The sequence below is a fragment of the Aegilops tauschii genome, chromosome 7, assembly GCF_002575655.3.
Source record: "Aegilops tauschii subsp. strangulata cultivar AL8/78 chromosome 7, Aet v6.0, whole genome shotgun sequence".
NCBI lineage: Eukaryota > Viridiplantae > Streptophyta > Magnoliopsida > Poales > Poaceae > Aegilops > Aegilops tauschii.
The window spans coordinates 145,252,739-145,324,424 of NC_053041.3; the positions used below are offsets into that span (position 1 = coordinate 145,252,739).

Here is a 71,686-nt window from a genome sequence, read left to right on the forward strand (position 1 = left end):
AGGCGGCGAGGACTCGGTGGAGGAGATCGCCTCCAGCGATGAGGGTGAGGAAGAGGAGGGCGAGGACGGTGAAGACAATGCGCCGGATGATGGAGCCGACAACCAGCCTCAACCCGACCAAGTCTCGACCAACGAGTTGCGTGCCGGTGAGCCGACTGCTGCTGGTGCTGACCAGGCCGAGACCAACTAGTCGGCGGTTCCACCACCCGGAGCCTCGACTTCCGCCGACCCCTCCGATCCGGCTGCTGCTCCTCTGGCCTAGGCAACCGAGTTATCTTTCTTTCCTGTTTTGTAATCTCTCGAACAAACTTCTGTTGAATGCTGGCCGAGGGCCTTTTGCTATGTAAATTAACTTTGCCCAGTTCCAACTTGTCTTGCTTTTATGCTCTTTTGGCTTTTTCCTTTGCCACCCTCCCTTGCCCGCCGCCTTGCCAGCCAAACAGCCGCTCTGCGGTCTGTGGCTGGGTCAAGTACTTGGCCAATTTTTGGGAAGGCAAGTACTTTGGCCGCTCTAGAGCGTAGCAAGTTAAGTAAGAAGCCGGTCGCCGGCTGCTCAGCAGCCGGTCAGAGAGGCGAGGGGCCGGCTTGACCTATGTGAGTGCTTTGGTCCTTAGCCAATTTTTCGTGTGGGCACCACTTCCTGCCTTTAACTCCTGCCAGTCGAACAGTCGCTCTGCGAGCTGCGGCTTGTGGCAAGAGAAAGCTAAGGTGCCAGCACACTACTTGTCCGACTACAGGTAGCACCGACATAGTACAAGGCGGCAAGCCCCCGGGGCGACTGGTCGAACCCGGTGCCAGGCAGAATAACGAGATAACACATTCATAGGCATAAAAACTTATCATATAGATAAAAGGGTAGCCCGACCCGATGTCTTAGCGCTTAATACAAAGGGTAGCGTGGTACATACTGCGTCAACTGTAAAATCTGCGGAGGAGATTTGCATTCCATGGATGCTCCGATTCCTTGCCAGAGTCGTCTCTCTTGCGTGCTCTAGGCTTTTGTGTGTTGATGAGGTAGTAGGAGTCATTGCCCAAAGCCTTGCTGATGATGAAGGGGCCTTCCCAAGGGGCCGAGAGCTTGCGCTGGCCGGCTGTTTGCTGGATCAGCCGGAGCACAAGGTCTCCCTCTTGGAAGGATCTTGGCTTGACCTTCCTACTGTGGTAGCGGCGCAGGCTCTGCTGGTAGATGGCGGACCGACTGAGTGCCAACAACTGGCCCTCTTCCAGCAGATCGACACCGTCCTCTCGTGCTTCCTTCGCCTCCGCTTCCGTGTACATGGTGACGCGAGGTGAGTCGAACTCAATGTGAGTTGGGATGACAGCCTTGGCCCCGTACACGAGAAAGAATGGAGTGAAGCCGGTTGACTTGTTCGGAGTGGTGCGCAGACTCTAGAGGATGGCCAGCGGCTCGTCGATCCTGCAGTCGGCCGAGCACTCCAGAGGCTCGACCAGTCGGGGTTTGATGCCGGACAAGATGAGGTCGTTTGTTCGCTCGACTTGGTCGTTTGACTACGGATGGGCAACGGACGCTAAGTCCAGTCGGATGGCCTGTGTCACGCAGAAACGGGCCAAGGCGCCTTTGGCAAAATTTCTGCCATTGTCGGTGATGATGCTGTGTGGTACACCATACCAGACGGTGATATCTGCGATGAAAGTCACCGCAGTCGGACCATTCAGTTTCTTGATTGGCTTCGCTTCAATCCACTTGGTGAGCTTGTCTACGGTGACCAGCAGATGGGTCATGCCGCCGTGTGCTGTCTTGAATGGTCCCACCATGTCCAGCCCCCCACACGGCAAAGGGCCAAGTGAGGGGGATGGTCTTGAGTGCAGAAGCCGGCAGATGTTGCTTAGAGCTGAATTTCTGGCATCCCTTGCAATGCTTGACCAAGTCCTTGGCGTCCTCCAAAGCAGTCGGCCAGAAGAAACCATGGCGGGAAGCTTTGGCGACAAGGGATTTGGAGGCCGCGTGGTGGCTGCACTCGCCTTGATGGATATCTTTGAGGATTGCCTTGCCCTTCTTTGGCTCTATGCAGCGCTGGAAGACTCCAGTCACGCTGCGTTTGACAAGCTCTCTGTTTACTATCGTGTAGGCTCCTGCTCAGCGCTGCACTTGCCGGGCCGAGATCTCATCAGCTGGCAGCTCTCTGTTCACCAGGAATTTAAGGATGGGCTGCGCCCTGATACGTCTCCAACGTATCTATAATTTTTTATTGCTCCATGCTATATTATCTACTGTTTTGGACATTATTGGGCTTTATTATTCACTTTTATATTATTTTTGGGACTAACCTATTAACCGGAGGCCCAGCCCAGAATTGCTGTTTTTTTGCCTATTTCAGAGTTTCGCAGAAAAGGAATATCAAACGGAGTCCAAACGGAATGAAACCTTCGGGAACGTGATTTTTAGGAAGATTATGATCCAGGAGACTTGGACCCTACGTCAAGAAACAAAGGAGGAGGCCACGAGGTAGGGGGCGTGCCTACCCCCAGGGCGCGCCCTCCACCCTCGTGGGCCCCCTGTTGCTCCACTGACGTACTCCTTCCTCCTATATATACCTACGTACCCCCAAACGATCATATATGGAGCCAAAAACCTAATTCCACCGCCGCAACCTTCTGTACCCACGAGATCCCATCTTGGGGCCTGTTCCGGAGCTCCGCCGGAGAGGGCATACATCACGGAGGGCTTCTACATCAACACCATAGCCTCTCCGATGAAGTGTGAGTAGTTTACTTCAGACCTTCGGGTCCATAGTTAGTAGCTAGATGGCTTCTTCTCTCTTTTTGGATCTCAATACAATGTTCTCCCCCTCTCTTGTGGAGATCTATTCGATGTAATCTTCTTTTTGCGGTGTGTTTGTTGAGGCCGATGAATTGTGGGTTTATGATCAAGATTATCTATGAACAATATTTGAATCTTCTCTGAATTCTTTTATGTATGATTGGTTATCTTTGCAAGTCTCTTCGAATTATCAGTTTGGTTTGGCCTACTAGATTGATCTTTCTTGCAATGGGAGAAGTGCTTAGCTTTGGGTTCAATCTTGCGGTGTCCTTTCCCAGTGACAGTAGGGGCAGCAAGGCACGTATTGTATTGTTGCCATCGAGGATAACAAGATGGGGTTTTTATCATATTGCATGAATTTATCCCTCTACATCATGTCATCTTGCTTAAGGCGTTACTCTGTTTTCATGAACTTAATACTCTAGATGCATGCTGGATAGCGGTCGATGAGTGGAGTAATAGTAGTAGATGCAGGCAGGAGTCGGTCTACTTGTCTCGGACGTGATGCCTATATACATGATCATACCTAGATATTCTCATAACTATGCTCAATTCTGTCAATTGCTCAACAGTAATTCGTTCACCCACCGTAAAATACTTATGCTCTTGAGAGAAGCCACTAGTGAAATCTATGGCCCCCGGGTCTATTTTCATCATATTAATCTTCCAATACTTAGTTATTTTCTTTGCTTTTACTTTGCTTTTATTTTACTTTGCGTCTTTATCACAAAAATACCAAAAATATTATCCTATCATATCTATCAGATCTCACTCTCATAAGTGACCGTGAAGGGATTGACAACCCCTTATCGCGTTGGTTGCGAGGATTTATTTGTTTTGTGTAGGTGCGAGGGACTCGCGCGTAGCCTCCTACTGGATTGATACCTTGGTTCTCAAAAACTGAGGGAAATACTTACGCTACTTTGCTGCATCACCCTTTCCTCTTCAAGGGAAAACCAACACGGTGCTCAAGAGGTAGCACGCCCATGATGGTGCTTTGATTTCTTGTACTGCTATCACGACCACTTGGACTAGGGCGGTTGGGTTGGGAGGCGGCGGGTTGGAGTCGACCGCCGCTTGCTGCGTTGTTGAAGTCCCCGGGCCGACTGCTGCAGCCCCCGGGCCGGGTTGTGAAGTCCCCGGGCCAGGTGTGACTGCTGCAGTCCCCGAGTCACCTGCCGAAGTCCCCGGGCCGGGTGCGGCTGCTGCAGTCCCCGAGCCGCCTATCAAAGTCCACGGGCCAACTGCTGCAGCCCCCGAGTTGGATCCGACTGTTCCGAGAGCAGCCGGCACAAAGATAGACTCTGATTCTGGCGAAGGCTTGATAAATGGCTTGAGGAGGCGCTGAAGGTAGACGCTGGCTGGTATGGCTTGCCAGGTGGAGCCGATCCGTGCCAGGGCATCTGCTTGCTCGTTGTCGTTTCGTGGCACGTGAAGGAACTCGCACCCTTTAAAATATCCGCTGAGTTGCTGGACGAGGAAGCAGTAGCTCGCCATATTTGCATCCTTGGCGTCCTAGTCACCAGACGACTGCTGGACCACCAAATCTGAGTCGCCGTAGCATAGGATCCGGCGGATGCCGAGTTCTTTGGCCAGCCGGAGTCCGTGGACAAGCGCCTCATACTCGGCCACGTTGTTGGAGGCGGCAAAATGGATTTGCAATGTGTATCTCAGCTTGTCGCCTTTGGGAGAGGTAAGGACAATGCCGGCTCCCAAGCTGGTGCGCATCTTCGAGCCATCAAAGTGCATCCGCCAATGAGTGGAGTCCGGAGCTGGTGGTAGGTACTGGGTCTCGGCCTAGTCAACGAGGAAGTCGGCCAGTGCTTGGGACTTGATGGCGGTACGTGGCTGGTAGAAGATGGTGTAGGGGGCCAGCTCGATGGCCCATTTGGCCACTCGGCCTGATGCATCTCTGCTGCCTATGATCTCGGCAAGCGGGGCGGTGCAGACAACCGTGATGGGGTGCTCTTGGAAGTATGGCTTGAGCTTCTTGGCGGCAAAGTGCATGTCGTAGCACATCTTCTGGTAATGGGGGTAGTTCTGCTTGGAGGCTGACAGCACCTCGCTCAAGTAGTACACAGGCCTCTGGATCGGCAGTGCTTTGTCGTCTTCTTTGCGCTCTACCACCACGACAGTGCTGACCACCCGGCTGGTGGCGGCAATGTAGAGGAACATGGGCTCCTTAGCAGCTGGGGCGGCCAGAGCAGGCGGCGTGGTCAATATCTTCTTGATCTGGAGAAAATCCTCGTCCTCCTTGTCGTTCCACTCAAAGTGAGTGGTTTTCTTCATGAGTTGGTACAGGGGAAGAGCCTTCTCGCCAAGCCGACTGATGAAGTGGCTGATGGATGCCAGGCAGCCGGTGAATTTTTGGACGTCTCGCAGTCGGGTGAGCCTCTCCATCCTCTCGATGGCTTTGATCTTTACAGGTTTGCACTTAATGTCGCGCTCTGAGACTAGGAAGCCAAGGAGCTGGCCGGCTGGTACTCCAAAGAAGCATTTCTCTGGGTTGAGCTTGATCTGAAAACGGCGCAGATTTTCAAAAGTTTCCTTGAGATCTTCCAAGAGGGTATTGCGCTTCTCCGTCTTCACCACAATATCGTCTACATAGACGTGGGCATTCTTGCCGAGTTGCTTGAGGAGGCACTTCAGCATGCAAGGCTGAAATGTGGCACCAACATTTCTCAAGCCGAATGTCATGGTCAGGTAGCAGAAGGCTCCGAATGGTGTGATGAAGGCGGTCTTCAACCTGTCGGCCGGGTTCAACTTGATCTGGTGCTACCCTGAGTAGGCATCCAAGAAACTCAGCAGCTCGCATCCGGCTGTGGAGTCTATCACTTGGTCAATCCGAGGCAAGGCAAACGGATCTTTGGGGCAAGCTTTGTTGAGGCTGGTATAGTCAATACACATGCGCCACTCGTTGTCCTTCTTCAGTACAAGGACTGGGTTGGCAAGCCACTCTGGAAAGAACACTTCCATAATGAAGCCGGCTGCTAGAAGCCGGGCTATCTCTTCACCAACAATTCTTCTCTTCTCCTCTGACAGGCGGCGGAGGGGTTGCTTGACTGGTTTTGCATCTGCTCTGACATGTAGCTTGTGCTCGACGAAATCCGTCGGGACACCCGGCATGTCCTTGGGAGACAATGCGAAGATGTCCTGATTCTCATGAAGGAAATCAACGAGCTCGCCTTCCTATTTGCTGTCGAGGTGAGTGTCGGCGTTCTGGGAACGGGGGTCCCCAGACTTGCCTGCCTGTGGCCCACGGCGTGGCTGTGCTGCAGGCCTGTACGACCCATCTTCGTCAACAAGGCTTTCAAGACCCTCGCGAGGGGCCAAGCCTCGCGAGGCGGACAACGCGAGACCTCCTCAGGAGCGGCCTCACCAGGCTGCCTCACGAGGAGCGCAGATATCAAGGCAGGGCAAACCTCGCGAGGCTCTCGTGACGTGAGCTATGACGATCAAGATCAGGCGGGCGCCAACGCGCGCAGCGTCCTTGTTTCCTCTTTGGTGCTAAGGAGGCCAGCGCAGGCGCGGAGTACCGAGGCATCAGGCAAAGATTTCCATATCAGTGCAACAAGACCAAGACCAGCCGGACGGTAGGACGGAGGTCACCATGGAGCCCGAGACGGCGTCACCACCAGAGCTTTCCGCAGACGAAGACCGTTTTTGTGAGGATAAGTTGTACTAGCTGTCCCCTTTCAAATTGGCCGTTGTTGGCTCCCTTCCCGCTCAATATTTGGGGAGAGGACCAGGGCCTATATAAGTAGAACTAGCCACCACAATAGGGGGCAGCTTGATCTCATCTGATCGAGAGCCAATCCTTAGCCACACACCGAACACAAGAACACCCAAACCTCAGGAGGCTGTTCTTCCCCTTGTACTGTTCATCATCAGCCCAAGAGGCAATCCACCACCACCACACTGGAGTAGGGTATTACACCACAACGGTGGTCCAAACCAGTATAAATCTTGTCTTTGTGTTGCGAGTTTGTCGAGTTCGTCCGCGAGATCTTAGCGAGCTAGGGCGTAGATCGGTAGGGAGGAAATCTCTGCGCCCACCACAGTGTTCGAACCTTGAGGGTTTTGTCGGAACCCATGATCCGACATTTGGCGCGCCAGGTAGGGGTGCGCCAGAGCTTCCTTTCCGTCGTTCGCGCCCAGTTGCTTCGTCGTCTCCATGGCGGACGCTCGCCGTGCTCGCGCTGAGCGCCGGGCTGCCCTGGCCACCCGCGTCGCTCGAACGGCTCCCGTCGGTGGGCCACCTCGTCGCTCTCCGTCTCCTGCCGCCAACGCCACCACTGGCCCGGCGGGGAACGAGCAGCAGGCGTCCTCGTTGCACCCCTCGGTGCGGCAGGACGGCCGCACCGCCACTCCGTCGCTGACCCCAGCCAGGTCATCATCTCACGCTTGCCGCGCTCCCATGGACGCACGGGCCGCGCTCCTCATGGTGCATGAGCTCCTGCGCTACCGCCCGGTCGACGACCTCTACGAGGACTGGCTCGACCGCATCGCCGAACTTTTCCACGCCGCAGGGGGCTCCCCTGCGCCGTCCCTCTCTCTACCTGGCCCTCCGCCAGCTTCAGGCGACGCAGCTCACGGAGCGCCTCCACCGCCTCTGCCCCAAGATGGCGCCTTGGCACCAAGGCGTGCGCCGTCGCGACGCGATCCGCCGTGTCCGGCGCCCGCGCGTGAAGAAGGAAGCTGCCAAGAAGTTCCTCGACCACAAGAGAATGCCCCGCCACTACTCGCACCACCGCGCCAGGATCGTCTGCCGCGGCAGGCTCCCGCGCCGCTTGCCGTAGCGGCGCGTGGGCATCAAGACCAGGCTCCACCTCCAAGGCGGGCCCCAGCAACCACGGCCGGTTGCCGCGCCTTCACCCCGAGCTGCGTAGCGTCGCCTGGCCAGGCAAGTTCAAGCCAGATCTGCCTCCTCGCTACGACGACACCATCGACCCTGCGGAGTTTTTGCAGCTCTACGAGTTGAGCATCGAGGTGGCCAACGGCGACGAGAAAGTCATGGCGAACTGGTTCCCTATGGCGCTCAAAGACGGCGCCCGTTCGTGGCTCCTGAACCTACCTCAGGGCTCGATCTCCTCCTGGGACGAGATGCGCGACCGCTTCGTCGCCAACTTCCAGGGCACTCGCGACCGCCCGCCGGCCGCGGGTGACCTGCGCTGCATCAAGAAACAACCAGGAGAGACCCTCCAGAAGTACATCCAGCGCTTCAACAACACTCGCCTCAAGATCCCCAAGGTCACGGTCGAGGCCATCATCTCCGCGTTCTCTGACGGCGTCCGTGACATCAAAATGAAGGAGGAGCTCGCTATCCATGAGGAGCTGTGCACATCTCAGGAGCTGTTCAACCTGGCGACCAAGTGCGCAAGAGCTGAGGAGGGGCGCCTATCCCTCCTCGAGCTGCCAGCTACGGGCCCGGAGGAGAAGAAAGCCAAGGCCAAGGATGTGAAGCGCAAGGAGGCAGCCGTGCTCGCAGCGGAGCCGGGCACCAAGCGAGGCAGAGATCAGCCCGAGTCATCCAAGAGCAGCAGACCGTTCTGCGCCTTCCACAACCTGAACACCCACAACACCAGCGACTGTCAAGAGCTCAGAGCCATTCGAGAAGGACGCTTCGGTCGACGCCCCGAGCGCAGCGACCGGGGCTACGGCCGAGGGGGAGGACGTGGTGGCGGATGCTGGGACGACCGTGGCCCGCGCCAGGAGTGGCGCGACAGGCCTCGCGAGGACCGCTGGCAGGATCATCCTCGCGAGGGCGCCTGGAGAGACCAGCCTCGTGAGGATCGTCCTCAGGGCAACGCTGGTCTTCCCCCGCTGCCACCACCGCCAAGAAGGAATGACGACCACCATTAGGACGAGGGGGCTGGGGGCTTCCAGGAGCCGCATGCAATCGCCTGCATCTTGGGCGGAGCTCAGGCCCCAGCCTCGCAGCGTATCTTCAAACAGTTTGCTCGTGAAGTGAATGCAGTCCTCCCCAAGCTTGAGGCCACACACCCGCTTAGGTGGTCCCAGTGTGCCATCACCTTCAACTCGGCAGGTCAGCTCAAGTGCGCAACCACCGCTGGCGCTCTCCCAATGCTTTGTTCACTAGTCATCAACAACGTGCAAGTTACCAAGACCCTCATCGACGGCGGCGCAGGGCTCAACGTCCTGTCCGCCGACACGTTCGACAACCTCCAAGTGCCATATGACCAGCTTCAGCCCACCAAGCCTTTCTCAGGAGTGACCGATGGCTCCACCACACCGATAGGGCAAGTCCGCCTCCCTGTCACCTTTGGAGAGCGCAAGAACTACCGCACCGAGCTCATCGACTTCGACGTCGCGCACATCCGTCTGCCATACAACGCCATCCTTGGGTATCCAGCCCTGGCCAAGTTCATGGCAGTGACCCACCACGGCTACAACGTCCTCAAGATGCTGGGAAGCGGCGGAATCATCACAGTCCCATGCGAAGAAAGAGACGCGGTATGCTCCCTCGAGCGTGCCTTTCAAGCTGCAGCAATCGACGACCCCGACAGCCAGGGCGATGGCCCTCCGGAAACCATCCCCAAGAAGAAGAAGCAGTTGCGTCGTACCGGGCCTCAGGAGGGTGGCAACGCAGTTGGAGCCTCGTCAGGATCAGCGCCCGCTCCAGGGGCGCCTCCCTCCATCGCATAGGAAGGCGCGCCCGGCGCCCTCCTCGGGCAGGGCTCGGGGGCTCTCTCCTTGAGGGCCTCAGACTTTGCCCACATCATGAGGGAGGCGCTCGGGCACCACTTGGAGGCGTGCTTCACGGCACGTTTCCCTCAGGAGAACACAGGACAAGGAGCGCCCACCGCTCAGGAGTTGATCACCAAGACCACTCAGGAACTACAAGACGCAAGGACCATGCACGGCGACCGCCGCTCGCGAGGCGCAGCTCCCCATCCAGGCGAGGATGCCGGGCTGCGCGTCTGCGTCGACGTCCCAGGGCTCAACAGGGCCGCCTCTCAGGAGCTTTTCTGGCCTTCGCGCGTGGGCCGGTGCGAGGGTCCACCGCACAGCTACATTCGCATGCCTTTTGGTTTGCCGAGCGTGTCGTTCGTCTACCAGCGCAACCTGCGGCGCGTGCTGGCGGCTCAGGAGGCCAGGCACCACGTTGTCCTGGCAGAGATGGAAACGGTCCTCAGGGAACCGCCTGGGCCCCCAGAGCCTCCCGAGGCTCAGGGCCCTGGCGGCTCGTGAGGAGCAGCCTCCCCGCCGCGTACCTTCAGTTGCCCCGACATCTCTTCATCAACAGAACCAGGTGGCATTTTCCAAGTTCATTCAGCTCGGAGCGCCCCTCGGGCTGCATCATTCCCAGGCCGCGTGGGTCCGTCCCTGTGGCATGTATCCCTTTGCTTATGTCTTTAGCTTACCTTGCTGGGGGCGCCCCTCGGGCTGCATCATCCCCAAGCCGCTCAGGCCTGACCCAAGTGGTGTGTATCTTCCCGCATTTACCCAAGCTGATCTGCCTTTCATGCTTAACCTGTCCATGATTATCACCTGCTCGATTGCCACCCGCCACGGGTCCACCCCTCCATCATGCAATTCGCTTGCGCGTTAAAAGGGGAGCTCCTGAGCATCGCGACTCAGGAGCTCTTACTGGCTCTCTAGCCCTCACCCCCTGGCCTTGACCACGGTATCGTGACCTGGCATACCAGCGGCGGCTGAGCTCGCTTGAGGGCCGGGACCTGAGGACGTAGAGCGCTTGGACCTAACCGCCTCGTAGGAATATACAGCTATCAAGACCCAAGACCAGGCGCAACCCGCCTTGAGGTAGGGCCTCGTGAGTCCCGCGCTGGCTCATGAGTGCCCAGATACACCTCGCAGCCCTGCCGTGCAAGCCACGTGTCAGGGGGCTGTACACGCCCCGGGGGCTCCTCCCGGAGGGGGGCCCCCCTCCCACGCACAAGTGGAAGCACCATGCTCCGTGCTGGCCGTCGACAATGCCGAGGAGCGGCTATGCCCGTGCACAAGCGGAAGCCTGCGCTGGTGATAAACAACTGAGGGCGGCTTCGTGGTCGTACCAACCTCAGGGAGCCCTAGAGCTCGGCGTCCGGCCTCACCGCAACGCCTCCCCTCGGGAGAGCCATGCGAGGGGGCTGGGCACGGGGGCTGCGCTCGCGTCACGCCCAAGCGTACGCCACCCAACCAGGTCTCCCGGACCTGGGGGCTGCGCTCGGGTCACGCCCAAGCGCACGCCACCCAACCAGGTCTCCCAGACCTGGCCGTCGCACACCCCTCCCAAGGCCTCGGCGAGGGCAGGTATGGAGATTGTTTGCACGTCAAGGGGGACTCCTGAGCATCGCGACTCAGGAGCCTAACTGGTCACGTAGCCCCTCACTCCTTGGTCCGTCCTGGTCTCCGGTCGGCCCAATGGCGGTTGAGGTATGCGCGGGGCCGGGCTCTGCCAACGTAGAACATTAATCTATCCTCGCGTACTCTCCCTATAAGTTGTTTGCGCGTCAAGGGGGACTCCTGAGCATCGCGACTCAAGAGCCTAACTGGTCATGTAGCCCCTCACTCCTTGGTCCGTCCTGGTCTCCGGTCGGCCCAATGGCGGTGGAGGTATGCGCAGGGCCGGGCTCTGCCGATGCAGAACTCAAAGCGAATGGGAAGAAAATCGCAAAATCTCGAAGCAAATATTACAAAACATATTGTCCTCACAATATCAAATGAAAAGTTTAACGCCTCCACGAGGCCTGATGCATATTACAGGAACGAAACAGGAGAGCAGCCGCAGGTCACCCCTGGACACCGCCATCACCTGCAGAAGATGCTCCTCCCCAGGTAACGTCGCCTTCACCTGCACCACCAGCCGCAGGATCGGCGGCATCGCCGGACAAGGGCACGGAGGCAAAGCCGCGGAACTTCTTCAGCAGGGCCTCCACCTGACCTTGCACAGCTGCGGCGGCGGCTGCGCGGTGATCATCTGCCACAAGCTCCAGCAGCTCGTCAAGACAAGCGTTGGGGTCGCGGAGGTGCAGATGGCTGAAGATGCGAGTCAATGCAGCTGAAGACAGGACGCGAGCTTCTGCCTCTGCCATGGGACCGATACCATCTGCGACTTCCTCGAGCGCCTTCACCAAGAGGGGAAGCAGCAGGGCGGGGCCGTCCTCATTGGTGGTCAGCGGCCTCTCCAAGCCGTGCTCGTAGAGTGTCTTCAGTGCCATGCGAGACCTCTCCTCGAGATCGGCAAAGGCCACGCGGTCTTCGGCCAGGACTCGCGCCTTGGCATCAAGATCGGCCTTCCTCACCTTCACATTCCGCTCCAGCTCTTCCAGCCGGCTGTGCTCGGCGGCCTGCGTCTTCCCCAACTCCCCCAGCTCAGCGTCACGGTTCTTGACGGCATCCTCCCGGGCCTTCATCTCCTCCTCCTTCACCTGGCGGCCGCGTGCTTCTTCGGCGTGCTTGTCGTGCAGGCTCTTCAGCTCATCCTCCAGCTCTTGGCAGCGGTCGCGGGCGGCCTTGGCGTCTTTCAGTGCTGCCTCACGATCGGCTGCAGCATTGGCAGTGCTCTGCTTCTCCTTCTTGGAAGACGTCGCGGCCTGGCTCGGTATTGCGCGAACCGCCGAGTCGGAGTGAAGCCAGCCAGAGGCCAGCTCCAAGCACCCGGCCACCAGGCGCGGGTCCGCGCTCAGGAGATCTGCCTGCAACTGGGTCATCTCCAAAAGAGCACGCTCTAGGACAGCAGCAGAGGCAGAAGAACCTGGGAGTGGAGGTGCAGCAGTGGGAGGAGACGACGCCGTCACCAGGGCCTGGGAGACTGCGGGTTCCGGAGCGGTCGGGACCTCTTCAGCCGAGCCAGACGCCGGCACCTCCGGGGCCAGCGGGGCCATGGGGGCTGACTCCTCCGAGTGATGCTCCTCTTGGCCTCGCGAAGACGACAGGGCTGGGGAGGTGCGAGCGCTGACGTCTCCTTTCTCAGCAGAAGGGGACGCAGCCGCCGTACCCTCCTTCCTCCTCTTCGCCGCAGACGACGGCCTGCTCAACCGAGGATGAACGTCAGGAAGCGGTGACATGAGCAAAAACAAGACGGAGATCGAGCACTTACTGATCCACCATGGTGTATTCCACCCTCCGCTTAAGAAGCTTGAAGCCTGAAAGCGTCGGGGCCTGAGAAGTGGGCGCGTGGGCTCCATCGACAGAAGGCGGCGCAACAGAAGGGTCGGAGCCGGCCCCAGGAGGCGTCAAGACGGAAGCAGCATCTCGAGGAACCAACGACGACCTACCCCTTGTCGGGATGAGGGGCTGCTCCCTCTCCTCCTATCGAGCGTCGGTCTCGGCGTCGTCTGGCAGGGCGCAGAGGATCTCGGCCTTGCTTAGAGGAGGAGTCTCCCCCACCTCTTCAAGATTCTTCTCCAAGTCCACCTCCTCTTCCTCCTCCCCACGGGACTCGTCAGAAGATAGCTCCACCAGCTTCGGCGCCGCCGGGGCTCCGGAGAGCGCAGGCGGCACCAGCCCGCGCGCATCGAAGGTCGGCCTGGAAGCCACGAGTGGCTCCCAGTCCTTGCGGAGGAACAAAGGAGTGAAGGCACTCGGCGGGCACTCCTGGTTATCCCCAACCAGGAGGCGCAGGACAGCAGCCAGTTCGTCGTCAGGCAGGGCCCCCGGCCTCAGGTGGGTTTTGTCTTCTTCATCTCCGAGCTTCCACAAGGGGCGCGCACGCACCTGGAGCAGGGCAACGCGCAACATCAGGAATTGCCTCAGGAGCATGGCCCCTGTGACCTTCGTCGCCTTCGCGTTGCCCGGCTTCAGGTCGGTCTGCACCTGTGCCAACACTAACGACGCCCGCTCGTTAGCAAGCTCTGCGCAAGGCCACCCCTTGTTAAACTGGGGTGCCTCCGTCGGCAATGCCAAGCGCGGGTGGACGCGCTTGGCATCCATCATGACCCATTTGGCCCGGATGTTGTCGGCTCTCTTCCCGGTGTTCGAGATCGAGTTGGCCTTGCCAGATGCGACGAAATTGGCGCACCCAGAGACGTGACCATCGCTGACGCGAAGGAAGAAGAAGTGGCGCAGGAGAGCCACGGACGGTATCACGCCCAGATACGCCTCGCAGTAGTAGGAAAAAAGATGGACAAGAGGAGGATAGAGTTGGGATGAAGATGCAGCGCATGCAGCCCGAAGTGGTCGAGGACCTCGAAAAAGAAATCGGAGAAGGGAGGAACCAACCCGGCGGAGATGCTTCTCGAGAAGAAGGGGAAGAAGGTGCTTCCCTCAGGTTCCGGCGCGTCGGAGGCAAGCCGGAGCTCCGTCTTCCCCCATTCATTGCTATCCCCCGCCGTCAGCAAGCGCGTGGAGGCGAGGCTCTTCTCCGTAACGTTGGGCTCTTCAAGAGCCGACTCGTACCAAGTCAGCACCGAGGAGGGCTTGACCTTGCGCGACGCCATCTGTCGCGGTCTGGAGGTATCGGCAGCAAAGAGCGAGAAGGGGATCTGAGGCTAGGCGAAGGGGAACAGTGAAGGCAAGCGCTGCCTGCGCCAGCCTTTTGTCAAGTCGAGTAGTTGTCGAGGCCGCGTGGGAAAGTGGAGACGCACACGTCCAATCAACCGCCATGCGTCGACCAAGGCCGCAGGCTTTTGGGGCCTGCGGCGCTCCGCGCTTGACCTTTGGCTTCACCGCGAAGCCAAGCCCGAGCGCACCTTGGGCCCGGGGGCTACTGTCGGTGTTCTAGGAACGGGGGTCCCCAAACTTGCCTGCCTGCGGCCCACGGCGTGGCTGTGCTGCAGGCCTGTACGGCCCATCTTCGTCAACAAGGCTTTCAAGACCCTCGCGAGGGGCCAAGCCTCGCGAGGCGGATGACGCGAGACCTCCTCAGGAGTGGCCTCACCAGGCTGCCTCACGAGGGGCGGAGATATCAAGGCAAGGCAAACCTCGCGAGGCTCTCGTGACGTGAGCCATGATGATCAAGATCAGGCGGGCGCCGGCGCGCGCAGCGTCCTTGTTTCCTCTTTGGTGCTAAGGAGGCCAGCGCAGGCGCGGAGTACCGAGGCATCAGGCAAAGGTTTCCATATCGGTGCAACAAGACCAAGACCAGCCGGACGGCAGGATGGAGGTCACCGTGGAGCCCGAGACGGCGTCACCACCAGAGCTTTCCGCAGACGAAGACCGTTTTTGTCAGGATAAGCTGTACTAGCTGTCCCCTTTCAAATTGGCCGTTGTTGGCTCCCTTCCCGCTCAATATTTGGGGAGAGGACCAGGGCCTATATAAGTAGAACTAGCCACCACAATAGGGGGCAGCTTGATCTCATCTGATCGAGAGCCAATCCTTAGCCACACACCGAACACAAGAACACCCCAATCTCAGGAGGCTGTTCTTCCCCTTGTATTGTTCATCATCAGCCCAAGAGGCAATCCACCACCACCACACTGGAGTAGGGTATTACACCACAATGGTGGCCCGAACCAGTATAAATCTTGTGTCTTTGTGTTGTGAGTTCGTCGAGTTCGTCCGCGAGATCTTAGCGAGCTAGGGCGTAGATCGGTAGGGAGGAAATCTCTGCGCCCACCACAGTGTTCGAACCTTGAGGGTTTTGCCGGAACCCGTGATCCGACAGTGAGCACCTATGACAACAAACTTCTCCAGGTGGTTCGGGTCCAAGGGAATCTTCTTTGTTTCTTTGGCCGGCTGGAAGGAGCCCTGGGCCTCTGACTCATTGGGATCTGGCGACAGGTCTGGCTGCTTGCTGGCCATGGCCACCACCCGGTCCAGGAGCTTCTTCTCGGCAGCAATCACAAGGGACTCGGCCAGCTGGCTGCTGGCAGCAGCACAGGCGGCCGACTTCTTGTAGTCTCCAGCTATAGCGATAATGCCCTTGGTTCCCGGCTTCTTCATCTTGAGGTAGGCATAGTGTGGTACCGCCATAAACTTGGCCAGAGCAGGCCGGCCAAGCAGCGCGTGGTAGGGGCTCTCCAGGTCAACCATCTCAAACCAAATTGCTTCGTGGCGGAAGTGATCTTCGTCTCTGAAGAGGACATCTATCTTGATCTTGTCGATTGGTGAGCAGGAAAGGCCAGGTACAATGTCGTGGAAGACAGTCCGACTGGGCTGGAGTTGCTTCTCTTTGATGCACAATTCTCCATGGTGTCGCGGTAAAGGATGTTGATGCTGCTACCGCTGTCTATCAGAACTCGGGAGAAACGAGCAACTCGCCTCTCTGTTGCAAAGGTGACATCCAACACCAAGGCATAGGAACTCGGGGAAGGCATCACTTCCAGGTGGTCAGCTCGGCTCCAGCTGATGGGCTTCTCGGACCAGTGCATGAACTCTGGGGCTTCTGAGGCAACTGCATTCACCTCTCGGTGCTGCCGACGCCGGCTATGCTTGCCATCGGCCACACTGGTGAAGACGACGTAGGCTCCGTGCTCTTTAGGGAATTCGTCTTGGATGGCGCCGACTGCTGGACGGGTCGCCGGCTGCTGAGGAGGAGGCGGCAGTGGGCCAGCAGGTGGAGGAGGCAGCAGTCCTTTGCCCTTGGAGATTCGGGTGAGCCAGTGGCACTTCCGGGTGGTGTGGTTGGATGGCTTCGCGCCGCTATGAAACTTGCAGGGAGCATCGAGGGTTTGCTCATAGGAGAAGGCGGGCAGCCAAGCAGGCTTGCCACCCTTCTGACGCTTGGGGCCGGGTTGTCCTTCAGGCTGCTGGTCTTCGACTGTCACCACCTGCCGGTGGGTGGAAACCGGCTGCGGGGCCTTGCGCTTGTTGTCGTTCGGTTGCTGCTGGTGCCGACTGTTGTCTCCAGCCGGTGTTCGAGGAGCCGGAGGGAGCTCCTTCCCGGAAGCATCCACTCGGAGCTCCGACTTCATGGAGGAGTCGGCAGTGGCGTACTTGTCGCTATGATCAGCAGCTCGTCGAGTGTGGCCGGCTCATCGCAGAGGAGTCGATGCTTGATTAAGGTGCCCTCTCGGCACCCGGCGGTGAAGTACTCTATGGCTTGCACTTCATGCACCCCTTCGCAGGAGTTGCGCAGTTCAGCCCACCGCGTCAAGTAGTCGTGGGTGGACTCATCCAGGCCTTGAATGCACAGCGAGAGCTGGCGAGGCTTGGGCGGCCGCTTGTAGGTTCTGGTGAAGTTGCAGATGAACACTTCGGTGAAATCTACCCAGCTGTTGACGTTGTAGGGCTTCAGGCTGTTCAGCCATGTCCGGGCCGTGCCCAGCATGAGCGGAACGTACTTCACGGCGACGCGCTTGTTGCCGTTTGCTATGTTGACAGCGTTGGAGTAATCCACCAGCCAATCCTCCGGCTTCACGGAGCCGTTGTACTTGGCGTGTCTCGTGGGAGCGAGAACCCTTTGGGGACGGGCTCGTCACGAATGCGGGGGCCGAAGCAAGGCGGGCCCATCGCGTCTTCTTCTTCTAGCGCCAGGGATCGAGCGAGGCGGTCGATCCGATGGCGGGCATCATTCTCTCCGACTCCTTTACGGCGGCCCAGCCGGTCGCCGAGAGTCGGGTGCTCAACAGGCGGCGGGGAAACGCGCCTCTCCCTCCGGGGAGGAGGAGGAGGCGGGCAGTCATCCCGTTGTTCCACTGCTCGTGGGCGGCCGTCTTGGTCGCGTTCGATGGTGAGGCGTGTGCGCTGTGGCTAGCAGCCGGCTCTCGGTCTCGTCTGTCGCGGACGCCGCCTGTCGGCGTCCGGGAGGTTTCGCCTTAGTCTCGGTGGGGGGGATTCTCGACCCGCCGTCCGGGCTCTTCCACGCGGCAGCCGGCTTCTTGCTGCGCGGCAGCCGCGTCGATGAGCTGCAGAACGCGCTCCGTCATGTAGCGACGCTCGTCACCTCCAGGTGATCCAGCTCGTCTGCTGCCGCCTGGGGAGCTCGTATGTTCTCCATGGGCGTGGCATAGACAGGGCGGTCAACCCCGAACATGCTGGCAACGGCAGCGCCGCGCTGTCGGACCGTGCCTATGCGGCTGGGCCCGCCAGCAGCCGGCGTGCCGCCGACGGCGCGGTCGATCTCGCGCTGGTAGGCTTCGGAGAGGCGTCTCATGGTAGCCAATTTCTTGGCGTTCTCGACGAGGGAGACGCGGCAGGCTTCTAGCGTCGCGGCGTCAGCGTCTTCCGCAATGGGCGCGGACAGGTCCCGTAGTGCCGTCTGGAACGGGTCCTGAGCAGCTCCACCAGATGCTCCGTTGTGGCTGATGACGAGCACCTCCGTGACGGTGCTGCCACCGCTATCCGCTCGAGGAAGCGGATCGTCGATGACCACCACGTTGGTGGGGAAGGCGTCGAGGGATGACGTGTCGGAGTCGACAAGCATCGTGTCGGTAGAGCCGATCGACTCTAGGTCGGAGGCCGGCTCGTTGGTGACGTGGAGCTTGCCAAGGAGGTCGATGAGGCAGCTCTTGGAGCTGGCTGCCCCCGCGTCGGGTGCGGGGTCGTCGAAGAGGCGGACCTCACCGATGAGATCAGCGAGGCAGCTCGCCGCGCAAGCGACTTCTGCGCCGTGCAGCGCGTCAGCGCAAATGCCATCGGGCGTGCCGGGCTGGCTGCGCTCGCCAGGGAGGAAGAGGGTTCCCGTCCAGAACAGATCTCCGGACGACAGTGCACCAGGACCCACGGTGGGCGCCAAATGTCGGGGGTGTCGTGCGACATATGCCAAAGGATGGCTTATCATGGTGGGGGAGAGTAAGACGTCGCCGGTGCCTGGAAATGGGATAAGGCGTAGACATATACGCCAACGCATCTTACCCAGGTTCGGGGCTCTCCTAGGAGATAACACCCCTAGTCCTGCTCTGTGGGGTCTCCGCATAATCACTAAATCAACAATGGTGGCCACAAGCTTGCTCCTTGAGCTGTTTCTCTAGAGGAGGAAGAAGAACAAGGCTAGCCCTAGCTTCACTCTCTCTATGTGGGTGTGTAGTCTCTAAGAGGTTGAACCCTTTGCATGGGTGCCCTGGGGTTTATATAGGCCTACCCCACAGGGGTATAATGGTAATCTGGCCGGGTGTAGGACCCGGCTGTCAGTGTCTCTGGTGACCAGCTTCTCTGCCGGCAGCTGGGGCCCGCCGCCTGGTGGGACCCGCTGGCTGTCTCGTACTTCACCGATAGGCCGCACCCGCTGCTTGCAAGTCTTGCCGGCTGCTTAGTACTATGGCCGCGCCACTGATAATGCATGCTTAGTCGGGGAGAGCATGGCTACAGTGCCGCCGCCTGGTGGGCGTTCACTGTAGCCACTCCCCGTCTCTTTTGATTAATGGGGCACAGACTTTGAGGGAGGGGGAGGGCCGCCTGGTGGGGAGTCGGCCTCCCCCGTGCCGACTAGCCAGGGCCTGCCGTCTTCTGGCTTCTCACGGACAGGTAGGGCCCACCGCCTGCGTACCGTACCGACAGCCCGTAGTGGGAGCATGGCCTCCTCTGTCATGGGTGATGTCATGGGCTGCATGGCAACAATGTTGCGCCGGGCGAGAGATGTCTGCCCAGTTGCTGCACTATGGCCACGCTCGCCCTGGATTCGGGGGTGGCAGGCTGTACTGTAGCCACGCCCCGTCTCGTCGTGATGATGTGGATGCTAACTTCAAGGAGCGGAGGGGGATGCCTGCTAGGAGCCGGCCTCTCTGGAGGCCGCCTGCTAGGAGTCGGCCCACCTCGTGGCCGCCATCAGGGGGTTGCCGCCTTCCAGCAACTGGCCGCTTGGATCAGCCGGCACCGAGAAGGCGACTCTTCGTCTTTGAGGCTTGAGGGGCACAGCCGGCCCCGATGTCTTGAAATACCGCGGAGGCTGATGAGGCTACCCGTGGTCATTTACTCCGACACCGCTGGTGAGGTCGATGAAGACGGGAGGCAGTCCAGCCCAGCCAAATGCGGCTTGATAGGCCGCTAGGGCATCCTCCTCCGGCGTTTGGTGCGGCGGCGGCATAGCAACAAGGCGGGTGCGCTCCTCCTCTTCCTCCTCAATCCGCAGCGCCTCCTCCTCACGGCGTAGCTGCTGCTCCCGACGCATCTGCCGCTCAGCATCGACCCCCTCCTCTATGATCCAATGCGCCTTCCAGCGCCCAAGGTGGGCCGCCTCCTCTTCCGGCATGGAGGCGAAGTAGCAGGGAGGCGTGCTAACCAACTCGCGAAGCTCGCCGGTCCATGAATAGGACTCCTCGGGCCAAGTGGGGGCGGCGGTGACCTCTTCCGCGTGGACGTTGGCTCGCGCTCCGGCTCCGGCTCGGCCTTGGGCTCGACAACAGGCGGCGGTGGCGGCCCGAACAGGGGCGCGTGGATGGAGTCCCCGGCCGCGGACAAAGTAAGGGCTGGCTCCAGCCCATCCCAATGGGCGTCATCCTCGAGCCGGCTCGCCTCCAGCGTGTGCCGCAGGGCCTCCTCGAGGGCGGCTTAGTACTCCGCCTCCGCCTGCTCTTCCTCTGATTTTACCTGCAGGAGCGCGTGGTGGAACGTCGCAGTCAATGTGAACGCCGAGGCGGCACTCCTCCTCGTGCTCTAGTGCAAACCAGCGCTCCCAGTTGGGAGAGTCTAGCGCGTAGGCACGCATGGCGCGCTGCTCCGACGTAAGGAGCGGGCACCGCCGGGAAAACTCCTCCGCGTGTGCCCGTGCGGACCAGGGCGCCTCCGGGATGGGGATGCGCTGCGGGTCCCAATGCCGCCGTGCGGCAAGTTCACATCCGGGTACTGTAGGGACTGGCGGTACTCCTAGTGCCACCGCGCCTGGTGGACTGGGATGTACAGCCGCTTCCGCTCCCGCAGTGGCATGCCGCGTCTAGCCGGCGGCGGAGGAGGAGCCCGCGAGAAGAGCTCGCGTCGTCGCTGAACCACCCCTTCCTCCCTCCCTTCCCGCTGAAGATGCCCATGGCTTTGCTAGGGTTTCGGGCTGGCTGGCTAGCTAGGGTTTTGTGGTCGCCGACGAGGGAGCAAAGCTGGCTAGATATGGACGGGGAGTGGATGAGGTCGGCCCCGCCGCACGCGTCCATTATAAAAGGACGGGCACGCGACCCTTCCACACACTGCCAGGCGGGCCCTCGATAGGTGGCTGCGTTAATTATGAGCGCTTAGGGTTGTTGGCCGATCGACATGTGGGGACGTGGCATACACCGAGGGGATGCGCGGCGCGTCCGCGCCGACGCATTTCAGTCCCAAATTTCGGCCGGAAATGGGTCCGCGCGGACGCCAAGCGGACAGATTTTGGGAATGGGTCGGCGCGTTGAGCCAGCGTTTTTGTCCGTGCTGACCCAAACGGACATGGTCGGACAAAATGGGTCGCCCGGTTGGAGTTGCTCTAAGGCCAACTGAGAGAACATGTGGTGCCCCCATGTTTGGTTTTGGTAATTGATGACATTCTCTATGGACTAATGGTTGCCTTGAGTTATATTCGCAGGATTTGTCCATAGGCTTTTCTTGAAGTCCATTTGTTGGTTTCAAGGAGTTTATGTGTTGACCAAGGTGCTTTTCAAGGAATTATCCAAAGTTTGGTCATAAATAAGAGATGATACAAGGTTGATCAAGACTAAGTCAAATAGTGAATCTAGTTGATCAACACACAAAGCGTACAAGATGTACCGAGAGGGATCAAGAGATCACATGGTATGATAAGCATTTTCCATCACTCTTTGTGTACTGACCCATGGTCTATATGAGAGTTCTATGTGGGGTTAGGTATGTTTCCATGGGCTTGCGTCAAGAGGAAGATCACATACAACCCATGGAGGATGACATCAAGTGGTGATCATCATCAAGATTGCGCTGTGCAAGTTCAAGTGGTGCATCACGAAGAGATCAAGTGCTTTAAGCTCGCCGTCCATTGTGGTGGAAATGGACTTATGAAGATGGGCCAAAGAGTGGCTCACCCATAGTAGAGTATGGTGGAGCAATCAACTAGTCTTCATCGAGCGAACGCAATCAAGAAAGGTGGTCCAACTTGAGGAAGTCAAGATCGTCATCATCTAGCTCAAGTGGACTATGTGCAAGGGAAAGGTTTGCCCTGGATAGGTTTTCTATTTTACCGGTCTCATGGTGGTAGTTGGGAGACCGGGTTATAGGATTGGTTGTCGTACTATCAAGGGGGGGCTCTCAAGTAAGTAGCTTGATCGTATCATTCGTAGAGAGCTCAAAAAATTGCATCTTTGCATCAGCTTTCTTGGTTCTTATTTGGTGTTTCTCTTTGTGAGTTTAGGAGCTTTTTGTCTTCATCGTGATAAGCTCAAGCTCATCGAAAACGGATTTCGTATGCATCATATTTGTGTTTTCGGTGTTGGAGATTTTGCCGGATATTACTTGGGAAGGTCATCTTCCTTATCCTAGTGGCATTTATTCTCCATTGCTTGTTCTTTTAATTTAGCCAATCGCTTTTGGATAGCTCTTGTCGTCCTCTATCCAACAAGTTTGAGTTTGCTCAATTCAGAGCTTGTATGCGAAAGTTATGGTTGTTTTGATCATACCTGTTTTCCATAGACCGGTTGTACCGCTTCTTACACCGGTTGTACCGGTTGACTGGTACTACCGGTGTTTGGGGCTGTTGTACCGCTCCAGACTTGGTCCGATGGTTGTACCGGCCCTGTACCGCTCTACCACCGGACTGGGTTCTGTTGTGGAGTGGTTCTTGGGCGATTGTGGGCCGGTTGTACCGGTTAGTTCTGGTTTAACCGATACTACCGGTGCCCCTGGTGGTTGTACCGCCTAGTGCTTTTCCTACACGTAGGTTTTTTCTCTGCTTTGACCGGTTGTAACGGTACTTACACCGGTTGTACCAGTCCTACAGTTTTCTGCACATAACGGGCAGATTCGTGGGGACCTATAGAAGGGGGTCTTCTTCCCCATTGGACCCTATCTCTTGAGCTCGTGTTCTTCCCCCATTGTTGACCTTCTTCGAGCTTGCTTTCTCTCAATCCCTCCAATAATTCTTGCTAGTTCTTAAGGGAAAAGAGAGAGGAGATATAGATTCACATTTTCACCAATCACTTTCTCCTCTATTTGAGGGAACCCCTTGGATCTAGATCTTGGAGTTATTTGTGTTCTCTTCTTCGTTCTTCCTCTCATTTTCCTCCATAGCATTAGTTGTTGTGGTGGGATTTGGGACAGAAAAACTTGGTCACTCTTTGTGCCATTGCCATTGCATTTGATGCATCGGTTTGAGTTCTCCACGGTGATACATGGAAGTGAAAGTTGAGAAGCTTATTACTCTTGAGTGTTTAAGCACCCTAGAGCTTATTCCTCTTGGGTGCTTTGGTGCCCTAGACGGTTGGTGCGTTCGGAGCTCATGATGCCTGCCATCCTCCGGCCGTCGGTGCATGGCCCCGTGCGCGCGCGCTTCGGCGACGCGGCAGGCGTCATGGCGTCCTTCCTCGTCTCCGGGCTCATGCACGAGGTGATATTCTACTACATCATGTGGCAGCCGCCCAGCGGCGACGTGACCGCGTTCTTCGTCCTGCACGGCGCGTGCACCGCGGCGGAGGGGTGGTGGGCGCGGCACGCCGGGTGGTGGCGGTGCCGCTCACGCTGGCGTTCGTGGGCGGGACGGGGATCTGGCTCTTCTTCCCGGCCATGGTCAGAGGCGGCCTGGACGAGCTCGTGCTGCAGGAGTGCCAGGGCTTGGTGGCGGCCATGGAGCAGGCCGGCTGTTGGCTCGCCGGCGGCGGCGCCGCCGGTCCCATTCTTTCCACCCGCTGACCAGCAGAAAACATGCGCTGTGACGAGGGATCGAAAGTGTGCCGTACGATCAGGATTCAAAGGGTGATAGGAGCATAGTACTACTTGTGATGTGGACTGTGGTAGACTTGGATCTTGGAATATCGTGATTGAACATTCATTGATCAATAATAATTAAAATATATTGATATTCAGATCTTGGATGGCTACTACAGTCTAGCGATATCCTTTTCTTAATTGAAACAAACTAGCAAAAGAGCTCGTGCATTGCAACAGGAGAAAAACACAACCCACACTCTTAACCGAACAACCATCACTCAAAACCACAATAGGTCCATCTCATTTATTTTAGCGACGCATCATATTTGTGTTGCCGCTTATCCTTCTTCTCACCCTCGTCGGCGGTGGCCTTCGTGTTCACACAAACCAAAACGTGTTAGAATGTGGTTAATCCTAAGACATCTCTCTCTCCCTCTCTCCTTCCTCTCCCTCTCTCTCTCGCTTTCTCTCACACTCGCGATGAGAAATCTGTTGTTTTCCCCTGCGACGTATTCAGAGGTATGCATGTATAGTTCTCGATATTTTCTTTTCCCTATATGATTATAGTGGGTGTTTATTTGCAATCTGGATCGCCGTCTGTATGAAAGAAAAATGGATCGTGCGTTATAGTTATAAGTTTGCTTCCAAAACAATATTTAAAAAATATTTAACAGGTAAAATTAACATCATATACAGATTTCACACATTTTTCTAATCAAATTTCATATATAACATATTAAAATCAGAGTTACGGTTTAAAAGATACGTATAATTTAGAAACCATTTGTTTGAATTAAATATCTTTCAAAATAATATTTATAAATAGTTAACAGGTTAAAATAATCTTATATTCATATTCTACATATTGTTCTAATCAAATTTCGTATATAACATGTTTAAATCGGAGTTACAGTTTAAAAGATATGGATGGTTTAGAAAAGCATTTGTTTAACTTAAATATGACTTAAATCTGAACTGCGGGTTGATTTCATGAAAACGCAGGGACTTTTTTACAAATTGGCGCGACAGACGGGCAGAAACCCTACATGCTTTATTATTAACTAGCACAAATGCCCGTGCGTTGCAACGGGAGAAAACCGATGGGCTGCTGATGACAAAAATGATGGACCTATTGAGAGTCGGGTTCTCCTATTGTTCTTCGGGACACGGTTCAGGATATGTGATATTTATTCTCGTCCTCCTAAGTCCTAACATAAATTTGATCATAGGCTCCTAGATCTTCAGAAATATTGTGCATCATATGAGCCGTGATATGATTTTAATCTCGGTGCAAAAATTCAGACTATGCATCCTACCTGATGCTGCTTCTCATCTTCAACATCATTTGAGCTAGGCAATTGAGCATTGTTACCATGGTTAGAAAATTATACAGACCGAAGAAATAGCAACACATGGTACAACAGATTGGACAAAAATCTATGTTTATACTTGCCACATGCCCGTGCATTGCAACGGGAAAATAATAATAATCAATATGATTAAGCAGAGTGGGTTGACAGAAATAGAACAACAATTGTATCATTCCAGAAGCCTTCCCTGTCGCATAAAGAGTTTGTCTAACAAAGCGAGATAAGCGATAGCTTAAGAGACTCATTTGTGAAGGAGCGAGCTAACAACATTCAGAGTGTTAGATCTTGGTGCTTCCCATGAATGGCGACACTCGTGACGTGGACACGCTCCTCAGTGGCGCAAACCTCTGATTTGCACATTACCATGTGATCTTTATTTTTCCAGTCGATATCTATACATCAGAATAAGAAGCAAATCCAAACCTATCATCAGAGCCTAAACCAAGGAGACTCTACACGTCAGTTTTTTCTAAAAGGCCGAGTAGCATCCTTGACTCTGCAACGGTGCAGCCAGTTTACACAATACATACATCGATAGAATTATAAGAATATTTCACTCGCTTCTTGAACCAAAAACAATGACCACTCAACTGAAATGTAGATCAAGACATGACGAGTAAGTGTTGAAACCTGCAGCTTATATGTTGGCCAATTGGAAGGCCCAACACAGAAGTAGGTGTCGGGAGAGCAAATTTGAACTTGGCCACATTAAGACTGATTTATCTCTTCTGCACAAGTTTAAACTCTTTTAGTTTCTCAGCATCCAAGCAGCCTACAAATCAAAACACACCTATATTAATTTTATACACAAGATTCAAAAGCAGTAGCCTTGCTTTAGGTAGAGCAAATAATTTATCCAGAGGGTAGCAAGAGGAATTGCAAAATGAATCATATGAGCAGTTTAAAAATGCATTGGAATCTGAATAGGGAGAAGCATCCGAACTAAATAGTACACTCATATTGCAGAACCAGAAACATTGGATGAAGACTGAACATGTGGTCACTCATAGATTCAAATTATCACTTTTTATCTGAAACGAACGATCTACAGTAACTAAGGAAATGGCTAATTAATTTGAACGATTCAGATTTATTCTACTCTCCGAGAAATGTCACAACCATTCCATGCAAGAAATCCAATGGCCGCCAATTCAGACCATCTCTTTCAGGGAATCACCTAGCCATCAAGAAGCATCCTCGATCCACAGAATTTGATAGTAGCGAACATGTGTAAGCTAGAAATGTGTAAGAAACTAACATCGGTGTAAATGAAATGTACTATTCACTGTAATGAGGAGCACCCTCTTTTACGTGAATACTTGGATAATCACTTGCCTATCTCAATCTTAGACCAATTTATTCCCTTTTACCTTCTATACATTTCAGCTATAATTATTAATTACTCCCTCCGTCCCATAATATAAGAATGTTTTCAAGCTAACATAGCTAGGTTGAAAAACATTCGTATTTGATGGGACAGAGGGAGTAGTATTTTGAAGCATGTATCATAAAAGGGCAAGCACACTACCTTCAGTTAGTTCAAAACCTTGTCAAGTTTTGATTTTGATGGTGAGTTAGTAGTTGCGAATAGTTGATGCCAAGCAATTACAATCTGTGCATCAAGCAAGTCTGCAAAACATAATATGACAAAAGAAAAGGAGCACACAAAGATTATTCCAACAATCTTATCCAACTTATAAACAAAGACATTGATTCTCCTTTCCATAACATAATCAGATAAAAGGAATGGGGCCCAGAAATATTAACTATTAACTTTATCCGAGATAGGAAAATCTTAAAAAAAAGATAGTTTTTTGGGGTCGAATCAATACCTTGCTTGAGGATCTCATATTTCTTGTGAGTGATGGTTTTGGCTTTGCTCGCAACACCAATTGTTGCATCCTGCAAACCCAGGTTTTTCGATCTGCACTTCCATATGTTGGCCCATCGCTCTTCCATCTGGTATGTTAACTCATGATCCACAATCTCCTTCTGAAACTGCATGAGTAACCCTACATAAAAAAGGCAAGTTTAATTGTCTCCTCCTGTTAGCATGGAAAGCTCCAAGAACTTAAAACACCTAGCCAATTTGCCTTTGAGCCCCATGTTGCCTTCATGTTAATTAAAGGATGTTAACTTGTGGCTAATTTGTGAAAGCAAAAGAAAAGACCACTCGGGCTCCTTGTTCTCCCATTAACTTCAGGTGGCTAACAACCACCAATATGTGGCTACTCTTTCTGAATTAGTACAGATCAAACTAAAAACATGTAGAGCAATGGTGTTATCGCTTCTGAACATGACATAACAGTACAACTACACCACCATGTACGAATTCAGTATTATAAGTTTATAACAGTACAAACTAACTGTGCTCTTTGCCAATTCTCCTAAAATGCATCACACGTACTTGGTTATCTTCTTCACAGCTTTAAACTTTTACAAGAATTCAGCAGTGGTTATTCCATTAGTAAAGCACACAATGAAGTAAAGTGTTTTGAGACAACGGTGCATGTATGGCAGATCTCTCTGCATGGAGGCGGTTTTACCTGCTCCTAAAGAAATTGATTCTCAATAAAGATGCCCAGCTGAGGATCTTTTCACCTTGTTGCTACCTGTTAAATTTGGGATGACGTCTTAGATATGGTGTGACATTTGCATGTACTGGTTCGGATAAATAATTTGGAATTCAGTGGGACGAATGCACACACAAATACCTTTAAAGTAATTTTCTTGTAAACAGGCATGAAGGAGAAACTTATAGTGGGCAGGTTGGGCAGCTTCTCATTCACCATCTTTTCAAGAGCTAAAGCCAACTCCATTGGTAAGACCACAAGAGGCGCACAAGATAGAACACATATGATGATTTCACAAGCTACAGTGCTCCAAAAATTGAAAGCAGCAAATCAGATTTAACAACTTGCTACTTTCTTTCTGATTTGTTCCGTGTCCTCCTTGTATAATTGACTGATGACATGTTGAATTCAAAAGGTCATTGGAGAGCATCTACGTAACTGACCAACAACTAAATACTGAGATCTGCGTACGAAGCTACATAACTTTACATACTCCTACTAACTTTATTACCCTGTGATCAAGTGTTACTTTCGCTGGTTGATTAACCTGGCACAAATGGCACCCCTTTTTCGAACAACTGAATATGCAATAAACAGACAGTGCAAACACATCAATAAAAACACACACAAGCATAAATAAACTTACTACAGAGCATCACCTTTTCAGAGCGGTCGACTCAGTTAATGGAGCCAGAATGAATTGGAGCCTATCCTCCCTCCATGTTTGTTCCGATTGACACACAAGAATACACCAAGCATTACCCGTCCGTTTAAAGCTAGCACACATGGGACAATCGTATTAATCTCTCATACAATCACGGCAGTCTGCATATGATAGAAACAACAAACGCAATCAGCACCAGTAGCAATAATCAAGAACAATAGCTAAAAATATATCTCTTCAGTAGGAGCACCAAAAGGATGACAGAACATCACATATAACTCATACAAATCAGATCACCCTATACAAAATTCCCCAAGCAGAGCAAAGAATAAAGTATGGCATACACAGCAACATGATATGATACAAATCCCCAACTGAACCCCTCCATCTCTCTGTATAAAATTCCCCAGTTGAACTCCTCAAACTCTCACATCTCTGTCCCCCAATTATTTTGAACCAATAATCAGTTCCCCCTTCTTTTCAAGATGAGTAGCATTCGCAAAACCAAGATGGAATAGCACCACGGGGTCAGGTTTAGGGGAAGGCTTGGTCGGTGTTTAGGGAGAGGAAGGCGAGGATGAGGATCCCGACCAAGAAGGAAGGAGGGACGAACCTGGGGCCGCCGGAGACGCGCCGGCGAAGGCCTGCCCGAAACCCTAGCCGCGGGGGGGGGGGGGGGGGGGGGGGGGGGGGGGGGGTGGGGTTGCGAGCGGGCGGCAGAGGCCGGGAGCGAAGAATATGGAGATAGGGGAGGGTTACGTGGACCATGGGGAACTCGATGGCGTGCTGCGCGGCGGTGGAGCTCGCCGGAAGCGGCCGGCGTGGGTGGTGGCGGCGGCGAGGGCTTCGTGGGCGAGAGAGGGAGGAGGCGAGCTCGTGCTAATTGTGTGGTCGTGTTTTTTTTTCTTTACATTACAAATATGCTCGGACTGCGGGTTGAATACTCCGAACGACAGGGGCTTTATGCAAAGACGAATCGTTTTCCAGATATTCACTTAACAAGGGACCGCGGGTTTAATTACCAGAAAACAGATGGAAAGTTTTGCAAAATTGCTAACGACGTACGACCAGAAGCGTTAAGCGCTTTATTAGTAGGTAAAGATATAAATAAGGTAGAGATTAATGATGGCGACGTAGTTGCTGACCGGTAAGTTGTTTTTCTTCTTCTTCCCCGGCTGACTCGTATACCGTACCACTCTGCTGACATGGAACGGCACTTGGTCGTGACCGGTGAAATACGTTTTCTAGCAGCGCCAGAGATTTTCCACGAAGACCGAGGACGGCATGCGTTCGAGAGTTTCTTTTTCAAAGAACACTAATATCCAGTGCCCGTCGGATACGAGGATGGTTGGAACGAGCAATTCGTTCGATCAGAAAGCAACGGTCCAGTGAAAGATTTCGTTCACTAGAACAAATAGCCCAGCGTGATTTGTTTTTCTTTGGTACGAGAAAACTCAAACCGTGATAGCTATATCTCGCTTACAGCGTGATGGTAGGAACTCTCGCCCGAAGCATCTGCAGTAATGGGCTGGCCCATTAGGTCATATTTACCAGAACGAAGCGCGCAGTGATCGATCACCGGATCTCTTGGTTGCAGCATGGCACTGGTAGTCACCGTCGGCTTCGTGGTAAGTTGAAGGAAAATAGCCGGGTTTCCATTTGTTTCCAGCATATTTTCTTATTCTTGTCTTTTCCTGCTTTTCACCAGTTTTCCTTCATTTCTTTCTATGATTTTACTAGGTTTTTATTTCTCTTTTTTTACGTTGTCTTTCTTTATTTCACTATGTTTATTTCTTGTTTTCCACTGGCTATTTTTCTTACATTTTTCTTCTGTTTTGTTTGTTTATTTTCTCGTTTTTCATTGGTTTTCTTTTTGTTTTTCTCGGGTTTTCACCGTTTTTATACAAAACAAGATGTGTCCTCCCACGCACCTTGGCTGGCCCATCTCGCGCTCTGCTTGACGCTAGGGTTCCCTAGGTCTCGCTATAAGCCAGACATAGAGGCGCGAAACTCAAACCCCTGCACGAATCCAGTGCACACACAGGGTATTTTGTTCGCCTCCTGGCTCAGTCAGAATTCCCTTGTGGACACGTGTATAAAAAGGAGCATCAATAAAAAGTGGATAATTTGTGATACAAAAAAGCAATATAGAAAAAATACATTTGTCGTGGTGTATAATTTTTTTGGCATGGTACAATACATAAAAATACATTCGCCCTCCTTATAAAAATAAGATGTTTTTTGACACTTTTGACAGGGTCAAAAAATGTCTTAGAGGAGTACGTCAGCCATGCTATTGCGTGATAAAACATGGTATATGGTGGCATGGCAAAGTTGAACATCGAATTTCTATGTTATTCTCTAGTCAATAAACTACCACATTTAAAAAAAATTAAGATACCTAAGCCCTAAAAGATGTCATGATTCATTCTTCTACTACAAAGGTAAACTAGGGCATGACCACAATCACTATATCAATAAAAAGATAGATATAAGGCAATAAAATTTGCCATGATCTAAAGAATAAAATTGTCATACGGCCTGAACTGAAATTGTCATAGTCTAATTATAAAAATTGTCAAGGTCTAAATAATAAAATAGCCATGGTAGCTACAATAACATCACCATTGTCTAAATAATAAAAATTTGCCATGATATAATTAATAAAAATTGCCATCGTGTAAAGAATAAAATTGCCATGCTGCCACCAATGACACTAACATGGTCTAATTGATAAAAATGCCATGCTACATACAACAAAACTACTATGGTCTAATTGAGAAAATTCTTTCTCTAAAATAACATGGTAACTTTTTTGGAATTTGTAATGGCCACATGGGAAAAGTTAGGCATTGTGTTATTTGAAAAGTATGGTTAATTTGGGATACTGTTCTTTCAAAAGAGGGGAAATTTATGGATTTTCCATGAATATATAATTCTTGCCATGTGACAAGTTGAAAAAATTAATAGAAATGACATGTAAACATTATGAAGATTAATAAAATGCCATGTTTGAAAACGGAAAAATGTTATGACTTTGCCATGTGAGAAATAGAAAAATTACATTCTCTCTTAAATGCAAAAAAATGCCATGACAAAAAACTATACAAAAAGTGAAAAGGCAGATTTGCCATGGCAGAATATAGGTGTCAATAAATTTGCCATGATATTTTTCAAATTTTCGCATGTTATGTTCCATAAAAATGCATTGGAATAATACAAGATAACTGCCATGGGTATGTAAAAATAGTAATGTGTCATAGTATATTAAGAACACAAAAATGACATCGTATTTAGAAAACAATTGCCATGATATAGTCTTATGAAAAACAATTTTTGGAATGTTGATTTGCCATGTTCATCGAAAAATGCCATGATAACTTCAGAAGATCCCATGAAATTAGCCATGGCAAATTAGCCATGACAACTATAAACAGTCATTTATGTTTATAAGAACATCTCATGTCATCGCCAGAATTATGAAAAAAAATTCTTCTTGGCCATGACCTAGAGCAAACAATTCTTAAGTTGCCATGTGTATCAACTGAAAAAAGCCATGTTGAGTGCTGAAATACAAAATTCCACTAGTTGTAGCTCAGATATAAGCCTGATGTACTCAAATCCACTAAGAAAAAATGGAATAAAAATAACTCTAAAAAAAGCTTCAAAAAAAGCATACTTAAAAATGTGTGTCGACGACCGCGACACATAACTACAACGATGACGCGGAACCCGGCCTCCTCCCTGTGCCCCTCGTCGAGCCAGACCACCTCCTGGCACCCTTGTCGAGCCCCGCCTTCTCCCGTGTCGTAGTCGAGCTCGGTATCCTCCCGTGGCGGCCACCTGCACGCTCCTCGGAAGTAGCTGGTGGGGACGACCGTATCAGTACCTGCGGACGCCGATGGAGACAAAGATGGGCGTCGTTGTGGCCTCTTCCTCGGCACCGTTTTACGGTGGCCTAGGGATGGCGATGCCTGTGGCGGTAGTGCGCGTGGGGGAATACACCGACGAGAGGTCGGTGAGGGTGAGGCAACAAAATGCGCAGACCCTGCCACCACCACTGCCTTGAGCCCAGCACACCTCCGCCCGGGGTGCACGCGTGGAGAAACGCTAGAATCCACGGCTACCGCCACAGCACCTCGCCCCGAGAGACTTGTCAACGGGAAGGATAGCTCTGGGTGAGGGCGAGGCACTGAGAGAGTGGGGCGGGGGGATAGTGAGTTAGCAAGAGTTAGGTGAGGCCGTTCGCTGGATTGGGCGTCTGCGCGAATGCCATGATGTTGATGTGGCAACAACATTGCACCAAGATCCGTGATAGGAGATGGAACGGCGGGAAAAAGGTTTCGTTGGGAAGGATGAAAATGCGAACGTTCGCACACTAGTAGGATTTCCCAAAAAAAATTCTCTTTCTCTTTCTTTTTTTTGAAAAACACCCGTCCATATATTAATTAATTAAAACGTCATTACAATCGTTCATAACAACAGGCGCCACACAAGGCGGAAAATTATTAAAAAGAAAACCATCACATCTATTATCGAAACTAAATTTAGCAATCCCATGCACTACTGAATTAGCCTTTCTATTTATTTCTGGGAAAATCTCTTTCTCTTACTCCCGAAAAAGAACAGAACGTTGAGACGGAAGCGCTGGCCATCAAGAGGAGCACGGCCTGAGGCCGGGAGGCAAATGATCACGTACGGCAACGACGAAACAGCAGCCTCTCGGACAACAAGGCACTGCGTAGGACGCTCTTATATTTTCTGTAAAGTATTAGAGCATTTCCAACGGCAATCCGCAAAAAACCTCTCGCATCCGTCCACGGATAGGGGACCAGTCAACGTACACGGATGCGGGAGGCCGTCATCCAACTGTAATCGCATACATTCGGGTTTTTTTTCTAAGTCCGCACGATCAAATAGCTACATGCAAAGGGCACAGATGTTCAAATAGCCGCATGCAGCACTAGTTCAAACTTAAAAAAATTAAAATATTACATCCTAACATTGTTGTCCCCTTCAGGATGAAGTAGTCATCATAAGACCGGACGTCGTGGTACAAACTATCGAAGACAGTCTTGCGAATCCGAAAACACCGGCAAAAAATGGTCAGCGAATAGTGCATCGGGGGCAAAGTAGTCGGCCCTCAGTGTCAAATGCCCACGCGCCCTGTTGCAGTTGAGCACTCGATGACCCTTGATCAAGCCCTTGAAATTGAGAACATACTCCTCCGCACACTCCGTGTCTTCAAGGACCGCCTGCATCATCGCCGTCTCATCGAAGTACTCCTCCTCGTCCGATGAGCCGTCGGATGACTCAACATACTGCTCGTATATGTACTCCAAATCAGAATCCATTGCTACAAAAAAAAGGGACAAGTGTTTTCAGCTCCGGCGATTCATCGAACAGTTGTCGGGCACAACGGAGGACGGTACCTGACGGGGCGTTCAGAGGACAGGGGGTTGAACGGAGACGGAGGAGAAGCGACGGGGAGCTCTGCTGGATCGTGGGAGGTGACGGAGACCCAGATTTCCGGCAGAAGTGTGGCGTGGTGGCCGGGATGGTGGAGAAAGAAGGAATGAGAGAAAATGGGGACGATGGAGTCGCGGGGCCGGGGAAGGGTTCTGGGTGGGCCTGGGGTGTCGGATTTGTACGTTTCGCGTGTCTAGACTCTCACACACGTTTGCCTCTATTTTGCGGAAGAAATCGCGGGTGATGGGCCGATACAGGACCGTGTTGGATGACTTAGCAGTTTGAACAGTATGATCCAAACGATTGCCGGAGATTTAAGGGTCGACCTTGGAGATGCGCTTAATGCTACCGGAGAAGCGTCTCGATTCCGACCCGACTCCGACCCCGACACGGTGCGGGGGCCCGGAATCGTCCCCCGACACGGTGCCGCGCGCCATCGTTAAATATACAACCCGGACAGGCAAACAAGGAAACAATTGGACACGGTGATCAACCCCTCGGCGCCTGCAGCTTCGATCTCCTGCGAGCAGCACGTATACGTGGGTGGATTCGAGGCTCGTATAACCAACCAGGGGCCGATCGATGAGCTTCGAGGACCTTGAGGCGGGCGTCCTGCCGCCGGCGCCGCTGCCGCTGCCGCAGGTGGTGGCGCACGGCGTGTTCCAGATCAACACCAAGGTGGCGGCGCTGCGGCACCTCGGCGACGCGCTCGGCACGCCCAAGGACACGCCCGCCCTCCGCGTCCGCCTCCGCTCGACGCGCGCCGAGGCCGCGCGGCTCGCCAGAATCACGTCACAGAACCTCAAGCAAGCCGCCGCCGACGCCGGCGACAGAGGCGCCGAGGGGTCGACATCCCCCTGCTCGAAGCTGGCCATGGATCTCGAGGCCGCCCTGAGCGAGCTCCAGAAAGTCCAGCAGCGTATCGTAGCGGCAGAGCGACAGGTCAACTCCTGTGCTGCTGCTGCTGCCGCCGCTGCTGGTAGCACATTTGCCGGTCATGAGCAGTGCACCGGGCAAACGCAGCAGCAGCAGCTTCTGTCACATGGAACGGAAGTCGAAGAGCTCGAAGCCGTCGTGGACGAGAGGGAGCGGGGGATACGGGAGACGGAGCAGGTGATCACCGAGATCAACGAGATCTTCAGGGACCTCTATGCACTGGTCGACGAGCAGGCCTGCAGCGTCGACCACGTCGTGTGCGACATCGACAGCGCCGCCGCGACGACGAGCCAGGCCGAAGAAGAGGTCTCTGCATTAGCAGTGGAGACCGATCGGGTGTCGAGCTCGAGCCCGAGCTCGTCGACCAAATACTTGCTGATGTTTGTTGTTGGCATCTTCTTGTTCATCTTCCTGTTGGTGCTTGTAGGGTAGTGCGGGTCGCTGAGCGTTTCATCCATGGAGTCCATATTCAGTCGGAGGCCTGAGTTTTCATCCTGGTTGTGCTGACAGAGTTATAGGTGATTTTCTGATTCCAGCTGTCCATTCGGAAGTTGAAGCACGCCTTCGCGTAAAAGTAATGTATGAGTCATACAGTATGACTCTTGTTTGGGGGAAAAGTAGTGTCTGATTCTGGCACTTTTAGACTTGTTTTAATAATTCGATACAGCAAAATTGTTGGAGTGATTCACGAAAGTTTTACTTCCTCGAATCTACAGAACATTTTTCACCATTGGATCCAAAAAAGGGATCAGGTTCCGTTTCGGAAAAAAAAAAGATCAGGTGATAAGAAAAACTCTGTTTGAATATACTATTACGGTTAAACGAAAGAAGGGGCATCACATGTGTCATTAAACTATGAGAGATAAGAAATGAACTAGCATTTGTTTGTCCACCAATCTATGTTGGGCCTCATAACTTGGAAGAAAACAGATACTTATGTCACATCTAGATGTGCTTTAGCAAAACTGGAAAAAAAAGTGTGAGGTCTTGGCAGAACAAACTAGCCATGCTGTGCTCGGCACCTCACTGATTGTGGTGTGTAACAGTCTTTTAAATTTTGTGTAAGATTTTTGTGTTTGACCTAATTTTATTTGGCCATTTTGGTTGGGTTTTTTTGGGGGGGTATTGTTGGGTTAGGTGAACCCCTCTCTCCAGGAAATCCCCAATAATCCCGCTCACATAAATCCATATGTACATATAAAGCTCTAGCAGCTACAGCACAGCAACACACCATATCATCTGAGCTTCTCTGAAAGGAACAATGACTGCCATACTCAATAACTGATCTCCATATGTACACCATATCGACTTGATATTATGTCAAGTCGATGGCTATGAATTGAGCCAATATCAAATTTAACACCATATTTATTTGAAATGTGCATCTCCATGGCATCATATCAAGTATTATCATGTATGTATGCTACATTATCAGCTTTGAGACTCACTATGAAGATATCTAAAATTATAGCAGCATCAATAATTGCAATACCAAGAATACTATCCACACCCAAACATCTAGAAGAAGAAAAATCTATCAGACATGCAATCTTTTCTTCACCTCATGATATAAGCAAGTCGCATCATTGGTGACACATTCCTCCTTGTAGAGGAGCGATGTTTACAGCATACAGTCAAACAAATAGCATGCAAAGATAACAGAGACACGCGCATTTCGACAAAGCATGGGAAGTAACAACTCTTTTAACTATCCAGAGAAAAGAAAAGCATAAAAACCACATCCACTTGAATGACACCTATGCTTAGCAATGATTCAAGGCAGGGCAGTCCAAAACGCAACAAAATAAAATATCTGCCAAATGAAGATGTCACAAAACTGTAAACATCAGCAAGGTGTAAAATAAAACTTGCAGGTCCATAATATCAATTCCAGATGCATTGATGTTCAGTCTATCTAAGTAAATCCCCAATGAGCATATGCATGAGGTAGTGCACAATATACGTTTCAGAATGCAAGGATTTTCTTGTCCACACAGTGGACACTGGTGAGTTACCTCAACAACTGCACTCTTGGATATGACATCAATGGCAAGGAAAATACCACTATACAATAGAAGGCAAAGGAATTTGTAGGTCGGAATAAAAGTGGGCATACATTCTAAACAAAGAGGAAATATCCTTAATGCAGAAAGTTCTAAGTCTAAGTTGCTATGGGAGAATACACAAGGTCAAGGAGAATTGTAAGTAGTTTTGGTTAAAAAGAAATTGGAACTACTGATTGCTACAATGCTAAAGAGGAGTGAACAGAAAACATGGAAAGATTCCAATTTAGATTAAACGGATATACTGCAACAAAATAACTAGTGTGCGACCAGCAAGACTAGTTAGTTCATACGCGACTCTGCATATATATAACAAAAGAGCTAACATTGCATCACCACAACAAACAAAATGTTACAGTTGCATTCAAGATCAACAGCAACCGACAAAATGCAGAGCACCAGGGACCAGTTTTCCTGAACAACTGCACTCTTGGTGAGTTACCTCTACAACTGCACTCTTGGCTGCAGGCAAAATCCCACTATACAATAGAAGGCAATGAAATTTAGTATAAGATGTTCTAACTTTTTAGTGAATCGGATATATATAGACACGTTTTAGTGTGTTTATTCACTCATTTCAATCCATATGTAGTTCATATTAATATCGAAAACATGTTCTATTTGTGAACAGAGGGAGTACAATGCTAATGAGGAGTGAACAAAAAACATGAGTAGATTCCAATTTAGATTAAACAGATATACTACAACAAAAAGCAAGCGTGCGGCCAACAAGGCTAGTTCATCAGCGACACCGCAGAATGTTACAGTTGCATCCAAGACCAATAGCGACCGACAATGCGGAGCACCAGGTACCAGTTTCCCTGAACAACTCCAGTCAATTATTCATCATCCCGAAACAGAAACAAGAAAAGGCCTCACCCCGGCGCGGTCGGCAATCGGAAGGGTGGGCACTCAGCCGGCCATGGGGTGGTTGGCGACGTACTCGATGGCGAGCGGCAGCGAGTTGATCTTGTCAGCCTCCAAGTCGGGGATCTCGAGCTTGAACTCCTCCTCGATCGCCATCACCACCTCCACCGTGTCCAGGCTGTCCAGCCCCAGATCCTTCTCGAAGTGAGCCTCGGGGGTCACCTGCCACCGCACCACCGGGGACCGCGCTTAGGGTTAGGGTTTCGATGGCGCCGGCGCGGCGCGATGCGATGCGGATTTGAGGGCGGATCGGGGGAGCGGGGTTACCTTGGAGGGGTCGACCTTGGGGTGGCACTTGAGGACGTCGAGGACGCGGCCGACGACCTCGTCGCGGGTGAGGTGGGCGTCGTGGGAGGACATTGGCCGCGCGAGCCACGGCGCGAGGGCGAGGGGCCGGCCGGCCGCGGCGGCGGCGGCTAGAGGGGCCGCCGTGGCGGGCGAGAGCCGGATGTGGCGGAGGATCGCCGGACGTAGCGCGGCCGCCGCCATCTCTCCTGTCACGCCTTTCTGTTCGCTCGGGATTTTGACCTCACCGTTCGTCGGCCTCTCTGCTATGAGAGCGTCTCCAAGGATCCCCTCACTGATTTTTGACCTCACCACACCTACAACTCCACCTATACTTCTTCTCAAAAAAAAAAAAAAAAAAAAAAACTACACCTATACTTGTACCAGTGTTCTAATTTCTGGGCCCACATGTCATCCAAATGAACGAATCTATTCCCCGCATCGGCCGCCGCTCCCACCAGCTGACCAGCCCACCTGAGCCCGGGCATCCTTTATAGAGTAACACCATATGCTCTCTACTCTATCTCGGTTTACAAATCTTGCACGTGTATCTAGATCGTTAATTTGACCAACTTAATAAAAGGCATACATTACAAAAAATATATCATTAAAAACTTTAGATATTATATTTTTTAATGATATAATTTTTATGTTAAAAAATTTATTTTATATAAGTTAAATTGACGACCTAGATACACGTGCAAGCCTTGTGAATTGAGATGGAGGTAGTAGTTTTTAAAAAGCCTATATTTAGTTGAGCTCTTCATTTAAAATTGAGTTATCCGATTTTAATCGGGTCAACAATTTCTCAAAGCTTATTTATTTATTTTGTTATACTATACACTATGTTTCCTAATTTGTAAGGCTTATTGAGGTCTTTAGTTTATAATTGTGTCAACTGATTTTAACCGGGTCAACAAATGTCTTAAGGAGCTTTTCCTTTCAATTCTTTTAATTCTCAATGTTCCTTAATTTTGAAAAAAAAAACATTTAGTTGAGGTATTCAATTTTAATTTGGTTTACGTTTTTGATCATGGCAACGATTTTTCAAATCAATCAACAATAACCGGCCTATAAAAATATATCAATGTCGCACACCCTAAAAAAAGAAGCGTCACCATGTGATACTGTAGCATCAATATAGTGCATGCTGCCATCGACGCAGAAATTTCTTCACATAAATATACGGTGGCTAGCGGATAACACAGATATAACCACACCATGAAAGGACCATCAAATCACTACAGTATATAATAAAAATAAAACACGGTTTATTGTCTGCCCCACCCGCCAAACTAAATAGTCCATCAGTTTCAAAATATAAGGGGTATTAATTTTTTGAAAAGTCAAAATTCTTTAACTTTGACCAAGTTCACAGCAAGAAATATCGAATTCTTTAACTTTGACCAAGTTCACAGCAAAAAATATCCATGATATTAAACAAAGAAGTATGGAAACTCATTTCATGATGAATCTAATCATACAGATTTGATATTATAAATTTTGATATATTTCTCCATAAATTTTGATATATTTTAAAACAGAGTGAGTGATTTTTTTGAGAAACCCAACAACACCAACGGCGCAACAAAGCGCGTCCAACCCTTCTGGTAAAAAAAACAAAGACCAAGCCTGAACCCGTATGAACGGAACTAAAATCACTTGTCGAAACTGAAAGACCGAATTAAATTCAATTGCGTCGGTCTTCCTCTCTAGATGACCGTACCCAGATAGATCGAATTAGCACAATTCTCTGGTTGTTTGTGGCACAAATAGCACAATCCCCGGTCTTCCGCGGATGTTTATAGCACAAGTCTTGTTGAATACGCCTACGACATACACATGTTGGAACTCTAAATTTTGGTTGCATAAACTGTTACACATACTTATACCAAATTCTTGGAAGACCGAAAAGATCAATAGACCGAACGGAGCAAACCGAAAAGACCGAATGCCCGGGCTTGCTGCCCACCTCCCATTGGCAATGCTCAATACAAAAGCAAGCACCATCCATACCATGGTGCCAAGAGCGCAGTTCGCAGCCCCGCGCACGGTCACCGGCATCGGCATGGCAACTGGAGATGCTCCGTGCACGTTCCCAACGAGGTATCCGACATGGCATGTGTCTGGGTAGTGAAGCCGACGGCGAGACCCACGAGAGCGCAAGGCCTGGCGATGAAGGGGCATACAGCCACATCAGCATGGTAGCAGGTGGCGCCTCTCATGACAACATCTTGGGTGCCACGGATGGGGGAGCTGGAACAATGGCACCGCATCGACGCGGAGTTGGGATATGGGAGGTGTCCTCCGCGACGTTCCCTGTGTCGACCCCGACCCTCGATCCGGGTCGATGTTCCCGGTACAGGGGACGTGGCACTGTTCCCCGTTCCCAGCAACTACGTGGCGTTCCCATGGTGGTGAGGGCCATCCATGAGTCCATTCATCAAACTCATATCAAGACGGCTCAAAGGGAATGCTACCACTCTCCAGTAAATTCAGTTTACATATACAACATGGGGGCTTATGTTACCCCTTTGTAGATCAGTTACATAGATTTCGGTGTTACAGAAGAAAGTTTCCAGATTGTGATTTTTCCCCTTCTAGCTCCTAGTAAAAAAAGTGCTTCTGGGAAGAAACTTTCCAGATTGTGATTTTTCCCCTTCTAGCTCCTAGTAAAAAAAATGCTTTTGGGATTTGAAATCCCCCCTAACCGGTTCTCAGCTAAATAATGGCATGTTCGACAAATACCGTGCCACGGTAAATCTATAAGGCCTGAAAATACACCAATTAAAAAACACAAATTTAGCAGATAGCCATATTGGGATACTCTTTGGCAGTCAAACATCACATTCTTACAACTTACTGACCTTTCACTGGACCATACTATCAAGTGTGTCTCTGTACGTAGCCAAGTTCTGCATAAGAGAAACCAGTCTCAAAACACACATATAAAAACACTACAAAGCTAAAGAAAATTAAGTAAAACAGAAGCCTTAAACATTAAACAGTGGTCAGTATGAACTTAATACAAAACTTATATATAATGCAGGATATATGTACTGCAACTGAAGATTCTATATAGAGGTTAATACTTCTTCTATATGAAGGTTAACAGTGTAAGCAAGAGTGATAATAACATACTATCTGGAAGTTGTTCACGCAGAGGAATGGAAGCTATCACTTATCAGCATCAAATGTTAAGACAGACCTTACTTCAATCAAATGCTTCTATTCCTTTTGTTTTTACGTTTTAAAATAAACAATGCCGTCAATCACAATGCTGACACTGATTAATGTATCAAACCAATTTTATAGTCAACTTGATGTCTGATTGAAATCATGTGGCTTGAGATTATTCAGATCCAGCCACCAGGGCAGTTATATACCTTTATTGGTGCCAATCAGTTTGTTTTAATATATACTGCAGATAAAAATTGTTTTACCGAGGGATGTGAAATGGAGAAGACCCTTACCCTTGTATAAGCATAAACACTTGCTTCAGAAGGTCCTACCGGGCTCCCCCGTCTAATAAACTCGCCTTCCTTAAATATGTAGAGCATAGGAATGCCTGTTGACAACTCAAGGCTGATTACCTGAAGAGAAGAGTGTCAGTCCCAATTTCAGCACAATGCAATGAGGAGCCAAATCAAACGAGGAGGCGGAATACAAACTATTTATACAAGAATAGGTCACCTCCTGGGAAGTCAATTTGTCTAGATGCATTATGATTGATCGAAGTGAGTTTGCATGTGCAGCAACCATCACATGCTTTCCAGCCGTGAGGTGGGGAACAACCTATCAGACAACCACTTCAATATTAGGAACTAGAATAACAGTTGCAAAGTACAAAACAAACTACAAAAATCAGTCCAATATTTGTTTGGTCTAATATTTGATATCAGGTTGGGCAATTCTAACAATAGAAACAAATTAATATGTATTGCATTTTATTCTTCAGCATAGTTTGGATGCTCGTGATTCAAGTTATTTTTCTTGCTGTAAGGCTCGTATCATCCGACAGACAGTGAATATGCACAATTCGTTAGTGTAGACATATATCCTTACCTGATCTTTGAAATAAGAAACGGCTCTGTCTGCGCACATCTCTAGGCTCTCACCATTTGGGGGAGGAGTGTCGTAACTACGGCGCCATTCATGAACTTGTTCTTTGCCAAACCTATCTGCAGTTTCTTGCTTATTGAGACCTTGCAACTCACCATACCTGGAAAATGCCATGGGGTGTTTTAGGCGACAAAACTTTAAGTTACTATGCACATTACCTGATTGGCCAGCTAAATCATGGTAACAGGAGACAAACTCTTACATCCTTTCATTCAGTTGCCAAGCTGTTATAACAGGAATGGACTGCTCTTTTGTATCTTCACTGTATATCTTACTCCAACTTTGAGCTTGTTCGCTCTCCTTATGTGTGATAATTGGAACCTGCAGAAACATAAACAGGCCCCTCAGTACAATTGCCCAGAACAGTGGATATAAGTACCGCGTTTGTTAAAGCAAAGACAAGACAACCTTCTTGCGCCGATGCTGCATCATGGCAAGCATTGCAGTCATCTGAGAACGAATCATCGCCGACGTGAATATTACATCGATTGGAATGTTGCATATCCTCTTACCCGCCTCGATGGCCTCATCCACGCCCTTCGGTGTCAGGGGCACATCGACGCAGCCAGTAAACAGATTTTTCTCATTCCACATCGACTCGCCGTGCCGGATCAGTATAAGGGAACTCTCACCTGCATTCAGAAAAGGATAACAGCTTTATGGAACTGCATCTGTGTGCTGAAAAAAAAATCAGTCTATTATAATAAACTCGTGAGAATTACTTGATTTCTTGGGGCTGTGGTCTCCCTTGCCATTCGAGGGTAGGTGAACCGGGTCGATGACCGAAGACTGGGAGCCCGACGCACAAACCAGACCCAACTTTCTGTTGCCTGAGCAGCAACTTCCAACTGAAACCAAGCGCACATTGGCTGTTCTCCTGTCCAATCTAGAGTTCTTGCTGTTCCACCGGTGGGATTGTGCAGACACTATGACATTGTGAGATGTAGCCGCGGCCATTCTGATTCCAGCAAAATACAAGCAAACAATTCATTAGTCGGCTGCATCTGTATACCTGTTTCGCACCTAGGATTGTGCAATTCTTGATTATCTTATTGAGACGAGCAATTCTTGGATGAACAAATTGACGCAATAAATCACAGCTCAAACAGTCCAGCCCAAAACAATAGCAATGAACCCCCTGCTTCAGCCGCAGTTGTTTCAGAAAGAACAGACCGCCCCCAGGCCGGTGATAAAGAACGCTTTCAGAAAGACGGAACCGGGACCTCAAGTAAGCGCACCTCAAGAACCCAATGTGGAGGCCTTGCTGGAGACCTGGAACCGAGGAGCTCGGCGAAACCAAGTCGAGGGGGGCACGTCGGAGAGATCTAGAGCGGCGGGGGCGAGAGGGCCGAGGACAGCAACGAGAAAACCGAGGAAAAGCCTGTCGCGCGCGCTCTTCAGTTCTTGGTTGCGCAGGCGCGTGGGCTTGTTTGGTTTCTGTCTTCTGTAGATCGACGGGGGAGGCTCTCTGTTCTGGTTATTTGAAGGAGGAAGAAACGGCATTGCCCTGTGGGGGGCGACAATGGGAAAATAGGGGCCGGAGCAAACTGGCAACGACCGTGTTAGGGTTGGTGGCATATTAGCACGTGAGCCACATGGAACCAATCGGTGACTTTGTTAATATATAATCCAACTCCTTAATTACCCGTACATTGCCCGCGCCGTCATGGTCGCCAGTCCCTCCTCCTTCCTACCCTAGCCGCCGCTGCGTACAGCCCGTGGCGATCAATGACGGTGGAATCATCTTCTCATATGCTCCTCTGAAAGAACATGCGATGCCCCCATGTTTGGTTTTGGTAATTGATGACAATCTTTATGGACTAATGGTTGCCTTGAGTTATATTTGAAGGATTTGTCCATAGGCATTTCTTGAAGTCCATGTGTTGGTTTCAAGGAGTTTATGTGGTGACCAAGGTGTTATTAAGGAATTATCCAAAGATTGGTCATGTGAGAGTAGAGCTTATTGCAAGCATGTCTTGAAGAAGAAGATTGTGTGATCATTCATGTTTACCTTCAAGACATCATCCAAATAAAGAGAGTTGGAAAGAGTCAAGGTTGATCAAGACTAAGTCAAGAGTGAATCAAGTTGATCAACACACAAAGCGCACAAGATGTACCGAGAGGGATCAAGCGATCCCATGGTGTGGTAAGCATTGTCGATTACGCTTTGTGTACTAACCCATGATCTTCGTGAGAGTTCTTTGTGGGGTTAGGTTGCGGTGTGCAAGTTCAAGTGAAGCATCATGAAGAGATCAAATGCTTGAAGCTTGCCGTCCATTCTGGCAACAATGGACTTGTGGTCTAACTTGAGGAAGGCAAGATCGTCTACATCTAGCTCAAGTGGACTTTGTGCAAGGCAAAGGTTTGCCCTTGATAGGTTTTCTATTTTACCGGTCTCATGGTGGTAGTTGGGAGACCGGGTTATATGATCGATTGCCGTACTATCAAGGGGGGCTCTTGATGAGTAGCTTGATCATATCGTTCGCAAAGAGGTCAAACCATTGCATCCTTGCATCATCTTTCTTGGTTCTTGTTTGGTTCTCTTTGTGAGTCTTAGATATTATGATCATCTAGATGACAAGCTCGAGTTCATCGAAAACGGAGTTCACATGCTTCTTCTATTGTGTTTTCGGTGTTGGAGGTTTTACCGGTCTTATTCAAGGAAGGGTTCTCACCATTTTCTTATGGGCCTTTTCTAATTTGCTTATTTTTATTATTTCTATCAATATTGTGTTATTCCTTGTCGCTAGCTTTCCAACAAACTTGGTTTCGTTGAATTCGGAGTCCGTTTGCAGAAATTGTGTCAGTTTTGGTGTCCTTATAAAAGCTGCAGCGGTACTACCGCTCGTGGGAGCGGTACTACCGCTTGGAGGGGATGTAATTTTTTACTACCGCTCTTGGGAGTGGTACTACCGCGGCTACTTCCATGGCTACTTCCGCTCCGGACCAAAAACTCGTCACAAGTCCTGCGGTGGTAGGCACGGATGTATTTTTTAGTACCGCTCGCAAGCAGTAGTACCGCTACCCCTTGAGGTAGTACCGCTACCCCTAGCGGTCGTACCGTGAGGTCGAGCGGTAGTACCGCTCTGTGCGGGCTGTGAGCATAACGGTTGGATTTTTCCCCACCTATAAAAGAGGGTCTTCTTCCCTAATGAACCTTATCCTTTGAGCTTGTGTTCTTCCCCCATTGTTGACCTTCTTCGAGTTTGCTATCTCTCAATACCTCCATGGATTCTTGCTAGTTTTTGGGGGAAAGGAGAGAGGAGATCTAGATCCACATTTCCACCGATCACTTTCTTCTCTATGTGAGGGGAACCCCTTGGATCTAGATCTTGGAGTTCTTGGTGTTCTCCTTCTTGTTCTTCCTCTCATTTTCCTCCCTAGCATTAGTTGCTTTGGTGGGATTTTGGAGAGAAGGACTTGGGCACTCCGTGTGCCCTTGCCATTGCATTTGGTGCATCGATTTGAGTTCTCCACGGTGATACGTGGAAGTTACAAGTTGAGAAGCTTATTACTCTTGGGTGCTTGGTACCCTTGAGCTTGTTCCTCTTGGGTGCTTGGGCGCCCTAGACGGTTGGTGGTGTTCGGAGCTCAATCATTGTGGTGTAAAGCTCCGGGCAAGCGTCGGGGTCTCCAATTAGGTTGTGGAGATCGCCCCGAGCAATTTGACGGGTTCCGGTGACCGCCCCCATGGGTTGCCAAAGTGTACAGGTTCGGTGACCGCCCCCAAGGGTTGCCATTTGTACGGGTTCGGTGACCGCCCCCAAGGGTTGCCATTTGTACGGGTTCGGTGACCGCCCTCAAGGGTCCCTTAGTGGAATCACGACATCTTGCATTGTGCGAGGGCATGAGGAGATTACAGTGGCCCTAGTGGCTTCTTGGGGAGCATTGTGCCTCCGCACCGCTCCAAATGTAGATTAGCATCCGCAAGGGTGTGAACTTCGGGATACATCGTCGTCTCCGCGTGCCTCGGTTATCTCTTACCCGAGCCCTTTACTTATGCACTTTACTTTGTGATAACCTTTGTGTTTCATGTTATATATCTTGCTATCACTTAGTTGTTCATCTTGCTTAGCATAAGTTGTTGGTGCACATATGTGAGCCTAATTGTTGTAGGTTTTCTATTTTACCGGTCTCATGATGGTAGTTGGGAGACCGGGTTATAGGATCGATTGCTGTACTATCAAGGGGGGCTCTCGATGAGTAGCTTGATCGTATCGTTCATAGAGAGCTCAAACCATTGCATCCTTGCATCATCTTTGTTGGTTCTTGTTTGGTTCTTCTCTTTGTGAGTTTTGGAGCTTATGGTCATCTTGATGACAAGCTCGAGTTCATCGAAAACGGAGTTCACTCGCATCTTCTATGATGTTTTCGATGTTGGAGGTTATGCCGGTTCTTCTCGGTTGGAGGTTTCACTCCTCTATTTGTTGGCATACCTCCCCTGCCTCTTCTTACTATAACCAGCCGCTGTTTTGATGCTACTCATCGTCTTGTATCCAACAAGCTTGAGTTTGCTTAATTCGGAGCTCATATGAAGAAGTTATGGCAGTTCTGGTTTTCTCCCTGCGGTAGTACCGCGGCCAGAGCGGCAGTACCGCTTATCGCCCCAAGCGGTAGTACCGCTGTCCAAAGCGGTAGTACCGCCCATGGCCATAAGCGGTAGTACGGCTACGGTTCCGCGCTGGTACCGCCTCGATTTTGGGTCTTGCATTTTTCGTGTCGAGTTTTGCAGTAGTTGCACGGCAGTAAGGCACGGCAGTTCCTCCTATAAGCGGTAGTACCGCCCCGATGGGCGGTAGTACCGCCTGTAAGCGGTAGTACCGCTCCGGTCGGGCGGTAGTACCGCTACTGCTTTTTTGGTCCCGTGTTCTGCTCCTCCAGCGGTAGTACCGCTGGGGTGCGCGGTAGTACCGCTTGTAAGCGGTACTACCGCCCCAAGGTTCATGTTTGGTTGCTCCTTTTCCCTGCTTCTTTCGCCAGAGCGGTAGTACCGCTCGTGGAGCGGTAGTACCGCTCGTGTGCGGGCTGAGCACATAACGGTTGGTTTTTTCCCTTTCTATAAAAGGGGGTCTTCTTCCCCAATGAACCTTATCCCTTGAGCTCGTGTTCTTCCCCCATTGTTGACCTTCTTCGAGCTTGCTAACTCTCAATCCCTCCATGGATTCTTGCTAGTTTTTGAGGGAAAAGAGAGAGGAGATCTAGATCCACATTTCCACCAATCACTTTCTCCTCTATGTGAGGGGAACCCCTTGGGTCTAGATCTTGGAGTTCTTGGTGTTCTCCTTCTTGTTCTTCCTCTCATTTTCCTCCCTAGCATTAGTTGCTTCGGTGGGATTTGAGAGAGAAGGACTTGGGCACTCCGTGTGCCCTTGCCATTGCATTTGGTGCATCGGTTTGAGTTCTCCACGGTGATACGTGGAAGTTACAAGTTGAGAAGCTTATTACTCTTGGGTGCTTGGTGCCCTTGAGCTTGTTCCTCTTGGGTGCTTGGGCGCCCTAGACGGTTGGTGGTGTTCGGAGCTCAATCATTGTGGTGTAAAGCTCCGGGCAAGCGTCGGGGTCTCCAATTAGGTTGTGGAGATCGCCCCGAGCAATTTGACGGGTACCGGTGACCGCCCCCAAGGGTTGCCAAAGTGTACGGGTTCGGTGACCGCCCCCAAGGGTTGCCATTTGTACGGGTTCGGTGACCGCCCTCAAGGGTCCCTTAGTGGAATCACGGCTTCTTGCATTGTGCGAGGGCGTGAGGAGATTACGGTGGCCCTAGTGGCTTCTTGGGGAGCATTGTGCCTCCACACCGCTCCAAACGGAGATTAGCATCCGCAAGGGTGTGAACTTCGGGATACATCGTCGTCTCCGCGTGCCTCGGTTATCTCTTACCCGAACCCTTTACTTATGCACTTTACTTTGTGATAACCTTTGTGTTTCATGTTATATATCTTGCTATCACTTAGTTGTTCATCTTGCTTAGCATAAGTTGTTGGTGCACATATGTGAGCCTAATTGTTGTAGGTTTTGTGCTTGAAAAATTAACCGCTAGGTTTATTCCGCATTTGTTCAAGCCTAAACCGTAATTATTTTAAAACGCCCATTCACCCCCTCTAGGCGACATCCTCGATCTTTCATCATAGATAGGAAAAGCAAAGAAAGATAACACCGATCAATCGATCAGCGAGAGAGAAAAACCCCAATCAATCAGATCGGGAAAAATACTCTAGGGCAGCCTATCAACGCGATCAGCAGGACGAACCCTAGTTACGGGCGGCACGGACCCTGACGGCGGTCATGGAAGCCGACCACCCCGGGGGCAGCGCGCGGGCGGAAGCGTCGGGCGACGACTAGGGTTTGGATCGGTTAGGCTGATACCATGTTAGAAGGGAGAGAGGGATTTGGTGGAATAGTTGATTGTATTGCTTGAGCCTCATAGGCATATATATAGGAGTACATGATCATCTTGGAGTACAAGGCAAGGTAGAATAATATCCTACGCTATCCTAGCTTTTCTAATAATCATGATACTCAACAGTGAGTGATGAGATTTCTGTTGGGGACGTAGGGCGACGATCGCGTCGAAGGAGTATAGGGCAGTTGATGAGCGAAGTATAAGCAGGAGGAGAGAAGACAAGCAGAACCGATGAAGGACGGCAGGTGAAAGGGAGAGGATGGATGGCAGATGAAGGAGGACATGGTCAAGTTGTTGACCTCATTGAAGGAAATATGCCCTAGAGGCAATAATAAAGTTGTAATTTTATATTTCCCTATTCATGATAAAGATTTATTATTCATGCTAGAATTGTATTGATCGGAAACTTAAATATATGTGTGAATACATAAACAAATACCGTGTCCCTAGTAAGCCTCTACTAGACTAGCTCGTTGATCAAAGATGGTTAAGGTTTCCTAACCATGGACATGAGTTGTCATTTGATAACGGGGTCACATCATTAGGAGAATGATGTGATGGACAAGACCCATCTGTTAGCTTAGCATAATGATCGTTCAGTTTTATTGCTATTGCTTTCTTCATGTCAAATACATATTCCTTCGACTATGAGATTATGCAACTCCCGGATACCGGAGGAATACCTTGTGTGCTATCAAACATCACAACGTAACTGGGTGATCACAAAGATGCTCTAGGGTATCTCCGAAGGTGTTTGTTGAGTTGGCATAGATCGAGATTAGGATTTGTCACTCCGAGTATCGGAGAGGTATCTCTGGGCCCTCTCGGTAATACACATCCTAAGCTTGCAAGGGAATGACTAAGGAGTTGGTCACGAGGTGATGTATTACGGAACGAGTAAAGAGACTTGCCGGTAACGAGATTGAACTAGGTATGAAGATACCGACGATCGAATCTCGGGCAAGTAACATACCGATGAACAAACGGAGTTACGTATGTTGTCATAACGGTTCGACCGATAAATATCTTCGTAGAATATTTAGGAGCCAATATGGGCATCCAGGATCTGCTATTGGTTATTGACCGGAGAGGTGTCTCGGTCATGTCTACATAGTTCTCGAACCCGTAGGGTCCGCACGCTTAACGTTCGATGACGATATAGTATTATATGAGTTATGTGATTTGGTGACCGAATGTTGTTCGGAGTCCCGGATGAGATCACGGACATGACGAGGAGTCTCAAAATGGTCGAGAGGTAAAGATTGATATATAGGACGATGGTATTCGGAGACCGGAAGTGTTTCAGGGGGTACCGGGTACTTATCGGGTCAACGGAAGGGGTTCCGGGCACCCCCGGCAAAAGATATGGGCCTTATGGGCCAAGAGGGGAAACGCACCAGCCACAAGGGGCTGGTGCGCCCCCCCCATATGGGCCGACCTAGGAGGATAAGGAAAGAGGGGAAGGGAAAGGAAAGAGTGGAATAGGATTCCCCCTTCCTTCCCTCTCCCCCCTCTTTCCTTCCCACTCCGACAAACATGGCACGGGGGCGCGGCGAAGGGCAGGAGCCCAAGTAGGATTCGGACCTACTTGGGGCGCCCTTTGGCCTCTCCCCTCTCCCTCCCACCTATATATATGAGGAGGGGGGTGCCTAGCACACACCAGACAATTGCCTAGCCGTGTGCGCCCCCCCCCCCCCCCCCACCATTTACACCCCGGTCATATTTTCGTAGTGCTTAGGCGAAGCCCTGCGGAGATAACTTCACCATCACCGTCACCATGCAGTCGTGCTGCCGGAACTCATCTACTACTTTGCCCATCTTGCTGGATCAAGAAGGCGAGGACGTGACCGAGCTGAACGTGTGCACAACTCGGAGGTGCCGTACATTCGGAATTTTTTTGTTTTCATGCAACGTTCCCCAACAGTGGCATCATGAGCCAGGTCTATGCGTAGATGATATGCACGAGTAGAACACAAAGAAGTTGTGGGCGGTGATGTTCATACTTCTTACCACCAACGTCTTATTTTGATTCAGCGGCATTGTGGGATGAAGCGGCCCGGACCAACCTTACATGTCCACGCACATGAGACTGGTTCCACTGACTGACATGCAACTAGTTTTGCATAAAGGTGGCTGGCGAGTGTCTGTTTCTCCTACTTTAGTTGAATCGAATTTGACTGCGGCCGGTCCTTGAAGAAGGTTAAAACAGCAAACTTGATAAATCACCGTTGTGGTTTCTGTCGTAGGTAAGAACGGTTCTTGCTAGAAACCCGTAGCAGCCACGTAAAACTTGCAACAACAAAATAGAGGACGTTTAACTTGTTTTTGCAGGGTATGTTGTGATGTGATATGGTCAAGACATGATGTGATATACGTTATTATATGAGATGATCATGTTTTGTAATTTATCGGCAACCGGCAGGAGCCTTATGGTTGTCTCTTTATTGTATGAAATGAAAACGCCATGTAATTGCTTTACTTTATCGCTATGCATTAGCAATAGTTGTAGAAGCAATAGTTGGTGAGACGACCACGACGCAATGATGGAGATCAAGGTGTCGAGCCGGTGACGATGGAGATCATGACGATGCTTTGGAGATGGAGATCAAAAGCACGAGATGATGATGGCCATATCATGTTACATATTTTTATTGCATGTGATGTTTATCTTTTATGCATCTTATTTTGCTTAGAACGACGGTAGCATTATAAGATGATCCCTTCACTAAATTTCAAGATATAAGTGTTCTCCCTGAGTATGCACTGTTGCGAAAGTTCGTCGTTTCGAGACACCACGTGATGATCGGGTGTGATAGACTCTACGTTCACATACAATGGGTGTAAGACTGTTTTGCACATGCAGAATACTTGGGTTAAACTTGACGAGCCTAGCATGTACAGACATGGCCTCGGAACACTGGAGACCGAAAGGTCAAACGTGAGTCATATAGTAGATATGATCAACATAGAGATGTTCACCATTGATGACTACCCCATCTCACGTGATGATCGGACATGGGTTAGTTGATTTGGATCATGTATCACTTAAATAACTTGAGGGATGTTAATTTAAGTGGGAGTTCATTAGTAATTTGATTAATTGAACTTAAACTTATCATGAACTTAGTCTTAATAGTTTTTGCATATCTATGTTGTAGATCAATAGATCGCGATATAGCTCCCCTATTTTTGTATGTTCCTAGAGAAAACTAAGTTGAAAGATGATAGTAGCAATGATGCGGACTGGGTCTGTGATCTGAGGATTATCCTCATTGCTGCACAGAAGAATTATCTCCTTGATGCACCCCTAGGTGACATACCTATTGCAGGAGTAGATGTAGACATTATGAACGTTCGGCAAGCTCGATATGATGACTACTTAATAGTTTAGTGCGCCTTGCTTTACGGCTTAGAACCGGGAATTCAAAAATGTTTTGAATGCCTCCGAACATATGAGATGTTCCAAGAGATGAAATTGGTATTTCAGACTCATGCCCGTGTCGGGAGGTATGAGACCTCTGACAAGTACTTTGCCTACAAGATGGAGGAGAATAGCTCAGCCAGTGAGCATGTGCTCAGAATGTCTCGGTACTACAATCGCTTGAATCAAGTGGGAGTTAATCTTCCAGATAAGATAGTGATTGACAGAATTCTCTAGTCACTATCACCAAGCTACTAGAACTTCGTGATGAACTATAATATGAAAGGGATGACGAAAAAGATTCCTGAGATCTTCGCGATGCTGAAATCGGCAAAGGTAGAAATCAAGAAAGAGCATCAAGTGTTGATGGTTAACAAAACCACTAGTTTCAGGAAAAAGGACAAGGGACAGAAAGGGAAGTTCAAGAAGAACAACGAACAAGTTGCCGCTCCCATGAATAAGCCCAAAGCTAGACCCAAGCCTGAAACTGAGTGCTTATACTACAAATGGAAAGGTCACTAGAAGCGGAACTACCCCAAATACTTGGCGGATAAGAAGGATGGCAAAGTGAACAAAGGTATATTTGATATACGTGTTATTGATGTGTACTTTATTAGTGTTCATAGTAACCCCTGGGTATTTCTTACCGGTTCAGTTGCTAAGATTAGTAACTCGAAATAGGAGTTGCAAAATAAACAAAGACTAGTTAAGGGCGAGATGACAATGTGTGTTGGAAGTGATTCCAAGGTTGATACGATCACCATCGCACACTCCCTCTACCTTCGGGATTAGTGTTGAACCTAAATAAATGTTGTTTGGTGTTTGCGTTGAGCATGAATATGATTAGATCATGTTTATTGCAATACGGTTATTCATTTAAGTCAGAGAATAATTGTTGTTCTGTTAAATGAATAAAACCTTCTATGGTCATACACCCAATGTGAATGGTTTATTGAATCTCGATCGTAGTGATACACATATTCATAATATTGATGCCAAAAGATGCAAAGTTAATAATGATAGTGCAACATACTTGTGGCACTGCCATTTAGATTATATTGGTGTAAAACGCATGAAGAAACTCCATGCCGATGGACTTTTGGAATCACTTGATTATGAATCATTTGTGAAGGAAATATGCCCTAGAGGCAATAATAAAGTTGTTATTTATATTTCCTTATATCATGATAAATGTTTATTATTCATGCTAGAATTGTATTAACCGGAAACTTAGTACATGTGTGAATAAATAGACAAACAGAGTGTCCCTAGTATGCCTCTACTTGACTAGCTCGTTAATCAAAGATGGTTAAGTTTCCTGGCCATAGACATGAGTTGTCATTTGATGAATAGGATCACATCATTAGAGAATGATGTGATGGACAAGACCCATCCGTTAGCTTAGCACTATGATCGTTTAGTTTATTGCTATTGCTTTCCTCATGACTTATACATGTTCCTATGACTATGAGATTATGCAACTCCCGAATACCGGAGGAACACTTAGTTTGCTGAGTTGGCATAGATCGAGATTAGGATTTGTCACTCAGTGTTTCGGAGAGGTATCTCTGGGCCCTCTCGGTAATGCACATCACAATAAGCCTTGCAAGCAATGTGACTAATGAGTTAGTTCCGGGATGATGCATTACGAAACGAGTAAAGAGACTTGCCGGTAACGAGATTGAACTAGGTATGGTGATACCGATGATCGAATCTTGGGCAAGTAACATACCGATGACAAAGGCAACAACATATGTTGTTATGCGGTTTGACCGATAAAGATCTTCGTAGAATATGTAGGAGCCAATATGAGCATCCAGGTTCCGCTATTAGTTATTGACCGGAGATATGTCTCGGTCATGTCTACATAGTTCTCGAACCCGTAGGGTCCGCACGCTTAACGTTCGATGACGATTTGTATTATGAGTTTATGTGATTTGATGACCGAAGGTTGTTCGGAGTCCCGGATGAGATCACGGACGTGACGAGGAGTCTCGAAATGGTCGAGACATAAAGATTGATATATTGGAAGGTTATATTCGGACACCGGAATGGTTCCGAAGTGTATCGGGTATTTTCCGGAGTACCGGGAGGTTACCGGAACCGCCCGGGGGGTTAATAGGCCTTCATGGGCCTTAGTGGAAGAGAGGAGGCAGCAGCCAGGTGGAGGCGCGCGCCCCCCAAGCCCAAACCGAATTGGACTAGGGTTTGAGGGGGCGGCCCCCCTTTCCTTTCTCTCCTCCTCCTCTTTCCCCCTTCTCCTTGTAGGAATAGGAAAGGGGGGGGGGGGCGAATCCTACTGGGAGTAGGACTCCCCCCTTGGGCGCGCCACACCTTGGCCGGCCTCCTCCTCCCTCCCCCCTTTATATATGTGGGGGGGGCACCCCAAAGGCACACCAAAGTTTCTCTTAGCCGTGTGCGGTGCTCCCCTCCACAGTTACACACCTCGGTCATATCGTCGTAGTGCTTAGGCGAAGCCCTGCGCCGGTAACTTCATCATCACCGTCGCCACGCCGTCATGCTGACGGAACTCTCCCTCGGCCTCAACTGGATCAAGAGTACGAGGGACGTCATCGAGCTGAACGTGTGCTGAACGCGGAGGTGCCGTACGTTTGGTACTTGGATCGGTTTGATTGCGAAGAAGTTCGACTACATCAACCGCGTTACTAAACGCTTCCGCTTTCGGTCTACGAGGGTACGTGGACACACTCTCCCCTCTCGTCGCTATGCATCTCCTAGATAGATCTTGCGTGATCGTAGGGAAATTTTTGAAATTACTACGTTCCCCAACAGTGGCATCCGAGCCAGGTCTATGTGTAGATGTTATATGCACGAGTAGAACACAAAGAGTTGTGGGCGATAATAGTCATACTGCTTACCAGCATGCCATACTTTGATTCGGCGATATTGTTGGATGAAGCGGCCCAGATCGACATTACATGACCGCGTTCATGAGACTGTTCTACCGACGTGCTTCGCACATAGGTGGCTAGTGGGTGTCTGTTTCTCCAGCTTTAGTTGAATCGAGTGTGACTATGCCCGGTCCTTGTTGAAGGTTAAAACAGCACACTTGACGAAAAATCGTTGTGGTTTTTGATGCGTAGGTAAGAACGGTTCTTGCTAAGCCCGTAGCAGCCACGTAAAACTTGCAACAACAAAGTAGAGGATGTCTAACTTGTTTTTGTAGGGCTTACTATGATGTGATATGGTCAAGACGTGATGATATATAAATTGTTGTATGAGATGATCATGTTTTGTAAAAGTTATCGGCAACTGGCAGGAGCCTTATGGTTGTCGCTTTATTGTATGAAATGCAATCGCCGTGTAATTGCTTTACTTTATCACTAAGCGGTAGCGATAGTCGTAGAAGCAATAGTTGGCGAGACGACAACGATGCTTCGATGGAGATCAAGGTGTCAAGCCGGTGAAGATGGTGATCATGACGGTGCTTTGTAGATGGAGATCAAAGGCACAAGATGATGATGGCCATATCATATCACTTATATTGATTGCATGTGACACTACAAAAAAAATACACTTCCGTGATGATACGTGTTTGTCACAGTAGGTCACGTTTTCTGTCATGCATGTACATCCATGGCGATTTTATGACAGAATCAAGATAGTCATACCTATGCTGTCATAGAAGTGTTCCATGACATTACCAAAATTATCATCACGGAAGTGTCCACTTCCATGACGATAAATCGCGCGTCGTAGAAGTGCTTTCGTTAAGGGTGACCGACACGTGGCATCCACCGTAACGGCTCGCCGTTAAGCTATCGGGTCCAGTTTTGGATCCGATAACCCGTTAACAGCCCCGACCAATGGGGATTTTCCACGTGTAAAATCATCATTGGCTGGAGGAAACACGTGTCGGCTCACCGTTGGGACAGATGTCATCCACTCATTGGACAGAACGCGCCTATGATACGTCGACACCTGGCACGGCCCAACAGAGGCCCATTCCTATGAAAAGGCCGGCCCATTTGACTTGGTCAAAAGGTGGCGGGCCGGCCCACGGAAAGCCTGTTACGGCTTGTTCGCATCTAGCCCATTTACAGTCCTCTAACCCAGGGCCCGTTACGACCTATCCGAATTAGGCCCAGTAGCGTCATCTGGGCCGTCCAATATGATTCCAGCCCGTGTTAACTTCCGGCCCATATATGGCCCATGACGTCTTTCGGCCCATATGAGGCCCTTTGTAACTCTTGGCCCATTAACGGCCCGAGGTGAAACTGGACCGTAATGAACAGTGTATCACTTTATACCCATTAACGGCCCATTATTCCGTTGGGATGTTTCCAGCTCATGTTATCTTTTGGCCTTCTCAGGGCCCATTTATTCTTGGGCTCATTTCCAGCATTCGGTTACTTACGGCCCGTTACTGCCATTTTCTGCTTGTGGGCCAAATTCAGCCCGTGGTTACAGTCGGCCCGTTTGTGGCCCGTTAATACGTTGGGCCGTTTTCATAGCGTCATCAAATACGGCCGATTAACGACGGCCCGTTATGGTGGGCCCATGAATGGACGATTCCAACTCTAGCCCGTTTACGACCATAATGAGGTCTGTTATTGGCCCATGTTTGGAAAATCGATCATACGGCCCGTAGAAGGCCCATTGATGATACGGCCCGTAGAAGGCCCATTGTGTCTACGGCCCGTAGAAGGCCCATTGTTTCTACGCCCCGTAGAAGGGCCCATTGTTTCTATGGCCCGTAGGAGGCCCAGTGTCACTACAGTAAATATGTAGCCCATGGTTATTGTGGCCTAGTTTTAAAAAATAGGTTATTGCGGCCACTAGCAAACCGCGGAAAAAGAACAGCACTGACTACAAGCAAACAAATAAACAAGACAACAAGGAAATAAATAAGCAAGCAACTTACGCTAGGCTATCACGGCTATTACACATATTACATCCACTGGGCATCAAAGTTCGCCACCAGTGCAAATATAGGGAACAAAGCAGCATATCATATACACTGGTTGTCAAAGTTGGCGACCAGTGCAAATAAACGCCGCAACAAAACAAGTCCAGAACTGAAACCACTTTAGAAGATCTCAAGAAACAATATCCTGGGTACCCATAATGCTGGCAAGATGCTTAGCAAGCTTGTTAACTTTCTCTTGTTTGGCGCTTAAATCCTCCAGCGCTTGCTGTTGCACCAGAAAGTATGCATCTGAATTCTGCAGGGACTTCCTCAGTCCTTCAGCTTCCTGTCGCAGCACATCTGATCGATGTCTTTCAACTTGAAGTTGAGACTCAAGAAGACGAACTGATTCAGGCAGCGAGTTTGAAGAGCTTGTGCCAGCAGTAGTGGCCAGTAACTCGAATACTACATCAAGACAGGACTTTTGGGTTCTCTCACTGTCGTCAAGATAGTTTTTATCAGCTTTCTTGGAGACCAACAGGGATGTCTCACTATCTTGAACCTTATCTGCATTACTTCCTTTACCATTGCATAACGGGGTACTGTTCTCCAATATTTTGTCCGCATTCTAAAAGAGAAACAAGCAGACACATCACAGGTTTACCATGTTGTATATGAAACTCATTTTGGTAAATCAGTTCAGTAGTAAAGTGGACAGGATAACAACATGAAACAAACATATATCTATGTACCATGGTCACTTTATGGTCTATATCATTCTAGTTTTTGTTGCCAAATCAAGATAGAGACACAGTTCAAATAATATTTGTTCAAGACAAAGCAGAATAGACAGAATATATGTGTGGGAAACTATAGAGCAATAACAACACTTGTAATGTGCATGACATGAGAACATAACTGTTTATTCAATTGAAACTGAAATCAACATAGAGCAAGTTACAACAGCAAACCAGTTAAAGAAACACTGGTACGCGTCGGTCCTAAACAAATGGTTTTTAACCCCTTTCCACGACGACATTCGGAACCGTCGCCAAGTGAGTGTGGGCGATAGGGGGGGGGTCCTTCCCACACGACCCAGAAACCGTTGGGATATGCCCTCCTGGCAGACACGCTCGGCAAAATGAGGTCGTGTGCGACCGGCGAGCACTCAAAAACAGAAATACATACAATAGTGCTAAAAAAATACAATTATACAGGCGAAATCATTTCCGGTCGTAAGTACATCCCACATAGTCAGTCACCACTAAACGTTTCCGTTCGTATATACATCCCACACAGTCACTACAAGGAAAACGTTTGCGCAAGGTGGCGTAACGCAAACAGTTTTGAAGAGAATGTCGTGTGTGATTGTTCATTGATCCAACACGGTTTATTCCTAGAAACTGTGTGCATTGCCTGAGGTCATCGCCCACGGCGGTTTCTCATTAACCGTTTGCAATAGGAAAACCCAATTAGCAAGCTAATTGGCCAATTAGCGGGCTAATTGCCCTATTATTAATAATCCATTTTCTAATCTAATTGACATTCATATTAAGCACATAATATATTCCATTTCAATATTAAGGAAGCAGGATTTCATAATTGAAATACATCAGAGTACAACATGATATAGCTTCAGCACTCAGCTACCCCATTACACAACTGCATCAGCAGCAAGTTTCACATGCAACATCTAGAACCTTTCAAAATTAGCATCATAGACGGTACATAGAGAGATGCATCTCATCTGGAAAACTGCTGAAGCGGAAGGCGAATATTGAGCCTTCATTCATGTTGAAGGTCTTTGCAACTTTAGGCCAGTGCCTGTGGATGATTGACCGTCCATCCTTCGACCTCTTTAGGAACACTTCAATATTGAACCGTGGGTGTTGTATGAAAACTTTCCTCGCCTCCTGACCACGGAGGTGGTTTGAGAGGTAATCATCAGTGAAGCCTGAAAACAAGGATGTGCATAAATATCTTCTCTATATTGGAAATGGGGCAAAGGAATACAAAAGGCAAGGTATAATAGTTAGTACCATCTTGTAAACCTCAGTGCTTCCCATTGTTTCCCTGCAACACATATAAGGTAGTTAGTCATCAGGTTAAGTAAGGAGATGATAAATAAGCATATCCTTGTTTTCATCAGGTTAAGTAAGGAGATGATAAACAATGATGACTAACTAACTTATATGTGTTGATGATAAATAAGCATATTGCAGATTCATCAGATTAATTCAAGCCACATGGAAAACCCATTTATCCAAACCAAGCATGATTAAGAACTAGGAAATATAGCACTTTTATATGTTTATCATGTATTAAGTGCAGCCAAATTCAATTTATTCCTCACATGGTATACAATAACAGAATGCAGCCACAGCAATTGAACATCGCATTACAGAATTGAACCAAGCAGTTAACTAAACATCACAACAAATGAACCAAACGTTAACTGAGCACCACATTGCACAATATAACATACTCCTAATAGAAGATCAGACAGTTAACCAAACCAAGCATGCTTACCAACTTGGAAATATAGCAATTGTATTTGTTTCTCATGTATTTAGTACATCCAAACTCGATTTATTCCTCACATGGTATACAATAAGAGAATGCAGCCATAACAATTGAACATCACATTGCAGAATTGAACCAAGCAGTTAACTAAACACCACAACAAATGAACCAAACGTTAACCAAGCACCACATTGCACAATATAACATACTCCTAATAGAAGATCAGACAGTTAACCAAACAAAGCATGCTTAACAACTTGGAAATATAGCAATTGTATGTGTTTCTCATGTATTTAGTACAGCCAAATTCGATTTATTCCTCACATGGTATACAATAACAGAATGTAGCCACAACAATTGAACATCGCATTGCAGAATTGAACCAAGTAGTTAACTAAACACCACAACAAGTGAACCAAGCCACAACAAATGAACCAAGCAGTTAAGTAAACACCAATTGAACAATATAACATACTCCTAATAGAAGATCAGACAGTTAACCAAACCAAGCATGCTTAACAACTTGGAAATATTGCACCCTGAAGAATTGAACATCACATTTGCAGAATTGAACCAAGCAGTTAATTGAACACCACATTGCACGACATATAGAACATATACACTATAGCAGAAGATTGCATGGTGAAAGTAGATAGCACAATTCACTAGAATTTGTTAAGGAAAGGCAGTAGCTAGCAAACTGAACATGGGTCCTTATAGTGAGCTAATAAGACAAGCTACTCCTCATTGTCGGAGATATCGATGATGATTGGCTCCTTGGACATGGAAGAGGGCGAGGCCTCTGCATCGTGGGTGCCCTCGTTGTAGTGGTGAGTTGCCTGAGCTGCTCCGAGCACCAACCTTCTGGCTCTCGAGATGAGGTAAGCACGTGCACGCTGAGAAAACACCTCGTAGTCTTTGTCGAAGGCACCGACGGTGGCCTCGAGAAAATGCCACGAACTGTCGTTTAAAGCAGCCAACCGCGTCGCGGTGTCGGCGCGCGAGGCGTCAACGGTGGCATTAACGACGAGGTGCTCCTCCAAGATCTGGGGGTCGGCACGAATGGCAGCCATCGTGACCTCATCCGCGCGTGCGGCCGCGATTTGCTTCTCCGCTGCCAAATGCTCCTTGAGGTCCTGGCTATACCGCGTGCACCATGGCTTAGGCCGGCGCTTATTTGGTGGAGGGGTTGGTGATTTGGGTGGAAGGTGTCGCGCTCACGCCGGTGGTCGGGGCATGTGGGATGTGGAAGGAGGAGGAGGATGTGGGTCGGGTGTGGATTACCTGCGTGGATAGGCAAGGCCGAGCAGCGTGAAGGAGGGTCGCCGACGAGGAGGAGGCGGCGCTGCAAGCAAGGAGTGAAGGTTTCAACTTGGAAAGGAAGGCGGAAAGAGGGGAAATGTGGCTTTTGGTAAGGGGGAGGGGGCGGGGAGGTAGATATTTCCGCGGAAGCCGAAAATTTGGAATCGCTTCAGACAAAAAACTGGCGCGCAAAGTGTCATCACACACGGTCCGAAGATATTTTGTGCTGCATCTCACACGGTCGGTTATAATAAACTGTGTGGGATCTACTTGATTTTTCGTCTTGTTTTGAATTACATAATGGGGTCACAGCGGCCATGGATGGTGTTTGAATTGCTAGACCTTTTATCTGCAGTGATCATAAAAGAATTGGAATTATTCAGGGTTTGTTTGGACATTTTTATGCATTAAGTGAGTTTTCAATGCATTTATGTGCATAATTCAAATTTGAACTACATGCACATGTTCCAGTGCATATAAATTATTTGAAAAATCAAATCTTTGTCATTGGGTGCATGCTTAGGTCCCATGCAAGAAATGGGAATGAATTTCAAACACCATGGCACTGTTGATTGCCGGCAAAACATTGAGATGCCTGGTTTTTAAATTCTAGTAAATCCAAAACTCATCTGAAATTCATGAAACTTGGCATGCTATCATGGAGCGGCATCAACATGCCGTGGTACAAATTTTGTCCCATTTGGGGCAGGTTTGGGTATATGCTTCTCACAAACCGGAGCTTCTCACAACAAGCATGATGGTTTTCGGTAGGGAACGTCCCACCTTTGGGGACGAAATGATATCTATTGCCTCTTATTGCTTTCAATTTTTTTCTCGTGTCAACATAGAACAACAGGAGTGTTGTGTGAATTTTTGTGATTTTTCGGGGTTCGTTTGGACATTTTTATGCATTAAGTGAGTTTTCAATGCATTTATGTGCATAATTCAAATTTGAACTACATGCGCATGCTCTAGTGCATATAAACTGGTTGAAAAATCAAATCTGTCTCCTTGGGTGCATGCTTAGGTCCAATGCAAGAAATGGGAATGAATTTCAAACGCGAGGGCACCGTTGATTGCCGGCAAAACATTGAGATGCCTGGTTTTTAAATTCTAGTAAATCCAAAACCCGTCTGAAATTCATGAAACTTGGCATGCTATCATGGAGCGGCATCAACATGCCGTGGTAAATTTTTTGTCCCATTTGGGGCAGGTTTGGGTATATGCTTCTCACAAACCGGTGCTTCTCACAACAAGCATGATGGTTTTCGGTAGAGAACATCCCACCTTTGGGGACGAAACGATATCCATTGCCTCTTATTGCTTTCAAATTTTTTCCCCGGGTCAACATAGAACAACAGGAGTGTTGTGTGAATTTTTGTGATTTTTCGGGGTTCGTTTGGACATTTTTATGCATTAACTGAGTTTTCAATGCATTTATGTGCATAATTCAAATTTGAACTACATGCGCATGCTCATGTGCATATAAACTGGTTGAAAAATCAAACATGTGTCCTTGGGTGCATGCTTAGGTCCCATGCAAGAAATGGGAATGAATTTCAAACACCAGGGCACCGTTGATTGCCGGCAAAACATTGAGATGTCTGGTTTTTAAATTCTAGTAAATCAGAAACCCGTCTGAAATTCATGAAACTTGGCATGCTATCATGGAGCGGCATCAACATGTCGTGGTAATTTTTTTGTCCCATTTGGGGCAGGTTTGGGTATATGCTTCTCACAAACCGGAGCTTCTCACAACAAGCATGATGGTTTTCGGTAGGGAACGTCCCACCTTTGGGGACGAAACGATATCCATTGCCTCTTATTGCTTTCAATTTTTTCCCCGTGTCAACATAGAACAACAGGAGTGTTGTGTGAATTTTTGTGATTTTTGGGGTTCGTTTGGACATTTTTATGCATTAACTAAGTTTTCAATGCATTTATGTGCATAATTCAAATTTGAACTACATGTGCATGCTCCAGTGCATATAACTGGTTGAAAAATCAAATCTGTGTCCTTGGGTGCATGCTTAGGTCCCATGCAAGAACTAGGAATGAATTTCAACACGAGGGCACCGTTGATTGCCGGCAAAACATTGAGATGCCTGGTTTTTAAATTCTAGTAAATCCAAAACTCGTCTGAAATTCATCAAACTTGGCATGCTATCATGGAGCGGCATCAACATGCCGTGGTACAAATTTTGTCCCATTTGGGGCAGGTTTGGGTATATGCTTCTCACAAACCAGAGCTTCTCACAACAAGCATGATGGTTTTCGGTAGGGAACATCCCACCTTTGGGGACGAAACGATATCCATTGCCTTTTATTGCTTTCAATTTTTTTTCTCGTGTCAACATGGAACAACAGGAGTGTTGTGTGAATGTTTGTGATTTTTCGGGGTTCGTTTGGACATTTTTATGCATTAACTGTGTTTTCAATGCATTTATGTGCATAATTCAATTTGAACTACATGCGCATGCTCCAGTGCATATAAACTGGTTGAAAAATCAAATATGTGTCCTTGGGTGCATGCTTAGGTCCCATGCAAGAAATGGGAATGAATTTCAAACACCAGGGAACCGTTGATTGCCGGCAAAACATTGAGATGCCTGGTTTTTAAATTCTAGTAAATCCAAAACTCGTCTGAAATTCATGAAACTTGGCATGCTATCATGGAGCGGCATCAATATGTCGTGGTACAAATTTGTCCCATTTGGGGCAGGTTTGGGTATATGCTTCTCACAAATCGGAGCTTCTCACAACAAGCATGATGGTTTTCGGTAGGGAACGTCCCACCTTTGGGGACGAAACGATATCCATTGCCTCTTATTGCTTTCAAAATTTTTTCTCGTGTCAACATAGAACAACAGGAGTGTTGTGTGAATTTTTGTGATTTTTCGGTGTTCGTTCGGACATTTTATGCATTAACTGAGTTTTCAATGCATTTATGTGCATAATTCAAATTTAAACTACATGCGCATGCTCGAGTGCATATAAATTGGTTGAAAAATCAAATATGTCTCCTTGGGTGCATGCTTAGGTCCCATGCAAGAAATGGGAATGATTTCAAAGATGAGGGCACCGTTGATTGCCGGCAAAACATTGAGATGCCTGGTTTTTTAATTCTAGTAAATCTAAAACTCATCTGAAATTCATGAAACTTGGCATGCTATCATGGAAGGGCACCCGACATGCTGTGGTATTTTCGTGTCCATTTTGAGAGAAGGCGCACTCGAATAATGACAGCCAACAAAGGCATTTTGAAAAAAATAGCTGCCACTTTAATATCTCAAATGTTTGTATAATTCAAACCGTGTGCGTTCGGTTAACCATTCACGTCAGGCCATGTGTCTTGTTTTAATGGCTATAGGTTTTAATGGCTCTTGATCGCAAACGTTTTAGATAGAACACCCGTATGCAAAGTGAGAGCAGGATTTGTGCATCTCTTGAACACAAATGGTTCTTTTGGATGACCCGTGTGAACCACTTACAAACAATTTGGTGCGATTTGCATCTGTCATATTGGGTATGTTGCCATTTGTCAAACTAGAAAGATTGACATTTGTTGATCTAGTAACATTGGCATTTGGCAACCTTGTAACACTGCGATTTGTCAAAATATGAAGCTAAAAATCACTAGCAGTATCTAATTTTTGCAACTAAAATTCAGTAATTAAGCCTAGATGGAGGCGAGGAGGCGTGTTCAGTCGGGCGTGCAGCAGGCGGTGCAGTACTATTCGATTTGACAACGGGTGGCTGTCACGCCCAATATGCGATACTATCCTAAAGAGACTCGAAGGCCCCACCAAGGATAGAACCGCATATTGAAACGCTTTTGCAAGGTGGATATCATTACATCAACATTACATAATATTTGGGGATACATACAAGGCATACAAATGCCACAAGAATACATCAATACATCATACATAAGATCAACATCCGACTACGGATGAAACACAAACAGAAACTCAAACGACATCCACCCTGCTAGCCCAGGCTGCCGACCTGGAACCTATCCCCTGATCGAAGAAGAAGCGGAAGAAGAACTCCAAAACAAGACATCGCTCTCGCGTCATGATCATCGCAAAACCTGTACCTGCAACTGGTGGTGTAGTAATCTGTGAGCCACGAGGACTCAGCAATCCCATTACCATGGGTATCAAGACTAGCAAAGCTTAAAGGGAAAGGCATGGATAAGGTGGTGAGGTTGCAGCAGCGACTAGCATGTATGGTGGCTAACTTACACAAAGAAGAGCGAGAAGAGAAGCAACGGAACGGTCATCAACTAGCAATGATCAAGAAGTGATCCTGAACTCCTACTTACGTCAAACATAACCCATAAACCGTGTTCACTTCCCGGACTCCGCCGAGAAGAGACCATCACGGCTACACACGCGGTTGATGCGTTTTAATTAAGGTCAAGTGTCAAGTTCTCTACAACCGGTATTAACAAATTCCCATCTGCCACATAACCGCGGGCACGGCTTTCGAAAGATAATACCCTGCAGGGGTGTCCCAACTTAGCCCATTATAAGCTCTCACGGTCAACGAAGGATATTCCTTCTCCCAGGAAGACCCGATCAGTCTCGGAATCCCGGTTACAAGACATTTCGGCGATGGTAAAACAAGACCAGCAAAGCCGCCCGATGCGCCGACATCCCGATAGGAGCTGCACGTATCTCGTTCTCAGGGCAACACCGGATGAGACATCGTACGAGTAAAACCAGACCTCAAGTTTCCCCGAGGTGGCGCTGCAAGGGGCTCTAGTTCGGACCAACACTTAGACAAGCATTGGCCCGGGGGGGCTAAATAAAGATGACCCTCGAGAGAGCGACTCCCAAGGGAAAAGTAGGTGGTGGTGAGACAAATGGTAAAACCAAGGTTGGGCCTTGCTGGAAGAGTTTTATACAAAGCGAACTGTCAAGGGGGTCCCATAAATCACCCAACCGCGTGAGGGACGCAAAATCAAGGAACATAACACCGGTATGACGGAAACTAGGGCGGCAAGAGTGGAACAAAACACCAGGCATAAGGCCGAGCCTTCCACCCTTTACCAAGTATATAGATGCATTAATAATATAAGAGATATTGTGATATCCCAACAGAAACATAATCCAACATGGAGCAATCTTCATCTTCACCTGCAGCTAGCAACGCTATAAGAGGGGCTGAGCAAAGCGGTAACATAGCCAAACAACGGTTTGCTAGGAAGGGTAACAAAGGTTAGAGGTTCATGGCAATTTGGGAGGCTTGAGGAGCAAGTGAATAGGTAGCGCAGCATAGCGATAGAACGAAGCAACTAGAATAGCAATGATAGTAATGAGATCCAAGGTGACGGTCATCTTTCCTGAAATCCCGCTAGGAAGAAGAACGAGTCCATGAAGAAGATGAAGCCACGAAGACGAACGAATCCTCACGATCGCAACGACACGGGAACTATCGAGAAGAAGCACACAACAAAGTAAACACACCACACATGAACAAGGCATGATGCTCAACCAAGTATGATGCATGACAAGGCTACATGAAGCTACTCATGACAAGAGATGATGTATACAAGAACAACACATCAAGGCAAGTTTAAATGATGCCGGAAACAACATATAACAAATCCGGTAAGTCCTCATATGCAAATTTCGAAATTGGTCCAGAACTGAATAAACCTTATATTCAAGTTGTTAAACAGCAAGTTAAAGAGCACCATGATGATCTACACGAAATTTTAGTCAAGTTACACATATAAAGTTCATTAGATTCGGAGCTACGGCCTAGAAGATATGAGCAAAACAAGTTAAACATGACATTGATGCAAAATGCATACAAACATCAAGCAAACACCTCAAAACAAGAATGCAACATGATAATATGAGACTACATGCAAAACTAAGCAAGTTTCATATAGAGCACACTCCAAACGGAGCAACGGTGCAACACATACACTCCAAACAATACATAGCAACAATCTGTCCAAAACAGCAACTAGGCACCTAGCAAACATCAAAACAATATTCTACAACAACTCAACATGAAAACAAAAGGCATGGACATGATGTGCAGGTAAATCACAACAAAACATGAACACTGAGCTATCTCCAGAAATCACTAGAACATGCTCAAAAGGACATGGCAAGATTGCAAATAATAACAGATTCACAGACTTAGAGAAATTACTGGACATGGCAGAAAACAGCATCAGGTAGCAATGTTCAGAGCACGAAATCAACATGCTACAGGAACTTAACATGGCAAAACAAGGCATGGCGAATATACTAAATGCATATGACAAAACTCCCTTATTGACCATAAGCCAAAAAGGACCAGAAGATATGATGGCAACCATGTAAACATAACAAGTTTCGTTAATAGGTTTCAGACTTAGTAGAAAACAGAGCATGGCAGGAACAGACATTATGAAGGCATCTTGGTGAATAGGCTGCTGGGCTCTCTTCTCTCTCTCTTTAATTTCTAAAACAGTAAAAGAATAGGAAGAAAGAAAAGAGAGAAAGGAAAAAGGTTAGAGAAGGGACTTTGGCATGCGGATAATTTTCCCGGGCTCACAAAAATGAGCTTGAACCAGCAAAAATAGAAGTGGGCATGACCGGAAGTTTAAATTCAAACTCATTTGATTTAAATTCAAATGGTTTGAATAGGAAGTGAGGGTTGGGAAGGTCCAAAAATGTTGAGAATTTTGGTGGGGCTTCGATAGATGAAGAAAGAATTATAGACAAGGTTAGAGAGTCAAAACATGAAGAAGAAAAGGCCAAGGGATTTAACATGCACGTGTGTTGTGGTAAATTCCAAACTAATGGAATATTTATAATAGCTCCATAAATATTAGGAGGAAAGAGAAATCACCAAGTGAATTCCCTCGATTTAAATAGATCAAAAGATCTATGCAATTTATTTACTTGAGGTTTTAAAAATTAAATGACATGCTGGCATGATGACCTGATGCAATGCAAAAATAAATAGAGCAAGCACAAATGAAAACACACGGAGGTCACGAAAATATGGAAGTCTTCTGGATCGTCGGTCTTGGGGCGTCACAGATAGATAGTGGGGTACCTCTCCGGTGAGCCTGAAGGAAATATGCCCTAGAGGCAATAATAAAGTATTATATATTTCCTTATATCATGATAAATGTTTACTATTCATTCTAGAATTGTATTAACTGGAAACATAATACATGTGTGAATACATAGACAAACAGAGTGTCACTAGTATGCCTCTACTTGACTAGCTTGTTAATCAAAGATGGTTATGTTTCCTAGCCATAGACATGAGTTGTCATTTGATTAACGGGATCACCTCATTAGGAGAATGACGTGATTGACTTGACCCATTCCGTTAGCTTAGCACCCGATCGTTTAGTATGTTGCTATTGCTTTCTTCATGACTTATACATGTTCCTATGACTATGAGATTATGCGACTCCCGTTTACCGGAGGAACACTTTGTGTGCTACCAAACATCACAACGTAAATGGGTGATTATAAAGGTGCTCTACAGGTGTCTCCAAAGGTACTTGTTGGGTTGGCGTATTTCAATATTAGGATTTGTCACTCCGATTGTCGGAGAGGTATCTCTGGGCCCACTCGGTAATGCACATCACTATAAGCCTTGCAAGCATTGTGACTAATGAGTTAGTTGCGGGATGATGTATTACGGAAAGAGTAAAGAGACTTGCCGGTAACGAGATTGAACTAGGTATCGAGATACCGACGATCGAATCTCGGACAAGTAACATACCGATGACAAAGGGAACAACGTATGTTGTTATGCGGTCTGACCGATAAAGATCTTCGTAGAATATGTGGGAGCCAGTATGGGCATCCTGGTCCCGCTATTGGTTATTGACCGGAGAGGTGTCTCGGTCATGTCTACATAGTTCTCGAACCCAAAGGGTCCGCACGCTTAAAGTTACGATGACAGTAATGTTATGAGTTTATATGTTTTGATGTACCGAAGGTTGTTTGGAGTCCCGGATGTGATCACGGACATGACGCGGAGTCTCGAAATGGTCGAGACATAAAGATTGATATATTGGACGACTATATTCGGACACCGGAAGTGTTCCGGAGAAGTTTCGGATTAAACCGGAGTGCCGGACGGTTACCGGAACCCCCCGGGGAAGTATTGGGCCTTGGTGGGCCTTGAGGGGAGAGAGAGGGCAGCAGCCAGGAGGTGGCGCGCCCCCTCCCAGGAGGAGTCCTAGTTGGACTAGGAGAGGGGGGCGCAGCCCCCTTTCCCTCTCCCTCTCCCTCTCTTTCCTTCCCCCCTTCTTTTCCTAGTAGGACTAGGAAAGGGGAGTCCTACTCCTACTAGGAGGAGGACTCCCCCTCTCTCCTTGGCGCGCCTAGGGCAGCCGGCCTCCCCCTTGCTCCTTTATATACGGGGGAAGGGGGGCACCTCTATACACACTTGATATACGATATTTTAGCCGTGTGCGGTGCCCCCCTCCACCATATTACACCTCGATAATACTGTTGCGGAGCTTAGGCGAAGCCCTGCGTCGGTGGAACATCATCATCGTCACCACGCCATCGTGCTGACGAAAGTCTCCCTCAACACTCAGCTGGATCGGAGCTCGAGGGACGTCATCGAGCTGAACGTGTGTAGAACTTGGAGGTGCCGTACGTTCGGTACTTGATCAGTCGGATCGTGAAGACGTACGACTACATCAACCGCGTTGTGATAACGCTTCCGCTGTCGGTCTACGAGGGTACGTGGACAACACTCTCCCCTCTCGTTGCTATGCATCACCATGATCTTGCGTGTGCGTAGGAATTTTTTTGAAATTACTACGTTCCCCAACAGTGGCATCCGAGCCTGGTTTTATGCGTTGATGCTATGCACGAGTAGAACACAAGTGAGTTGTGGGCGATATAAGTCATACTGCTTACCAGAATGTCATACTTTGGTTCAGCAGTATTGTGAGATGAAGCGGCCCGGACCGACATTACGCGTACGCTTACGCGAGACTGGTTTCACCGTTCGGAGCACTCGTTGCTTAAAGGTGACTGGCGGGTGTCTGTCTCTCTCACTTCAGTTGAACCGAGTGTGGCTACGCCCGGTCCTTGCGAAGGTTAAAACAGCACCAACTTGACAAACTATCGTTGTGGTTTTGATGCGTAGGTAAGAACGGTTCTTGCTAAGCCCGTAGCAGCCACGTAAAACTTGCAACAACAAAATAGAGGACGTCTAACTTGTTTTTGCAGGGCATGTTGTGATGTGATATGGTCAAGACATGATGTGTTATAATTTGTTGTATGAGATGATCATGTTTTGTAACCGAGTTATCGGCAACTGGCAGGAGCCATATGGTTGTCGCTTTATTGTATGAAATGCAATCGCCATGTAATAGTTTTACTTTATCACTAAGTGGTAGCGATAGTCGTAAAAGCAATAAGTTGGCGAGACGACAACGATACTACGATGGAGATCAAGGTGTCGCGCCGGTGACGATGGTGATCATGACGGTGCTTCGGAGATGGAGATCACAAGCACGGTGCTTCGGAGATGGAGATCACAAGCACAAGATAATGATGGCCATATCATATCACTTATATTGATTGCATGTGATGTTAATCCTTTATGCATCTTATCTTGCTTTGATTGACGGTAGCATTATAAGATGATCTCTCACTAAAATTTCAAGATAAAAGTGTTCTCCCTGAGTATGCACCGTTGCGAAAGTTCTTCGTGCTGAGACACCACGTGTTAATCGGGTGTGATAGGCTCTACGTTCAAATACAACGGGTGCAAAACAGTTGCACACGCGGAATACTCAGGTTAAACTTGACGAGCCTAGCATATACAGATATGGCCTCGGAACACAGAGACCGAAAGGTCGAGCGTGAATCATATAGTAGATATGATCAACATAGTGATGTTCACCATTTAAACTACTCCATCTCACGTGTTAATCGGACATGGTTTAGTTGATTTGGATCACGTAATCACTTAGATGATTAGAGGGATGTCTATCTAAGTGGGAGTTCTTAAGTAATATGATTAATTGAACTTAAATTTATCATGAACTTAGTCCTGATAGTATTTTGCAAATTATGTTGTAGATCAATAGCTGGCGTTGTTGCTTCCCTGTGTTTATTTTTGATATGTTCCCAGAGAAAAATTATGTTGAAAGATGTTAGTAGCAAAGATGCGGATTGGATCCGTGATCTGAGGATTATCCTCATTGCTGCACAGAAAAATTATGTCCTTGATGCACCGCTAAGTGACAGACCTATTGCAGGAGCAAATACAGACGTTATGAACGTTTGGCTAGCTCAATATGATGACTACTTGATAGTTTAGTGCACCATGCTTAACGGCTTAGAATCGGGACTTCAAAGACGTTTTGAACGTCATGGACCATATGAGATGTTCCAGGAGTTGAAGTTAATATTTCAAGCAAATACCCGAGTTGAGAGATATGAAGTCTCCAACAAGTTCTATAGCTAAAAGATGGAGGAGAATCGCTCAACTAGTGAGCATGTGCTCAGATTGTCTGGGTACTACAATCGCTTGAATCAAGTGGGAGTTAATCTTCCAGATAAAATAGTGATTGACAGAATTCTCTAGTCACCATCACCAAGTTAGTAGAACTTCGTGATGAACTATATATGCAAGGGATGAAGAAAGTAATTCCCGAGCTCTTCGTGATACTGAAATCGACGAAGGTAGAAATCAAGAAAAACATCAAGTGTTGATGGTTAACAAGACCACTAGTTTCAAGAAAAGGGCAAAGGGATAGAAGGGGAACTTCAAAAGAACGGCAAGCAAGTTGCTACTCAAGTGAAGAAGCCCAAGTCTGTACCTAAGCCTGAGACTAAGTGCTTCTACTGCAAAGGGACTGGTCACTGGAAGCGGAACTACCCCAAGTATTTGGTGGATAAGAAGGATGGCAAAGTGAACAAAGGTATATTGGATATACATGTTAGTGATGTGTACTTACTAGTGTTTATAGCAACCCCTCGGTATTTGATACTGGTTTAGTTGCTAAGAGTAGTAACTCAAAACGGGAGTTGCAGAATAAACAAAGACTAGTAAAAGGCGAGGCGACGATGTGTGTTGGAAGTAGTTCCAAGATTGATATGATCATCATCGCACACTCCCTATACTTTCGGGATTAGTGTTGAAATTAAATAAGTGTTATTTGGTGTTTGCGTTGAGCATGAATATGATTTGATCATGTTTATTGCAATACGGTTATTCATTTAAGTTAGAGAACAATTGTTGTTCTGTTTACATGAATAAAAACCTTCTATGGTCATACACACCAACAAAAATGGTTTGTTGGATCTCGATCGTAGTGATACACATATTCATAATATTGAAG

The 71,686-nt window shown here is 48.7% G+C and overlaps 2 protein-coding genes and 1 long non-coding RNA gene across 7 annotated transcripts; all 3 read right to left on the reverse strand.

The window, feature by feature from the left end:
* Positions 1–24,842: 24,842 nt before the first annotated feature.
* LOC109733724 (uncharacterized) lies at positions 24,843–28,188 on the reverse strand. Of its 5 annotated transcripts, none has more exons than XR_012189942.1 (8): positions 28,020–28,162; positions 27,872–27,938; positions 27,502–27,751; positions 27,334–27,399; positions 26,620–26,799; positions 26,316–26,416; positions 25,418–25,559; positions 24,843–25,179 (listed from the first exon to the last, which is right to left on the reverse strand). It is a non-coding gene; the product is annotated as an uncharacterized lncRNA (long non-coding RNA). The 5 variants fall into 5 exon arrangements; XR_012189941.1 differs by having other exon boundaries at positions 25,379–25,559; XR_006666932.2 differs by having other exon boundaries at positions 25,139–25,559.
* An 8,959-nt stretch (positions 28,189–37,147) lies between these two features.
* On the reverse strand, positions 37,148–38,009 carry LOC109733723 (acyl carrier protein 1, mitochondrial). Its single transcript, XM_020292940.4, has 2 exons — positions 37,687–38,009; positions 37,148–37,581 (listed from the first exon to the last, which is right to left on the reverse strand). The coding sequence occupies exons 1-2, from the start codon at positions 37,906–37,908 to the stop codon at positions 37,405–37,407; spliced, it is 399 nt and encodes a 132-aa protein (XP_020148529.1). The 5' UTR covers positions 37,909–38,009; the 3' UTR covers positions 37,148–37,404.
* Positions 38,010–40,163: 2,154 nt separating this feature from the next.
* On the reverse strand, positions 40,164–43,349 carry LOC109733710 (2,3-bisphosphoglycerate-dependent phosphoglycerate mutase 1). The gene is made up of 9 exons (XM_020292930.3): positions 43,065–43,349; positions 42,549–42,784; positions 42,235–42,458; positions 42,029–42,147; positions 41,770–41,926; positions 41,398–41,499; positions 41,178–41,297; positions 40,572–40,619; positions 40,164–40,476 (listed from the first exon to the last, which is right to left on the reverse strand). Exons 2-8 carry the CDS (start codon positions 42,781–42,783, stop codon positions 40,575–40,577), a joined length of 1,002 nt encoding a protein of 333 aa, XP_020148519.1. The 5' UTR covers position 42,784; positions 43,065–43,349; the 3' UTR covers positions 40,164–40,476; positions 40,572–40,574.
* Between the last annotated feature and the right edge of the window lie 28,337 nt (positions 43,350–71,686).

Bases quoted from the DNA above. Each gene is read 5' to 3' on its own strand.
- LOC109733723 (XM_020292940.4), bottom strand. From the start codon at position 37,908: ATGGCGGCGGCCGCGCTACGTCCGGCGATCCTCCGCCACATCCGGCTC. The intron at 37,582-37,686 runs GTAACCCCGCTC...GTGCGGTGGCAG, and splicing joins CCAAGGTCGACCCCTCCAAG to GTGACCCCCGAGGCTCACTT.
- LOC109733710 (XM_020292930.3), bottom strand. From the start codon at position 42,783: ATGGCCGCGGCTACATCTCACAATGTCATAGTGTCTGCACAATCCCAC. The intron at 41,298-41,397 runs GTGACCTATTCT...TCTTCTCTTCAG, and splicing joins ACAAATTGACTTCCCAGGAG to GTAATCAGCCTTGAGTTGTC. The intron at 40,620-41,177 runs GTAAGGGTCTTC...TCTCTTATGCAG, and splicing joins GTGTTTATGCTTATACAAGG to AACTTGGCTACGTACAGAGA.